We start from the raw sequence: 72,089 nt of genomic DNA, 5'->3' as shown, positions 1-72,089 counted from the left end.
ATGAAACATATGCCATTGGAGAACAAATATATTGATGCAAATAAAAAAGAGCAAATTAATTCCAGAACCTAGTTAGAGATAAAAGATGCCAATTCCTTATTTTCTGAAATGCAACTTATATAAAATGTCACACTGGACTATATTTGTGGAGGAAAGGCATGCTGAAACTTCATAACCAGCAATTTTTCTAATTTGACACTTTATCCGTTCCAAAAATGCTGAGCAGAATTGTGGGCAACTTCTCCCCGCCACTTCTGGCTATAGCCCATTCAGTAAATCTTAACGTTATTACTGAAGATGAATGAGCCACCCAAGGTTTTTAGCAACTTGATTCCAAAAATCTCTGTAATGTGTTGGTACAAATGCAAAGAGCCAAATTTTGAAGATTCCTGGATCAGCAAGAATACCCTTTCCTGGGAGGACTTCTAGCACTTCCTTTTTCTGGTTAAGCAGGGATTCTACAAATCCTCCTTGAACATTTTGGTACCCCTGCCAGAAATTGGAGAATAAAGGGGAGAAACTGTAAGCCTTTCTTAATTATTATCCAAAAAATTATCAGTAAGCACATATTTCATTGACTAATTATTTGCTGGAACATAGGATCCACAGAAGAGAGATTTTTACACATGAATAAGATGCTTTTACTCTCAATCAGCACATCTAAGCCATTTTGCTTCCACATTTCAGACTGAAGCTCAAGGAAGGCTATTTTCCCAATAACTGGGTGAAAAATGAAAGTTAAAACAAGTTTTAACAGTCATGCAGGGCACAATCTGAATGAAGTAAAGTTGTGTGCATTTTTATTTTTATTCAGTTGACTTGAAATAGTTTGTAAGGTTAGGCATCACCTCAAATATTTCCATGTTCTCTGGCAGAAACAACACACTGACCCTGAAATTCTGATATGACATTCATTCATTGAAAATAACACACATGTATTCCATCACTGTGCAGCCCACTTCCTGGTGTATACAGGGCAACTCATAAATAATGAATGAATAAGAATAGAGTGTTGGCTGTTTGACAAATGATGCCTTCCTTCTTTTGGGAAACATAGCCACTCACTGTCACACAGAGTGCCCTTGAAAAAAAAAATATCTTGACACTCATGGTCAACATACAAGTTAGGAGATGCAGAAGAAAGCATTCAAAAAGTGCTAGTCAGAATTTAACTAAACTGGTAGTCATTTCCTTTATCTATGCCAGAATTTGTCTCTGTATTAGTCAAGGAGAACAAGAAATTAATGGAAAAGATGATTGCTTTAAACTCCCAATTAAGACTTCTGACACACTTTGCCTAATCCTACAACCATAAGAAGGGACACAACTAACCTTAAAACAAATACAACCAGAACTGCCAGAAAACTGAACCTTATGTAAGTCCAACAACCAAGGATTTAAAGAAGCCACATTCATCCAGACAGGTAGGCAGAGAGGACATGAATGTGGTGGTGGTGAGGCAGCAGTGATGGCCAGTGTAACAGGCAGTCCTGCACTCACGTGTGGCATATAAAAGATGGGAGGGACATCTAGGGAACAACCCCAGTCCAAGGCCAGACTGCATAGCCCAGGGTTCCAGGTCCAGGAAAATAAAGCCTCATAGCTACTGTGTATAAAAACTACTGGGGGTTAGGGCAGTGGAAGAAGCTGCCAGTCTTTCAGGAAAATCCATTTAGAAAGCCCTCATGGTCCTAGAACGCACACAAACCCACCCACTCTGAGAACCACCACAATGGCAAAAGCTAGGGGGGCACCAGTCACATATGGGAAGTGACAGGAAAAAGGGTGAGTGTTGAGCAAGCAGCATTGTTCCCTCTCTAACTCCTCCCCCACATACAGCACCACAAAGTGGTGAAACAGGTTGCCCTGCATTGATGAATACCTAAGACTCCATCTTACAATGTAACAGGTGCATGAAGACAAGGAGTCAAAGAAGCTCTACTTAACACACACAAACAAACACAGGGAAGCTCTCAAATTGAGAAGACAAAAAAAATATGGCCCAAATGAAAGAATAGATCAAAACTCCAGAAAAAGAACTAAGCAAAATAGAGATAGCGAACCTATCACATGCAGAGTTCAAAACGCTGGTGCTGAGGATGCTCACAGAACTCATTGAGTATGGCAAACATATAAGGGAAGAAATAAAGGCTACACTAAGTGAAATAAAGAAAACCCACAGAGAACCAACAGTGAAGGGAAAGAAGCTGGGGTTCAAATCAATGAATCGGAACATAAGGAAGAAATAAACAACCAGTACAGAATGAAGAAACAAGAATTTAAAAAATTGAGGAGAGAATAAGAAGACTCTGGGTCTCTCCAAAAGGGTCAACATCTGAATCATAGAGTTCCCAGAAGAATAAGAGGAAGAGCAAGAAATTAAAAACTTATTTGAAAAAATTAATGAAAGAAAACTTCCCTAATTTGGTTAAAGAACTAGATATACAAGTCCAGGAAGCACAGAGAGTCCCGAAGAAGTTGGACCCAAAGAGGACCACACCAAGACACATCTTAATGAAAATGCCAAAGGCTAAAGATAAAGAGAGAATCTTAAAAGCAGCAAGAGAAAAGAAGAGTTACCTGCAAAGGAGTTCCCATAACACTATCAGCTGATTTCTCAAAGGAAACTTTGTAGGCAAGAAGGGACGGGTGAAAAGTATTCAAAGTGATGAAAAGCAAGGACCTATGACCAAGACTACTCTATCCAGAAAAGTTATCATTTAGAATGGAAGAGCAGATGAAGTGCTTCCCAAACAAAATAAAGCTAAAGGAGGATATCATCACCAAGCTCTTATTATATGAAATGTTTAAGGGACTTAAGAAAAAGAAGAAGGTCAAAACTATGAATAGTAAAATGACAACAAACACAATTATCAACAACTAAATCTAAAAAACAAAAACAAACTAAGCAAACAACTAGTATAGGAACAGAATCATAGATATGGAGATTATATGGAAGATTTTCAGCTGGGATGGGGAAGAAGGGGAAGAGGGAGAATGGAGGAAAAGGTACAGGGATTAAGAAGCATAATTGGTGGGAACAAAACAGGGGATGTTAAGAATAGTAAAGAAAATGGAGAAGCCAAAGAACTTACATGCATGACCCATGGACTAAGGGGAGAATTACTGGAGGGAACGGGAATACCAGGCTGAGGGATCAAAGGGAAAAAATTAGGACAACTGTAATAGCATAATCACTAAAATATACTTTGAAAAAAGTAAACTCCCAATTAAAGACACAAAACAAAAGCCTAGACCATAACCCTTCTCTGAAATTTGAAAATTGATCTTGATATACTCTGGTCCACAGCATTTTGGAGTTGAAGCAGCACCATACCACATCCTGAAGTAGGAGGACTTTTGCAGGTTTACAAAAGGTTTCTATATTACCAACAGCTAAATGTCTCTCTTGGGTAACATTTGCCCAGCATACCTGACTATCCCATATGCTGTTGGTTTTGAAAGAAGTAGAGATGTGAAATCCCAAACTCGACTTACAAGTCAACTTTGACTTTCTATTCACAAATATTCCCTAGGACTTTGACTTTCTACTTACAAATATTCCCTATCTTATTGAAATCAATTGAAAGATAAATCATATTTTAAAATAAGAAAATGTAAGAAACTGATGGATGTTGATTTTAAAAATTCAAGCACAGTCAGCCAGAAATGAGCCTTCTAACTGAAACCATGTTTGTGTTGGGTTTTGTCAGGTAAGGACAAAGAGAGGCATAAAACACAGATGGCTGCAATATACTAAAAAGAGATAGACTACTATATGATTAGATATACTAATCATAAAATAATATGTGAGTGACAAAATGGTTTTTCCTTATAAATAGAATTAGGTATGGAGCTTGTCATTGCTAATAGGAAGGAGAGGTTGGAGAGACTCAGGGGAGAAAAGAAAGTTACTACAGATACTATGTTACTTACTTCTTGCACAAATTATTCAGAGGTATAATTGCTTATAGACACAGCTTACCCTAAGAATTATAACATTTTAAGTTTTTGAACAGCTCATCTTGTTGCTGCTCTGTAGATGAATGAATCTGGTTATACTGGCCACTTGCATCTGTATGGCTGGGAACCTCCTATAATTAGAAATTGTCTCGAGTTAATGGAAATATCACCCAGGTCAAAGGAACTGGATTTCATTCCCTGACTGCACTAGAGCCCTGGATGCCTGACTCATGCCCACCAACTCACGTTTGAAAACTGGCTCTTTTAGAGAAAGAGTCAAATAAGCTGCAACTGAATAAGTATTAATTTGTTCAAGTGCCTCATCATAAAACCCTAACAGGTGTAAAATTTGACTCCTGATATAATAGTACCAGGGCTCTGGGATATTTTTTCCTCTTTGTTAATGTTATTTATCCTCTATCTAATCAAAATTTAAATTTATATCCTTTTAGTCCTAAAATACAGCATCTCTTATATAGGAATTAGCCTAAGGAAATGATCTATATGAATTCTAACTATTAAAATGTTCACTATAGTGTTATTTATAATTGCCCCCAAAATAAAGCATCATTAATATCCCCAAATGTGATGTTTATTGACTAAATTAAGGTTAAGACAAGATATAATGGGAAGTGATATTTTAAGAGAATGAGATGTCAGTAGGAAACTCCAAGGGCCCAACCCCCAACAGAAGCCCTGAAAAGGCTGGCTAAAACGGACAGAATTAACTTTCCAGAACTACAGAAGATAATCAAACATTTACAGCAGCCAAGTACATGCCTAATCAAGAAAGAGGTAACTGAAACCAAGTAAGAGAGCTATGTCGAGTTTTGCTTATGTTTGCCCCACCCCATACCCTCTGGGACAAATGCAGTCTTGAGGACAACAGCCCACAAGCTGGTGTGGATTCCTAGTGCGGGTGGAAACACGGGGGACTTTATTGCCAAAGAGCTGATTACCTTAAATGTAAATGGATTAAGCGCTCCAGTTTAAAAAGGCTCAATTCAAAAGACTGGCAGAATGACCTTTTAAAAAATGATCCAACCATATGCTGATTACAAGGGACCTACTTTAGATCCTAAGACACAAATAGATTGAAAGTGAAAGTACGGGGAAAAAAATACATGCAAGTAGTAACCAAAAGAAAACTGGGTTGCTATACTAATATCAGATAAAATATGTTATAGGTCAAAAATTACAAGAGACAAAAAGGACATTATATATTGACAAGTGTCAATACATCAAGAAGATATAATTATAGACATATGCACACCTAATAACAGAGCTCAAGATATATGAAGTAAAAACTAATAGAATTGAAGGAAGAAATAAGCAGTTCTATACTAATAGTTGAAGACTTAACATACCCCACATTCAATAATAAATAAAACAACTAGACAGAAGATTAATAAGGAAATAGAGAGCTGGAACAATACTTTAAGTCAACTAGATCTAACAGACATATATAGAACATTCCACCTCAAAACAATAGAACACACATTCTTCTCAAGTGCACTTAGAAAATTCCCCAGGTTAGACCATAAATAAGGCCTTAAAAACAGTCTCAGCAAACTTTAAGATTGAAATTAAATGAAGTACCTTCACCGACCACAATGGAATGAAACTAGAAATCAATAACAAAAGGAAAATTGTAACTCATAAATATGTGGAAATTAAACAACACATTCAAACAACCAATGGATAAAAAAAGAAATTACATGAGAAATAAGAAAATACTTAGTTGGGTGAAAATGAATCCAAGTACTCTGAAGGATTAAATAAAATCATTAAAACTAAAGTAAGAGAATATATATATATATTGACATGGAAAGATGTTCATAGTATATCAAGTTTAAAAAGAGAAAAGCCAGTCCTGGCCGGCATGGCTGAGTTGGTTGGAGTGTTATTCCATAACGAAAGGTTTCTGGTTCAATTCCTGGTCAGGGCGCATGCAGGCTTCATACCTGGTTGGGGCTCATCTACTGTTTCTCTCTTGCATTATGTTTCTCTCTCTCTTCCCCTCTCTCTTGAATGAGAATAAAAACAACCTTTAAAATAAAAGCCAGCTAAAAAAAATGTAGGTATATATAGGAGACCCCCCCTAAAACACCTCATGCATGTGCATGTACACAGAGAGAAAAGCATCTGAATGGATTGTGGCAATATGTCCATTATGATCATCTTTAGTTTATCACTTCTGATATTATGTTTATTTTTCTTTCTGTTTATCTATATTTTCTAATTTTCCCCAATAACTCTGTATTAAGTAAATTTTAAATAACATTAAATAAAAACTAAATAAGTGATATTATAAGCACTTATTTATTGGACATGTGGTTTTGGACAGAATTATTTCTTCAGTTACTAATTTTTAAAGAATAAAGTCACTGAAACAAGCAGACAAAGAAAAGGAGATAGATATTATTTAAAACTAGCAAAATATTATAACAGTCAAATTTCAATGACATTACTGTATAATATAGGCTTCTGAAAAAATTTTCAGTCAGAATATTTAGCTACTGCCCTGACTTTTCCTTGATATGATTTATAGTTGGATAACTTAGGCTTCAGGGAAAAAGTAAGTCCAAGCATTACGAAGCACTGTTTCAAGTAATGGATTATTTCACTGCTTTTAGTATTTGCAGCAGGTATTTCAGGATGATGGATTCTCTGGGGAAAATAAAGGCATTTCCCCCCTTTGACAACCTGGGGCTCTTTAAGACTGTCAGTGGTGCTTGCTTTATTTCACATTGTTGGAAACCCAGTTTTGCATTAGGTTAGTTTCAAGGATAAAAATTTTATGGGAATAAAACATCCAAATGCACTTTTCTCTCTGGTGCCCTGTCTTTATTCTAATATCAGGAAACCTTTATTATCTCAAAGTCATCATAAATTTGGTAAAGAAAACCTCAACTCATAAAATGCAAATCAAATTTAAAAATGGACTTAACTGGCAAAAGAAAGGAAAGTTTCTTTTGTTCTTTTATTTCTGAGCTTAGTACCAAATATGGATGGTGTTCGTGAAAGAATGAAACTGGAGAACCATTGTGCCCCATCGAAGACCAGAGAACAGAAGAAGTGACAGTACTCTTGTCATTATTTTCTGTAATACAAGGTGCTACTTGATGGGCAAGTTAAAAAAATCTAAACTAAAAAATACAAGAATAATAAAAGAATTAATCTATGTTTGTAAACACTTCCAATTTCTCAGAAGAAATTCAGTTCTGCATGATCCCTGACATTTCTAAGACCTGTTCAGAGAATTAGGACCTTGTTTTTCTCCAAGTCCCTTACCCGCCACACTGGCTTTCCTAGTTTGCCGCAGCACTTAGCTCAGTGATGGGCTTTCTCCTTTTTTGTGTGTGAAGTATGCCTTCCTCTTTGGCCACACGTATGTATCTTAACTATAATTGAGATCTATTTTATGACAGTAACATGACATTGCATATTAAATTCAGAGGGGGACAAAAATGACAGTTCATAACATCTCAGAGCTACCTAAAGAGACAATGCTGACTTGCTCCAGACAAAAGTGATCTGGCTTTCTCCAAATTCCAGAGGATACTTCTGATTCACACTGCTGAAGAAGAGCAACCCAACCGCAATATTTTCACTTGTCTTTATCCCTTTTCATTTTACTGTGGATTTTCACAGTCAGAAACATTTCCTCAGACATACCCCAGTTCACTATATGTATTAGACTCGATGAATTTTGTGAATTCTTGTTTCTAAAGATTCCCTGCAGAGTGGGGAATTCAAATAGGCAGCAGGGGCAGGATCCAGCCAGTGGGCCAGCGTAGGCTCCTCTCTGATATACAGTGTGGTGGCAGGTGACAAAGCCAGTAGCAAAATCAGAGGGCCCTCTCCACGGGCTGATGTTGGTGTTTCATCCCCTACCAACCCACAGCTCTTTAATACTCAACCTGGTTTCTGGTTTCTCCACAGACAGTTTTTGTAATAAGATTGACTTTTATTATCTGTGGCAGAAATCATGTGATTTTTTTTTCTTTCATTTTTAAGTAACACAAACCAGTAGAAAAGCATTAGAATACAAAAAAATAGTGTTCAGGGACAATAATAATTATTTACTATAAATTGAACATTAATGACTGAGTGTAGTATTTAGTATATTTTTCCTTCTGTTAAATATGTTGTTCTAAAGCTAGAATATAGAGATAAAACAAGTTAGTTAGTTAGGTTTTTTTTGTTTTGTTTTGTTCTGTTCCTTTGCTTTTTGTGTGTGTGAGTCTGTTTCCTAACTGTATTCTATTTTATTGGTTAAAGTGTCAACCCCTGTGATAGCTCCACACTGTTTCAATTTCTAGAGTTTTATATTTTAACTTGATATCTAACATGATATGGATCTTGTCATATATTTGAAAGATGCCAAAATTAGAGCTATTTCTCCTTTCTGAACTACACACACATTGATTCATTTTTATAGATGAAGTAAAATGGAAATTACACAACACCAGGACACATACACTAGTCAGAAAGTTTTAATTTCCCTTTATTTCTTATCAAGTAGAAAGCCATGTAATACCCATGTATTTCCTGCTCTTTTTCAATGCTTCCAATTAATTGAGACATTCTTCAACAGTCTGAACTCTTCTGAGTCTCAGGGCTGGCACTAATCTCTCATTAATCTAGAGCTTGCCATGTTTGGCAGACGAGAGCAGGGTTGTTTACACTGCAGTTCATTTTCTGCAGGCATGAATGAAAAATTGAACTACTGGGAATTTCCTCATCCATGAACATAGTATAGATCTTAACTTAATAAAAAGTCTTTATTGTTTCCAAAAGCGTCTATAACATTTCTTATAGGTTTGATCCTAGGTTCATTGTACAATTTATTCCTACTTGGAATGAGATGTTTTCTTTTAATGCATTTACTAACTGTAATAATTGTGCCTGGTTTTGAATTTCATATAAATGGACTCATGTATTATGAATTATTTTTATAGCTGGCTTCTTTCATCCCATATCTGGCCCTTTCTTAAAACTTATTGGTTCCAAAAGTTATGAGATCCATTTTTTTTCCTTTTCTTTTTAGGTAGGTAACCATATCATCTGACATTATTAACTGTTTGAGGTCTTGCTTTTTCATATTAGTAAGAAACTGAAACACATGACTAAAATTAGCTCAAATAATACAAGAATATATTCTTTTACATACCAGGAAATCCCAAGATTGAGTGGCTGCAGGTACAGCACATCAAGCGCCAGCTCTGCTTTTATGAAAATCTCTTTGTTTTGTTATACTGTGTCGACTTTGTCCTCAGGCTGTTGGCCAAGTGTCACAGCCAGTCTTGGTTTGCTAGAAATTTGTAAGAAATTTATCACCATAATTGAATAATTGTTATCAAATGCTTTTTCTACATCTAATGTTATCTAGTACTATTTTATTCCATTAACATGTTGATTAATATACAGTGTATTTTTTCTTTTTGATTTAATCTTTATTGTATTTTTTTCCATTACCATTTAGTCTCCTTCTACCCTCCTCCTCCCCCAGCAATCAGCACACTGTTGTCCACGGCCACGAGTCCTTTCTCCTTTTCACTAGCTTCCTCCCCCCCATAATGACCCTCCAACCCCTAAGCTGTCATCCTGCTCTCTCTCTATGAGTCTGCTTCTATTCTGCTTGTTAGTTTAGTTTGTTCCTTAGATTCCACATGAGTGAAATTATATGGTACTTGTCTTTCTCTGACTGGCTGATTTCCCTTAGCATAATGTTCTCTAGGTCCATTCATGCTGTCACGAAGAGTAAACTTTTCTTTCTTTTTATGACCGAGTAGTACTCCATCATATAAATGTCCATAGTTGTTTTATCCACTCACGTACTGACGGATGCTTGGGCTGCTTCCATATCTTGGTGATTGTAAGTAATGCTGCAATGAACATAGGAGTGCTCATGTTCTTTCAAATTAGTGTTTTGGGTTTCTTCAGATATATTCCAAGAAGTGGGACTGCTGGTTGTAAAGGCAGATTCATCTTTAATTTTTTGAGTTATCTCCATACTGCTTTCCACAGTGGCTGCACCAGTCTGCATGCCCACCAACAGTGCACTAGGGTTCCCTTTTTTCCACATCCTTGCCAGCACTTGTTTGTTGATTTACTGATGATAGCCATTCTGTCAGGTATGAGTTGACATCTCATTGTGATTTTAATTTGCATTTCTCTTATAATTAGTAACATTGAGCATCTTTTCATATGTCTATTGGCCATCTGTATGCCCTCTTTGGAAAAGTGTCTATTCAGGTCCATTGCCCATTTTTTAATCGGATTGTTTGTTTTTTCTGGTGTTGAGTTTTGTAAGTTCTTTATAAGTTTTGGATATTTATCCCTTATCAGTTGTATTGGTGAATATGTTCTACCATTCTGTGGGTTGCCTTAATTTTGTTGATGGTTTCCTTTGCTGTGCAAAACCTTTTTATTTTGATGTAGTCCTATATGTTTATTTTTTCTTTTGTTTCTCTTTCCCGGGGAGATATTCCAAATAAAATACTGCTTCAAGCAATGTCCAAGATTTTGTTACCTATGTTTTCTTCTACATCTTTATGGTTTCAGGTCTAACATTTAAGTCTGTGATCCATTTTGATTTTTTTCTTGTGTGTGGTGTAAGAAGGTGGTCTAGTTTTTTTCTGCACATATCTGATCAATTTTCCCAATACCACTTAATAAACTATCTTTAGTCCATTGTATGTGCTTACTTCCTCTATCAAATATTAATTGACTATAAAGGTATGGGTTTATTTCTGGGCTCTCTATTCTGTTCCATTGATCTATGTGTCTGTTTTTATGCCAATACCATGCTGTTTTGATTATTATGCCCTTATAGTTTCACATTAGGTAGCATGATTCCTCCAACTTTGTTCTTTTTTCTAATATGTGGGGCCTTCTGTGGCTCCATATAAATTTTTGAAATATTTGCATTGAATCTATAGATTGCTCTGTGTAGTATGGGCATTTTAATGGTGTTAATTCATCCTATCCATGAACACAGTATGTGCTTCCACTTATTTGTATCTTCTTCAGTTTGTATCTTAAGTGTCTTGTAATTTTCTGAGTACAAATTTACATCCTTGCTTAGGTTTATTCCTAGGCATTTTATTACTTTTTAAGCACTTGTGAATGGGATTGTTTTCTTAATTTCCCTTTCTGTTAGTTCATTAACCAATGTATTTTCCAGTTTTGAACTGTCCTTGAATTCTTCAGATGAGCATATTCCTAATATTTTATTCTTTAAATCTCCAGCTGGATTCAATTTGCTACGGTTTTATATAATATTTTGGATTTTTGTTTATAACAAAATGGATTAATAATTTTTGTTCCTTGCATGGCCTTCAGCTTAATTTGGAACCAGAGTTAAGCTGAGTGGCATAATTTCTTATATTCATCCTATGTTTAGAGCAATTTGATATATTAGAAGTTACAGTTGATGCCATTATTCATGCATTATGTTTTTGTAAATTTGCCTACTAGCTGAAATTGGTATTTAACCTCAAAATCAATACCTGTAGCACTTTTGTGGTCATTTGCAGACAAACACTGAGAGGTGAAAAATTGAACCAACCAACATGCTCATCCCAGCTGAAGTTAAATTGGAGGATGCTCTGTCTTCTTGTTTCAGCCTCATACTGCAGTCAAGTGTCTCTCTTTTTTGTGGTCTACCTAAATACTGTGTTTTTGCATTTTTGTGCTTTTTGTTGATGATTTTGCAGTTTAGAATGGCCCTCAAGCATAGCAATGGCATGTTGTCTAGTGTTCCTGACAAGAAGGTGTGATGTGCCTCATTGAGAAAATCCATTTGTTAAATAAGTTTTCCTCAGGCATAAGTTTTTCTGCTGTTGGCCATAGTTCAATGTTAATGAATCAACAATATATATTAAAGTGTCCTTAAACAGAAACATACACAAAACAAAGTTATATGTCAATCAATTGATGAAAATACTGTGACCAGGGGCTCACAGAACTAACCTTGCATTTTCCCTGGGAGCAATGATTTAATATTTACTAATTCAGTGTTAGCAATAACTTCATAATGCATAACTACTACAAATAATGAGAATCGATTGTACCTATTGTTTGAAGAGCTGACAGCAGTCATCCTAGTGCCCTCTGAAGAGATAAATCAATAACTACTATTTTGATTTCTTTTCTGATCTTGGTCTCTTCAAGTATCCTACTGGGCCAATTTTAGTAATTTACATTTTCTTTGGAAGTATCCCTTTCATTTGATATTTATATTTATTGGTATTTCTTTTTACAATACTTTATTCCCCTATATACATTCCATTTTCTTCCTAATCTTGTTATTTGGGGGGTATCTCTTTTTTCTTTGATACCTGTGAATGTCTATCTTCTGGTGTTTGTCTTTGAGTATTTTCAAATAATGAGGTTTCATTTTTGTAATTATCTTTGTTGTGTATTTGCTTTCTGTTTCCATAACATCTTTTCTTACCTTCATTAAGCTCTTCCTTCTCTTGTCTTAAGTTTAAAACTTAACCAATTTCTTTTTATTATTTCTTATATCCTAAAATAAAATCATATTCAAGACTTTAAATTTGCCTTTGACTCTCTTTTTGGCTACATACCATAAAATTTGATATAAAATGTTTTGCTACTATTTAGTTGCAAAATATTTTGTAGCTTAATTTTTGTTTTCTAAAATCCAAAAGTTATGTAGATGTGTTTTTCCAGGGTACAGAAAACTTCTGTGCATACCAGTTAGTTAATTTCTAATCTTACTGTATTTTTATCAATGAATTTGGCTATATATGATAAGCTATTAGAATTTGTATTTCTTATTTATACTAATACACAGTTCATCTTGTATTAGTGAATCATTGTGATTCTGTATGTTTGAAAATAATACATATTCTATGTTTTGAGGGGCACAAATTTAAATAGAAATCAATCAGCTAAGCTTATTAATTATGTCATTGCAACTCTATTACTTATTATCTGTCTTCTTGACTGCTAGAAAGTGAGATAATTTCCCTTTAGAATTGTGTGTTTGCCAATTTATCCTTATAGTTCTACAATTTACTTATTTTTTATTTGCTTATAATTCTCATAAGCTCTTTCTAATTGTATCTTATAATAAAAGCAGTCATTTGGATTCCTAAGCTCTGTTTATGATATGTAAAAGGGGATTTTGGTACTTGGAAATCTGTTTACTCTCCCACAAAATCCTGATCTTCAAAATTATTGCCTTCCTAGCAACTCAAAAAGACTAATTTGAGGCTGAGTAATGACATATATTCTGCCCCTAAAGCACTGAAACCCATTGATTAGGTGGAAGGGAAATCACATGGCATAATGATTTAAAGGTAATTTTTAAATACCTTGGCTTAATATTTTAAAAAATACCCAATTAACTCTGATTGATTAAAATTTCCTTGAGGTCCAATTGGTCTGAATTTCTTTTAGCAACTTACAGTAATCTGCTGTGGTAATTATATTGTTTCATTGCCATTATTTCTTCCCTCCTCAGCCCAGACATATTTTTAGCAGAGATACTTCCCAATGTCACTAGCTTGGAATTTGGCCGGGTGACTTCTTTGGCCAATGAAATATAAGAAGACATAATGTGACTATATCCAACCACACTTTTAATGGGTATATATTGTTTGGTTTGCCATCTTGCATTCTTGCAATCCACCATGAAGGAATATTGTTCCACAGAGCCACAGTTTCTTCATTCTAAGTCCTAGAATGAAGAGACATAACAAACAGAACTGAATCCACCTACATCCGGGTGCCAAGCCCAGCCAAACCCAGCCCAACCAAGTCCAGCTGAGCAACACCCTATCCACAGACCTGTGAGCAAGAAACCAAATGCTTGTTGTTATAAGTCAAGTGAGATTGGGATGGGGGTTGTTTGTTATATAGCATTATTGCAGCAAAAAGCTGACTAATACATAGTCCTGTAGTAAATTGTTCTTGCATACTCTATAATTTACATGGTACATAGTAGGTTTCATTCAAATTATATATCTGATTGTCCAGTTTAACTAAGACTCCATATGAATTGGCAAAGAAAAGTAGCTTGTACTGCATAGTTTTTGTAACTATTCTAAGGTGAATGCAGGGAAAATATATCTGGCTTGTATTAGCAGGTCAGGAACCCAGCAAGATCTTCACACACACAGAGCTTCCTATTTCTCCTTAGAGTACAGCCATTCTTGATAGGCTTTATGTTGGCTGAGAATAACATACCACCCAGTGATAGAATAAGTACAACCTCCTCATGACCAGACATTCACTTATACACCTCCAGCACAAGGGCAACATCTTTTTAGTGTGATAGGAGGATAAACCAGGGATGAATCTTGGTATTTACATATTACCATGGGCATCTCCCTTCTCCATCTTATGTTGACATCGGCGATGACCTTCTAAGTAACTCAGGGCATCAAAGGGTGGTTCTCTCCACAAGCCAAGACAACTCTGGCAAACACCTCTGTGTAATGTATGCACTGGGCACATTTTCCTTGTTGAATTATTCAATTAAAGCTGATAATGAGAGCTCGTTGACACAGTTTAGCACTCAGGTGAATAAAAGATTCACTTTGAAGTGCAGAAATTTCTGGAGTCATCTGTGTTAGCAGGTGATGAGTCTCACTGCCATCATCCAGGGAGGAAGAAACTTTAGAAGAGGTAAACTAGAGTAAAGCATGCTGGAGGCTTTTTCTGGCAGGATTTCAAGGAGATGAAAGGTGCAGGCAGTTACCAGGGTTTGTCTGAGCCATCCATCTTTTTAGAATAAATGTAATTAATTTTAAAAGACAAAAATAAGACTCCGTTTTTAACTTCAGTCCTCTAAACTCTAATGGGACATAGAAAGATGAACATAAGCATAGGTATCAGCACATCCGTGTTCTGATCTTCCCCTGTAAAGCCCCACACACACAACCTTACAAAAAGTTGGCCTCTTCTCATCTCAGTTCTCACTCTGTAAAATGGGTGATATTGACTGGTCCTCTGTTATCACCATAGTGTATATTACAAAGCACCAACAAAACATTTTGCAAATAAAAGTGTGGGTAACGTCTGTTACTTAAATGTGTTGTATACATTTTGAAACACTTGCCAGTCACACTGGCTGTCTCTTCACTGAGGGTATCATTACTAATAGTGGTTTGGCACCTGGCAAATACAAGCTTGTATTTTTATTAGCTTGCTCTGTCTCTCCAGCTAGTCTGTGCATCTTTAACAAACTTCTTAACACTCTTTTAATCTTCATTACTTAGCACAGTGTGGAAAGCACAAGGTAGGTGATCACTGATTATATCATAAAGATAAAGCTAAGAGCTGCCATTTATTGAGCCCCTTCCATGTGTCAGACCCTGTACTAGCCATTTTACAAACACTATCTCTAATTTGTACAACTGAACAATGACTCCAAAAGGAAACTCACACACACACACACACACACACACACACACACCACTTTACAGATCAAGAAACTGAGGGTCAGAGAGACTACAAAACTAAGCTGAGGCTATACTGCTAATTTAATAAAAGTGATTATGCATATAATGAATAAAATGTTTTATTAGATGATATGATTAACAGTTTAGAAAAGCAGAAGCCAAAGTATCACTAATGACTTAATTACCGACATAGTCAACTACCCTCATCAACTATTCATTCGGTGTCTGCTAGGATCAGGAAGCTCCCTTGGGTGTTACTTAACCTCACAACCCAAAGCTCTGCATCAGTGTCTAGAAAAGAAATTAAACATGTGTGAATGGTCATTTCTTTCTTTTTTCTTTTTTTTATTAAATTTATTGGAGTGACACTGGTTAAAAAAAATTATGTAGGTTTCAGGTGTACAATTCCATACATATCATCTATATATCGTATCGTATGTTCACCACCCACAGTCAAGTCTCCTTCCATCACTCTTCACCGCCCCCCTCACCCTTTTCTACTGCCCCCCCCCCCCCACTTTTCCCTCTGGTAATCACCATAAATCAGTTCAATCACATAAGACATCGTTCTGGTCTCAATCCTTCTTTTGAAATCATTATATCTAACTTATGAAGGATAATTTTTTGTCAAAGTTTCATGCTCACTTGCTATTGAAATCATGTCCTACCAAGTCATATCTGTATTTTACACGCTAGTTGCTCCCATATTAGCTCAAGAAGAAAAATGTAAAAGCAAGTCCAGAGAGATAATGTGGGGGCAAAAAAATGCAATAAAATTTTACAACACTTGAACTGTTTGAATGCAGAATTTAAGTCATTACATTATGAAGCTAGAAAATAAATTGTTTTTTCCCCTCAGTTTGTGAAAATATTACCTGTAAATTTATATAAATTGGGTGTTATTTCTCCATTGATATCCTCATGATCATAATTCGGTAATGTGGATTAGGCCTTTAGACAGTTTTCTCCTAAGAACATCTCATTCACAATTAGGAAAGACCTTTTAGCTAGCCACTCCCTTATGCCTCTGGGGGAGTTGGAGCCCAGACAGATAAAGTGACCAAATTGTGGTCACTCAGCTGGTCAGTGTCACAGCTGCAGTTAGAAACCAGCTTTCTTTCTATGACCGCAGCCTCGATTTTTTAAATTATACTTTTGAAAATGCACTATTCTTTTTTCATGTAATAATTAAAAATACAATATAAGCTTAAACATAGATGTTTTTCTGCAGTCATTAATTTGCCAGAATAGTAAGCCTTCAATAATATGTAGTAAATCCAATTTTTAAAAATTCACTCTGCTTTTCCACAGCTGCAGGGGCACTGGGGCTAGGTAGCCCTTTCTTGTTTATGAAAACCATTCCATTTAATGTTATATTTAGTCCTCGGTGCAATCCTGGGAACTATGATTGTGTTCGTGACTCTGGAGATGAGGAAAGTGAGGATCAAAGAGACTAAATGACGCAGCCGGTGGATGGCAGAGCCAGAAGTCTAACATGGCTCTATAAACTTGACTTCACTGCTTCTTCCATTTCAGTACATTTCCTGATTCTTCGCACAGAAGAGTTGCCTGACTCCCAGTGGGTTCAAGCTCACCCTTTCCAGAGTAGAGAGTTTTGGCCAGGAGGAGGCTGCCCAGCCTGGCTCCACATTTTCAGCCTACACCCCTTTGGGTGGGGCCCTGCGACAAGCACTCAGCAGCAGAAGTGTTCTGTGTCAGAAGCAGATGCCTTCTCCGCTCTCTCTTTCCCCATCCATTGGCTTGTGGGGGCCCCGAGTGTCCTTGGAAGGCACATGAAAGAAATGGCAGAGCTGCTGAGTCATGGTCCCTGAAAAAACAGTAGAGCAATTGTGCCTTCCAGCTCTCTGCTTTTTTAACTGTAGTATCCACAATGGACTATTAAGTGAGCAAGAAAAAAAATGTTTCTTGTGAAAGCCGGTTAAATTGGGGTGCTTGTCTATTATAGCAGCTAGCAGTACCCTATCTAAAATGAGTATGTTTTTTAATTGAATAGAATTCATATTTCTGTTATTTCTGTCAAATCTCTATAAATACTTGTTTACTAACTCATTGACTTTAATTTGGTAAATGGAAAGGACCCTGTAGAGTCATTTACCAGTGATTTCCCTTTCTGTTCCTTTTCTACCAGTTTACAGTAAATGATAATTACTTTCCTATATTCTATTTCCAGTACCCAAATAAAAGTGTCATAAAAGCACCTGTATGGCATAGTTCTTCGTTAAATAAGTAAATACCCAACCAAGAACAATTTTTAAAGACTTCCTTTTTTTAAACCCTTCCCATCTTCAAAAAAAATTTTTGAGCAAACTTTCCATCTCTGGGAAAGGAGTGGTGGCCTGGGATTAGCCAGTGAGGACTTGTCACCTCTGAGTGTAACTCACCCCAGGGCTTCCCTGCTGGTCAGCAGCCCTCAGAGCCTTGGAACTGGGGTTGCTCCCCCCAGAACACACGGGACCTGCAGTCTGGACACTGGTCTCCAAATGTGGCTGTAAACACATGCCAAACACTTAGATCACTCATGTTTCCCCACTGCACACAGAGGCTGAGGCCCTCACTCCTTACATTTCTCTGAAGTGGTGGCTCCAAGAGTGAGGAGTGGGAGAAACAATGCTTTTGAGAAAGGCACCCAGAGAAGCTATTGTGATGACTCCCTCCCCCACCCTGAGCTTCCTACTTGCTTTCTCCCAGCGATGTCAAGGTGTTGCTTCTCTTCATATTTCAAGTCTAAAACCTGACTCCCAGATCTGAAAAGAAGAAAAGGTTTGCCAATAGAGCAGTCCTCATAGCAAATGATAAATGCTTCAAGTGCCTTTTGGAAAAACTCCTGAAAGCAGAATTTGGTCACTAGGGTAAATCCCCATAGAAGACGAAATAAATCTCTGTGACATCTGCTAATGCACACCATTTCCCTTAAACACCTCTTCCTGTCCACTTCCCACACCTCCTTCCCCCATTTTCCAATGCTCCTTTTGTTCTGTGCTTTTTGGTCTTCAGGGCATGACTTAGCTGGCAGGTGGTACCAGGAAAACTAAAGGTATCGCACCCAGCTGTGTGTAAGCATAATGGTGAATTAAAGCCCCTGGTCTAGGATCTGAAATAAAAATCAGTGTAAGCAAAATGATGGATGTTTTTTGTTCATGCCTCATTCGTTCGTGTGCTCAGAAAGCATTTGTCATTCACCTATGACGTTAGCACTGTTTAAAACAATGGAAGAATAAAAATAAAAGATATGTGGGCTGTTTCCCTAGCCAGGCACAAGTTATATGCTTAAGGACCCCAAACAAACTATACAACTGAAACATAAAGAATGAGAGATTCAACTAATTAAATGGGAAAGATCCACATGTTGGAACACATGATGCATGTGAGTCAGAAAAAACATGCTCTTGTTTTGTTTTGTTTGTTTGTGGGGAGGATTGTTGGGATGAATTAGCAGGAATCACATGTTATATGACATGTGGCATATGACACCTAAAGAGACATCCTTGGGCTGCGCACCTCCTAAGTCAGACTCTAATTATAACCCACAGTTCAGATTTATTCTCCTCCACTTAAGAGGTGGGAGGGACGCTAGGGAGAGACTGTGGAGATCCACAGAGGTGATGAAGGCCTGCAAAAGAGGGCTCTGAAGGAGCTGGTGGAAGCGGCAATGGTCCCCCATAATAGCTAGGTTCACATTCAGCTCTTCCAGGAATCAAAGTATGTTCCCCATAAGAGTCCCCTAAGGGACTGTCCAAACTGAACTTCCACTAGGAGACTTCTACTCTTTTTTTTTGGGGGGGGGGGCTATTTTAATGTTAGAATGGGCCAGTGCAGAGCTGCCCACATGAGTCACCTTGAACTCCACCTGCTTTGCATTATTGCCTCTTGATTCTCTTCCCTGGAGGTTCTTCAGACATCTGGACTGCATTGTGGCATGATATGCTTCTCATTTTTCCCACAAACATCCCTGATTGAAGGCAGATGACACCTGACCTTAAGCTCACCTTTAGGAATCTGTATTAAGCCTGGTTTAGCACAGCTAGGTTAGAGTATAGATGTTATTCCTATCTTCCAACCCTGTGGGTCATGGGTTAGTTTATAGAACTCCAGCTGTTGTACATTGCCAGGGAGATCAGAACCAGATTGAAATGCTGCTTAAGTTAAACATCCCCATAATTAGAGCCTAAATCCAACTATTAAGGAAAGCCACACCTTTAAAAGTCTTTAAAAACACAATAGATATTCACTTGTCTTGGATATTTAAATATAGTCTTCCATAAAAGATGATTTCTTAATGTTCCCTCCAACATTGTAACTGTATATCCCAAATATGAGGCACTGGCATTTCTTTGAGCTTTTACCTCCTCTTTTGCCATCTGCTTGGGAATTGTGGGAATGCAAGCAAGGTGGAAAATCTGCAAATAAACTTGGAGCTACCATATAGCTCTCCCATGGAGCTGGAAATGTCCCAGTAATCTTTAAATTTGATTGAATGTTTATTTAAATGTATATCATTGACTTGAAATAAAATTCATTGGCTTGGTTCTTTGGCATCCTCTTGATGTCGTCCATCATCTTCATCACCATTGCCTTCATCACTAAACTATATTGAGCTCTCTCGCTCTATCACAGGTTCCATGCCAGGTGCTTTACATGTGTCATCTCTTAGAAACCTCTCACATTTATTAGGTAGATACTATTAGTGTCTTCAATTTGCACATGAGAACACTGAGACTGGGAGAGCTTATATGAGTTGTCCGCTGGTAATGATGATATTTTTTTTTCTTTTTTTTGGAGGGGGGCGGTGTCTAACCTAAGGTATCTGATAAGGAATCACTTTTCTGAGTTGGGCCTCATATTAATGGGATGATTTTTTCATCTAGTGCATTTATTTCAAGTGAATGAAGCACAGTTAGCCTTTCATTCACAAAGTCTCTCTCTGTGCTGCCTGCTATCTCCTTGCTCCCTCCTCTTAGTCACACCTCTGTCCTCATCATCCCCATGTGTGGGTTTCTAGACACCTTTCCTTCCATCCTCTCCTCCTCCTACCAACAGGAATGGCAAACTTTTCCCTGCCCTCAAAAACTACTGGGCAAGTTTCCAAACTCTCAACGAAGTGAGGAAAAAAAGGTTGAACAATCTGGAGGATTTAATGCACCTGACACCAACCCAGATTAGTGGCATCAGATTGCATATTCAGTTAGGACTTCTGCCACATGCTGTTGCAATTAACCACATGGGAATGTGCAGGCCAGGACCCTGTGCAGTTATTCAATCATTGCCATACTACAACATGCAGAGCATGTTGAGAGCAGTAAGAACTTAAAATGCCCTAGGAAGAAAATGCTGTGTCTCATTAAGAAATGACATTGTGACTTTCCTGGGAGTGACAGCTCTGACAGGAAAAGATTATGGCCTGGATTTTTAGTTATCACCAGTGTAACTATTCTAATTTGCCAGCTCAATGTCAGATCTTCGATAAGAAAAACCTTAAAAAACAAAAACTTGAATATGTTTTGGCTGAGGCATGGCCTAAAACAGTCCCTATAGATTTCAGATGCCTGGTCATCCATGAGAACCCAGTGGAGGGAGGAATGTAAGGAATTCACCAATCCTTAATCTAGACACTGAGTTGAGACTAAGGGAAGTGAGTTCAGTTGGAAATGCGTATGGTACATACCCCCCCAAAACGGAAACAGCACCTATGAACTCTGCTTCTGGAATTTTCTCCCTACTTCCAACCTTGGCAGGGACCCCTACACACTCAAGGTCCCTCTGTGCTGCTAAAGGCTCCCAGCCACATCTTCCTTCCCCTCCCAGAGCTCCAGATCTGGATTTGCTTTTTTCTCTGACTCCTATCACCTGTTTGAGGGCCTCATTGCTAACATTGCTAACATGTGCTTCTGACTTAATTTTGGAACCGTTACCATCTAACTAGTGAAACAGAAATTTGAAGGCATTCTTTTCTGACTGATCTTTTCCACCTTTTATTTTAATTACAATGGGATTTTTGCTAATAGCTCTGCTTAGTGGTATAATATTAGAAAGCAGGGGAATAAAACAACAATTTAGAAGTCCTATAATAGAGTCTTATGTCCTATCTCCTGATCAGCCAAATAAAGGCTTTGACTACCCCTCAAAATATGTATGATTTTAGTACTGTAGTAGAAATCTGTTCTATGCAACCATTATATAATCAATGCTAACCGTCAAATTGTAAGTTCATAAATAGCCATTGGTCATGAAGTTGGTTCAAGAGTGACCGGGCCATTGTCCACAATTAATAGCCCCAGAAATAGCACCAACATGACCTGGGAAGATTAGAATGGAACATACTCTTTTTCCCATTTTTCAGTAGATATTTAAGTATCTTAGTAAGGATAGCATTTATATTATTGCCACCCACATTTATACACTGTGGCAGAGACAATGCTATGTGTTCATGAAACCTCTTTTCTTTTTTTCTTCTAGGCCTGAAACTAGACCACATTTTCCAGCTTCCAGTGAAGTTGGCTGAAGCCATCTAACTAAGTTAGGGCCCATGGAATGTGGGCAGAAGTGATGTGCTAGACCTGGCCCCCAAGCCCCCTATGCCCACCACCCTTCCCCCTCCTTATCCCCATTGCACTCTCCTTGTCTGAAATATCAGCGCAAATATGGCATGTTACAACAGTTACCCTGATTAATAAATATATTTCCTTTGTATTCAGAAAGGTTCACTGAGCATCAGTGAGATCATTGGCATGGCTGATGCCAGGACAAATAAAATTAATTACACAGCGTTTGGCTTCAAGGTAGATGCCAATTACACCCTTATTTTGAAGCAGGAAACTTTGGGCATATTTGTGTTGCGAAATATCTATTTTTCTTGCCATCTTCCTGTTTTGCTTCCTGAATAACGCCACCATCCTTTGTGAGGCTGTGCTCTTTCCGCCCTCCTTTGCCGCCAAATGGGACCCCAGTGCTCTGAGCGGGACATTCTACGACTACTCAGTGGTTTTCATCTGAGTGAATCCAAACAGAAGGAATGTGGTGATGCAGGCAGTAATCTCAGCCCCTTGGGTTCCTTGGCCTTTTACACAGGGCACATGTCCTTAGCCAAAGCACTTAGGATTCAGACCCTTGTATGAGCCTACGGGTATGGGAGGGAGCGGATGACTTAAAACAGATGAGGGTTTTAAGTTCAGCCTGTGCTCAACAGTTAAATTCAATTTAGAGACTTCCCAAAACCTTTCTGAAGTTACAAAAGGGCCGTAAGAAATCAGCTTCTTTCTTTTGTGGTTGCAGATTTAATTCTGCAGTCCATGAAGCTGCGTCAAAGTGCTTGCGTAAGTAACACTGCAAGCTGTTGCTGATGGAAATGTGGATGGTTTTCTCTTTGTTGTTAAATACTTACAGTGATTCCACAAACATTCAGCCCCCGCTATCGCCTTAGATGTGTGAGCTGTGATTCCTGCCCACGGAGAATTCAAAGATGTGTGGTAAATCATCCACTGAAAATGACTTAGAAAGGGAAATACTGATGAGTGGACCCAATGCTGCAGAGGTTAAGCTTGAAAACCCATCCCTGGAAGGAAAGACTTGAAAGTCTCAGGGAAATAGTTGGGTAGAGTTACAGGACTGAGAGGTGTGCTGGAGACTGGAGTCACTTCCTGCTGAGATCATATTCCCTGCCTCTGTGTGGTCAGCACAAGCCTTTTTCAGCACCATAGAAGATCTGCCTGCTCCTAAATTGCTCCTCACAGCACAAACGTAGGTTGATGATTATATCCTGCAAGACCAAAATAGTTCTAATACCCTGAACCCCTTTATACCTACTTGACATGCTGTACCATGTTTTTTTCTTTAATAATAAATAATCTAGACTTGAAAGCTAGTAATATGGTTCCCATTCCATAATTAATTGGTTAGTAATGTGATCTGGAACAAGTCCCTTCTTCTCATTTGCATCTGTGAATTGCAGTCTATGATATGAAGGCACAGAATAAATGTGCAGATCTGAAATCACCTAAGAACATCATTTGTAAAAACATTTAAAATGGAAAACTTTCTACCGAATGCTCCCTAACCTAGAAGTACATCAAAATCACCAGGAAAGGTTTTCTTTCTTTGTTAAGATATAACTTAACACACTTGTCTTTAGTTGTCTCTTCTTCATGATATAGCTTACATGCAGATCTTAAGTGTATAGTCAATGTATTTTGACAAATAAAACTCCATGTAAATATCATGCCAATCAATACATAGCATTGCCATCATCCCAGAAGATTCCCTGTGCCCCCCCTCCCAGTTAACCACACCACCTCTCAGACAACCATTCTTTGATTTCTGTAATTATCTTAATAGAATCAGAAGTATATACTCCTTGTTATCTGGATTTTTCACTCATAATGTCTAGGAAAGTCAGTAATTTTTCCTTTTTATTATTAGTAGTATTTCATTCGATGAATACACCTGCTATGGATTAAAACTGTGTCCCCTCCAATTATATGTTGACTCCCTAACACCCAATGTGATTGTATTAGGAGATAGAGCTTTTAGGAGGTAATTAAAGTTAACCAAGGTCATAAGGGTAGGGTCTTAACCTGATAGAACTGGTGCCCTTATAAGAAAAGGAAGAAAGAGCTCTTTCTCCATGTGCACTAGCTGAGGAAAGTTAATTCATGTGAGGATAAAGTGTGAGGGCAGCTGTCCACATGCCAGAAAGAGAGCTTTCCCCAGAAACTGAATTAGTCGGTGCCCTGATCTTGGACTTCTGAGCCTCCAGAACTGTGAGAAATAAATTCCTGTTATTTAAGCCACCCAGATTATGATATTTTCTTATTTGGAAAAATGTCAGCAAGTAATTATTCAAATATATCTCTGTCCCATTCTTTCCTCACCTTTCCAGACTCCAGTTATATATATGCTCTACCTCTTGATAGTTTCTCACAAGTTACTTATGTTTTGATCTTTTATTAAATCTTATTACTCTGTTTTAGTTTGAATAATTCCTATTTATCGGTCTTAAAGTTTACTAATTATTTCTTATGTAGTGTCCAATTTGCTATTAGCATACTCAGTGAAATTCATCTTTGATGCTTATATTCCTGTCATCCTTGATGTTTACATTCCACGTGAATTCTTAAATATATTAAAACTTTTTTAAGTCCTTGTTGATTAATTCTTAAATCCTAGTTATCTTTACATTTGCTTCAGTTTGCTATGTTTTCTCTTGATTTTTGGTCACACTTTCTTCCTTCATCATATGTATTGTTGTTTTGTATTATATTCTGAACATCATGTAAAAAAGATTTGGAGAACAAATAGAACATTATTTTATTTCATTTTGTTTTGTTTTCCTCCATATGACAGTTGCATTGGTAGTTACAAAAGGTAAAGTACTAACAGTACAGATTTCTCCTACAGTCAACTTTAGGAGAGGCTGGGTCACAGCTTTAATTATATTGATGTTATCTGTGATTAACATAACTCCCCAAATTGATTTAAGTCTATAATTTCTATATGGCTATTTTTGTATTCAAATTTTATTGAATATAATAACTATTTTTATCTCCTTAAAAAGCAAAGAGTTCCAAAAATTCTTCTGACCACAGCCTTCAGTCAGAACAGTAGTATAAATGAAAGTGTAAACAGGCCGAATATCCGCTACATTATAGACACTAAACTATACTCTGGGAACACAAAAAGCTATATGCACATTCCTTGCCTTCAAGGGCATTAAAATCTAGTTGAAGAAATGGCACAGGTACCCAAAAACTTAAATAATATGGTAAAACAGAGTTTGTAACACTCCAAATGACTGAGACCAGAAATAAATGTAGCTCTATGAAAGAAGTATTCTTCTGGTGATTAGAAAAGACTTCATGAGGAAGACAAGATTTTAAATTAGTCTAAAAGAAAATGTAAGGTAAATGAGATGGGGACAGGGAGGCCTTTTTGAGAGAGAAGATGCCATGAACAAAACATGGTACATATTTAAGAAGATGAGAAAAAATTACAAAGTTTGGAAAACATCATATTTCGGAGGGTCTAGAGCTTGGTTTTACATGGGCATTAACTCAAAGCCCAAGACCAGCTGTTAATGTGGTACCACGCAATCAGAGCCAACTCTGAGATAATTGATCTTACATCAAATTGTGAACAGTGATGATGCCTATTATCCCTCAGATCTAGTTTTTGCCTTTTCCCTGTTCTGTGTCATAGTGGAGCTAATCCCACTGGCTGAATGTGGCACATAAGGCTAATACGTGGGTGGAAAAGAAAGCCAGAGTATTTCTACCCTATTTATTTTCCTTAGACTTCTCCAGCAACAACTGCACCACTGCCTTAGCATCTTTTCTTACCTTCCCCCTGGTGACTCTTGCCCCTGAGTTCTGGTGACACTGCTTCTCCCTTTCTCTCAGAGTTTGGGACCTTAGCAGCTTCCTAATGTCACTCATCACTGAGGTGCCTCACTGAGTGCTGATAAACTTCTCGTCCTCTGTTATTGCTGCTGTGATGAAGTACTGCCATTAAGTTCCTTGGGTTTTAAGTAGCCATAGAGGTTTCTGTTTTCCTGATTAGATCTGGTTAGATCTGGGGTATGATTGTAAGTAGTAACTTCCACTTTCTGTATCATATTTGTACTTCTGGTTTTTGAAAATTTTATGACAGATACCAATTTGCAATTAGAATGAGACAAAAAAATTTAAGAAAATTAACATGAATGCAGTGATAAAGTAGATTGCAATTAAGAGGTAGTGAAGACAAATTATATAAGACCTATGTATGGAGTTCTGTAAACTGTAATTATAGAAATTGGAGGAGAAAAAGATACCAGATGGATATACAAAAATCAGAGACAGACACGAAAGCAGTGATTCCAAACCAAGAGTGTAAAAGAATCACCTGGAAAGCTTTTTAAAAATATACATGTTGCTTATCACATGTTGGTTATCAGACCAAGTGAATCATATTTCTGAGACTGGGTTCTGGCATAACTATTTAAGAATGACGTCCTGAATGGTGCCATTAACTCCATTTTTATCCCTCCTCCTCCCATCACCAATGAGAGACTTTAGACAGGAGAGAGTCACCAGAGAGAAGAGCAAGTTTACTAGGAGAAAAGCCCTGATAACTAGAGGTAAAAGTGTGGTAAATCAAAGGGGAAAAACCAAAATCATGTAACATCAAATACTGTAAAATAACATACACTATAATTATGTCTAGAAATTAGCATTTAATAGAAAGCCTTCGTTAAAATATTTTGTGTGTGTCTAACATATTAGCTCTAAAATTGTAAATTTCTAAACTATATTAATGTAGCTGAGAACTACTGGGTTGGTCAAAAGTTCATTTGGTTTTTCCCGTAAGATGGCTCTAGTAGCCTTTAGTTGTCTTTAACTTCATTCAAAACAATTTTGTGAGATTGTATTGAAATACCTGACATAATAGCATGCGTTAAAAAAAAAAACTGATCAAAATTGGTGAATTTTGTGTAGCCATTTTAATATTGAAGATGGAAGAAAATAAGCAACAGTTTTGGCATATTATGTTATATTACTTCAAGAAAGGTAAAAACACAACTGAAGCACAAAAAAGATTTGTACAGTGTATGGAGAAGGTCCTGTGACTGATCTGATGTGTCAAAAAGTGGTTTCTGAAGTTTCATGCTGGATATTTCTCCCTGGACAATGCCCCATGGTCTGGTAGGCCAGTTGAAGTTGACAGTGATCAAATGAAGACATTAATTGAGAACAATCAACCAAGTGGGCGATATCTGACATACTCAAAATATCCAAATCAATAAAGTTATTGGTGAAAATGAGAAAGGTCTTCTATTTTACAGAAAAAAATCATACAGACTTTTTGGCCAACCCAATATATTAATAGTAGTTTTAAAGACAAAGGGGAATGTAGTTTTAAAGACAAAGATTGCCCTGACCAGTGTGACTCAGTTGTTTGGGAGTTGTCCCTGCAAACCCAAAAGTCACCAGTTCAATTCCCGGTCAGGGCACATGTCTGGGTTCCTGGATGGGTCCCACTTGAGGCACATGTAAGAGGCAACTGATAGATGTTTCTCTCACATGTCAATGTTTCTCTCCATCTCATTCTCCCTCCCATCCCTTCTCTCTAAAAATAAGTAAATAACATCTTTAAAAAAAAAGACAAAGATTTAGCTATCTAAATGCTATCTAAAAATAACCAATAAAAAAGAGAGACTTCATTTGGAGCAATGTGTTTTTTCTAAAACACGAGAACTATGTGGAAGATCCAGTAATCATCAGTGTTTTAAATGCCAAATTAGAATGAATAAATAAATGACCTTCCCGAGGGAAAACTGACGCCTTTGAAATTTTAGAAAATAGAGTTATAAGTGCCAGATTTTCTTATTTATGGAAAACTAAGCTTCATTAATATTGAACTTGCCAGTTATCTACATGAGTAACAGAGATCTTCATGAAAGGGAGATTCGATAATTAGCATTTAGCTCTTGATTAAAACACATGAATAGCAAGAAAAAAAAATAGACTTAGTCCTGAAGTCTAGAAACATAAAAATTATCTTTCATGTTCAGAACACCATTTATGGGAAGTTCAATAAATAGTTTAGGAAAAGTACCTAACAAGTGAACCCTATGTTTAATTGATGTGAAAATTTTCTTGTATTTAATAAGGTACCCCAAACACCATTCACAGGTCTAACTTAAAAAATACTGGAAATCTTTAAGCCAGACAAAGAAGCAATCTAATGAGTAGGTATTCTCCATAGGGACTGACCCAGGGTTGAGCAAACTGCTAAGAAATCCATGCTACAGCTCTCATGGTCTGGCCTCCCACCCACAACATCATTGTGAGGAATAGCTCCTCTCCCAATTAAACATGCATTGAGGCTCTGGCCCTCTGTGCTGTACACAACAGAAGCCCTATGCATGTGCAGTGCCAGTGGGGGTTACAAGGATGCTCCCATTGTGAAAGGCTAGAACTTGGACCCGCAGATGATGACAGTGGTGGGAGAGACAGATTAGGCCCCATTTGACTCTGTAGTGCCTGAGAGAGGTGAGAATGAAGAAAATGGGAGATTTAGGTTAATCTACGGTGGTGGTTCCCAAACTTGTTCAGGCACCAAAACCCCTATTGATCTGTTGTATTCTAACATATAAACTAAGATCTGTTTTACTAGCAGAAAAGGTGACTATAGAGATACATTTTATTTATACATATAAATATACATGTGTATAAATATATATACACAATACAAAATTATTATTACCATCTGTCTAGCAAAACAAGCTGTTTTCCTATTAACATTTCTTGGCTTGTTCATTTTCTCATCTACTAGTGTTCACAATTAGGCAAGATGTCACAAGTACCAATGATCTGAGAAATAATTTATGAAAGAAAAACATGATATCAAGGCGATCATTCATGAACTTACATTTTTTTCTGAGGATTGGAAGAAGACTGTTATAATGTATTTTCATGAAAATTAGCTTGGTCCATCATAAGAAATACCCATAATTTGTTAAGACCCTTGGACAGTAAACAAATGAAACCTACTTGAACTAGTCTAGACAAAAAGGGGGAAATTATTATAAAGATATAAGAGTATATTTTGGAGTACAAGGGCAGGGATTAAAAAAAAGATTCACAAATTGTTGGAACCAAAAACTGCAAAGCCAAAAGGAATCTTTCTCTGTTAATTCTGTTTTCCTCTGTCTAATCTCTCTCTCTCTCTCTCTCTCTCTCTCTCTTTCTCTGTCTCAAACACACACACACACACACACACACACACACACACACAATCTATATCAATCTATATTCCACAATAGTTCTCCTGCCTCTCCATCCTTCCAACCTCTCCTTCCATAAAGCAATGGTATATGGTGAATTTCACAGCTTCCAAGGATCGCAGAGATAGAATCTGTTGTTTGCTACAAGGGGAAGTGTATATGCCTGGCTCACTACACTCACATCTTCAGTCATCTACTGAACTCTACTTTGGGACTACCTTTGATTGGGCCTCTGAGAAACAGAAGAGAGTAGATACCATCTTCTTCGTGACCATCAAATCCTTAATCTTTTATGCAAAGAGGTTTTACTTATAAATGCTTCAGCTGTGCATGCTTTAGGTTATGAAGGTGGCAGCAGGAACAAACTAAAGTTTTGTTCTTAGACATTTGCTGAGAAGTTGCAGATCAGATACAGAGTTCAGCTCTTTAAGTGACTCCGATTGAGTGATTGAGGGTTGCCTTACAGGGTACCCAGAGGGAGCTGCTGCCCTTCCCTTGGTGGTAGTAAAGACAGGCACAGACAACAATGGGAGGAACGGGGGGGGTGGGGTTGGGGGGGGTGGGGAGCTGGGTGGAGGGGGAAGGGATGGGAAGAAATGGGGGATATCTGTACTAGTGTCAACAATAAAATACACGAGTATATATATAATATATATATAAGTAAGGAACAGCAGCTCATACCCCCAGCATCCCCTCATATAGGCTCCCACACTTGGACAGTCCTAGCAACAGGCAAAAACCTACTGTCCTTAGGACAGCACTAAGGACATGGAGAATGACGTCCAATGCCTGGAGGAGGGAGCCAGACAGCTGCAGAGCTGGTTCAGCCTGCAGAGCCCGAGGCAGGGGATTACAGGGCTTCCATGGCTCCAGACTTGTCCATATTCACAAAGAATTGCAAGTGAAAGAGTGACCCGAATTTAAACACTGTAATCCATTCAGTTGGCACTGTCACATCTAACTTACCTGCGAGCACTGAGCTGCGTAAGCAGATCGGGCAGCCGTCATGCACTACGGCTGAGGAAACTCCAGTTACCCATGAGGCCTCTGACTTTTCCATTCTTCCAAAGGGAGTTGCCCTGCTTTGCTGGGGGGTTATTTTTGGCTGTGGGAGAAAGTGGTAAAAAGATGACTGAAGTGTGAAAACTAACAAATGGCTGCTTTGTGCAGAAGGGAAATAACTTCGATTATATTTCAGGCATGGGTCAGATGATTCGACTACATTATGTAGTTGGTCAATGTAGCAGATGCCTTTGGGTAGAATTGAAATATTCTAGATGCTCTTTCTCATGTGTCTACATGTCCCATGATACAGATGTATTAAGCACAGCTGCTTGACTGGTGTCACACTGCCCTGTCTTTTGTCACATATCCTGAATGTCCCAGGTTATAGGTACCCTTAGGGGATTTCCCTCTGGGATTCTGGTGGTTTAGAATCCTGCTTCTTTTCTAACCGCACAGCTTCTGCAGGCCAGCCTTATGGACAGGCACATAGAGGTGTGATATAACTGGCCAGAATAATCCCACATGCCTAAAAACATTGCCATATCTTTCTGCCACATGCCTGGAGTTCCTGTACATCTTTCTCCCTTTGTAGTAATACCTCTTAAACCTGCCTCATCCTTCCCATCCCCTCTGTCATCACCCCCACCACCACTTGCCTGGGCTATTGCAATCGCCTCTCAACCAAGTCTCTGCTTGCAGTCTTTCCCCAAACTTATCCATCCCATAAATGCTGGTAGAGGGGCCTCTTCAAACGCCCTTGCTTCAGAACCATCATCTCCCTGTGGCCTGCTTAATGCCAGTGTGTATACAAAAATCCTCTGACTGGTATTTAAGGCCCTTGTCAATGTGATAAACTAATCTGACTGTATTTTCTCTCTTTGCTCCCCTGCATTTACATGTACGCTCCAAATAAACTTTATTATTCTGTTTCTGGGGTACATTCTACACCTTATTTTAATTTGATTATCTCTCAAAAAACCCTATCCCAAATAAGGTCATTTTAAGGTACTGGGGGTTAAGATTCCAACTATATTTTTACAAGCCATAATTAAACCTATAATAAAAGCTGATGAAAAATTAAATTTTGATCATTACTTTGACAAGAGAAAAGGTCCAATTACCACCAAAACCCGGCATAAAATGTGGGCAGAAGGCTGTGTTGACCCAACAATCAACAGTTCCAGGAAGTTTCTGCTTCATAGCACCTGCAGATCATTTTATATATTTACCACAGCTCAAAATGTAGAGAATTATCCTTGTCAGCCTGCAGATTCAAGGAGACAAAGTCTTCTATTAAAAAAGTAACACTGGGAGAAACAAGATGGCGGAGGAGTAAGTGGAAGCTACACTAACTTCCTCCTAGAACTAGTCTGGATTTACAATGTAATTTTGGAGAAATCATCTGGAATAACGAACCGAACACCAGCTGGAGAGAAGTCTTATAACCACGGAGAGACAGAAAAGGCCGCTACATCACAACGTGACCGGTAGGGAGTGCGGAGACGTGGAAGGGCTGGCTGGGCTCCCACGGGTGGCAGCTGAAGGGGCTGAGAAACAGCTCAGCAGCCGGGGATTCCCCCTGAGAAGGGCAGGGTCTAAACCCCCAGCTGGGCTTCCCAGCCTACAGCGACAGAGTGGAAAGTAAAATAGTATCAGCTGTGAAAAACGAAAAGCCACAGGCTTTCTTGCTAGCCGGAGAGAAACAGCAGGAGAAAAAGAGCTCTTAAGTGGATCACATACGAAAATATTTTGGCCACCACATACCCTGGGCTCAAGCGGAGGGAAGGCAGAGAGGACTGGAGACACTTGGGGAGAATTTGGCACGGTGGCTTTGAGGGGAGAACTGGAGGAGCAACTGACTGGGTCCCAGTGCTGACTCATCCCCAGTACTGCGGGTAGACCATTCCCCTCCAAGTGGCGTCAGCCTGAGGGGAAGCAAAAGCCCTGCCTACAGGAATTAAGCTGCCACACCCACAGTCCTTAAGCCTGACAGCTAATCACAGATTGAATAGATTAACAATCAAAGAAGACAGACAACAGCAGTAGATCCCTGGAAGTCTCCAACAGGCTGCCTAGGGCCAGACTGGTACATGATCTGACGCCACCAGAGGCAGATCCAGGAAGTGCAGATCATTCCAAGAAGCACCAACAAACAATAGGAGTCAGAAAAATGGGGAGACAGAGAAACAACCTCCCATCAAAAGGAAAGGTAGAATCCCCAGAAAGAGTGCTAAATGAAATAGAGGGGAGCGAACTATCAGATATGGAATTCAAAACATGGATTATGGAGAAGCTGAATGAGCTCAGCGGAAACTTCAAAGAACTCCAGAAAAACTACAAGGAACTCACAGAAAATTACGTGAGCATGAAAAAGGACATAGAAGCTATCAATAAGAGCCAGGAGGAAATGAAAAATACGATCTCTGAATTGAAGAACACAGTAGAAGGAATTAAAAGCAGGCTAGAGGAAGCAGAAGATCGGATCAGCGAGCTGGAGGACAACCTACACAAAAACTCCCAGACAATGCAACAAAATGAAAAAAGACTGAACAAGACTGAAGAGGTTCTAAGACAGCTGCAGGACAACATGAAACGTAATAATATCCGTATCATAGGAATTCCAGAAGGAGAAGAAGAAGAGCAAGGGATAGAAAACCTCTTTGAAAAACTAATGACAGAAAACTTTCCTAACATGACGAGAGAAAGAGTCACGCAAGTCCAGGAAGCACAGAGGGTCCCAATGAAGATGAACCCCAACAGGCCCACTTCAAGACACATCATAATTAAAATGCCAACATTCAAAGACAAAGAGAGAATCCTAAAAGCAGCAAGAGAGAAACAACTAATAACATACAAGGGAGCTCCAATAAGGCTATCATCAGATTTCTCAGCAGAAACACTACAAGCCAGAAGGGAATGGCAAAAAATATTCCAAGCAATGAAAAACAAAGGCCTACAACCAAGAATACTCTACCCAGCAAGGCTTTCATTCAAAATGGAAGGTGAAATAAGGAGTTTCCAAGACAAAAGAAGGCTAAAAGAATACATCTCCACCAAACCAGCATTGCAAGAGATGCTAAAGGGTCTGCTTTAAGAAGATGAAGAAACAGAGAGACAGAGAGGAACACGAGTACAAAGGGGGAAAATGACAATGAATAAGTACTGAAAGAAAGAAGGAACTTCTGCCATTTGCAACAACATGATTGGAACTGGAGAGAATTATGCTTAGCGAAATAAGCCAGGCAACAAAAGAAAATTACCTTATGCTGTCACCTGTTACAGGAAACTAATGAACAACACAAACAAATGAGCAAAATTGAACCAGAGGTATGTAAACAAGGAATAAACTAACAGTAACAAAGGGGGAGATGGGAGGGAGAGAAGGGGTAAGAAGGGGAAGGGTCTAGTCAAAGAACATGTATGAATGACCCATGGACATGGACAACTGGGTGGGGACTGACTGTGGGGGGGGGGCAGGGTGCAGGGAAGCAAGAGGGGGAAAAAAAGTGAGACAACTGTAGTGGAAAAACAAACAAACAGAAAATTTTTTAGTGGGGGGGGAATAAAAATATAAAGAATAGAAATGCAAGTTCAGTGAAAATTAGAAGGACAAGGATTTTCCTTCCGATAAGACAGTCCTACAGATTTAGAGACTTGTATGTGGGTTATGTTACATAAATTAACATGTGTTTTCTGTTTTCAAAGGGCATAAGCCTACAATCTCATTACCTGAGTGATTATCTGTATGCATAGGCCTCACTTAATCCTGTCTGCATTGCTGCCTCCTGAGACTCAATGGTTTGGCTGAACTAAGTGGCTGGGTTGGTGAAGAACGGGGTGGTCTGTGGGCTTCACTTTAAAACTGGTTTCTCTTTTCTATCCTAATGGCTTGGACAGAAAAAGCCCAGAGGCCTGAGATGGGGGAAACCTAAAATATTTCCCTCAGTCCAAAATAAGTATAATGGGCAAAAGGGTTTTGGACAGGTGAGATGTACCTGGCACACCTTCCTCCAAAGAAACCCTTCTTTTCCCTAATGTGGGACATTGAAAAATTAATACCTGTCTTTTGTCATCTAGTGGTTATGGATTAAATGATGTCCTTTAACCCTGTTACCCCCAGAATACAACAAGGATGCCAGCCTGTCAAACCAAGCATGCCGTTGTCCAGAGACAGCCAACCAACCTGGAGTCTGCACGATCCTTCCCCTTGTGGGAAGGCCACCCTCCCCTCCACATCCCCACTCTTATTAGGGATTTCTTGACCCACGGGTAGGTAGGACGACGACCATGTCCAGCTTGAAGCAGCTAGAGGAGCTCGAGACCTTCATCCATTGTCCTTTATAAGATTGTAAAGGGTCTTAAGTCTGAGAGGGAGGAATTGTTATTTTTTATTGTTAAAATATTTAACTAATTAATTAATTAATTTTAAAAAAAGAAGAAGAAGAATATATGAAAGGGTGAGGCGGGAGAGCTTGTATGTACGACCCATGGGCATGGACTTGGAGAGGGGATTGTTGGGGAAGGGGGGTGCTGGGCGGAGGGGAGCAAAGGGGAAAAAAAATTGGAACTATTGTAACAATATAGTCAATAAAATATACTTAAAAAAAAAAAGATTAAAAAAAAAAAAAAAAGTAACACTGTAAGAGAATAGGCCATTGTAAAGCTATCATACAAAAGACCAAGAGACTTCCAGCCAAGATGGAGGCGTAGACAGACACGCTGCGTCTCCCTCCACAACTAAGAAGGAATACAACTACTTCAAAACCAGAAACAACCAGAAGTTCCAGAAAATCAAACTACATGGAAGTCCAGCAAACAAAGATATAAAGAAGAAATAATCATCCAGACAGGTAGGAGAGGTGGAGCCGGGGCGGAGAGGTCACAGTGTGGTGGCAGCAGTGGTGGAAGCAGCGGCAGGCCAGTGGAAAGCACAGTCACATGTTTTAAAAAGTCAGGAAGGACACCTGGGGAGTGTTCCCAGCTCCTCACCAAACCTCGCAGCTCACAGTCCCAGCACCGGGGAAAATCAAGCCTCATTGCTTCTGACTGTGCAGACCAGTGGGGGTTGGGGTGGAGGCAGAAACTGCCGGTCTCAGCAGAGTCTGCTTGTTTAAAGGGCCCCGATGGTCCTAAAACATCCACAGACCCACCCACTCTGGGAACGATGGCCAGGACAGCAGCTAGAGGGGTGCCAGTCCAGGGCGGAAGTGGGAGGGGTGCCTGGAAAAGGGATGAGTGCTGGACTGGTGGCATTGTTCCCTCTCAGACCCCTCCCCCACATACAAAGCCACAACGTGGTGAAACAGGTCACACTGTACTGATGAATCCCTGAGGCCCTGCTCCTTACAACATATCAGGAGCAACAGCTCTACCTGGGATGTGGAGGCAAACAAACACAGGAGCCTGTCAGAATGAGGAGACAGAGAAGTATGGCCCAAAAGGGGAAACAGATCAAGGTTCCAGTGGGAGAATTAAGTGACGAGGAGATAGCCAACCTAACAGATGAAGAGATAGATAACCTAACAGAAACAGAATTCAAAACACTGGTGATAAAGATACTCACAGGCTTGACAGATATGCTTGAGTATGGCACATGCATACGAGAAGAAGTCAAAGCTATGCTAAGTGAAACGAAGGAAAATCCATGCAAAACCAATGGTGAAGGGAAGGAAACCAGGGTTCAAATCAATGATTTGGAATATAAGGAAGAAAAAAACAGTCAACCAGTGCAGAATGAGGAAGCAAAAATTGAAAAAAGTGAGGAAAACTTCCCAAATTTTGCAAAGGAGATGGACATCCAGGTCCAAGAAGCACAGAGGGTCCCAGGCAAGCTGGACCCAGAGGGGACCACACCAGGATGCATCATGACTGAAATGCCAAAGGTGAAAGAAAAAGACAGAGTCCTGGGGGCAGCAAGAGAGAGGCGGAGAGTTGCCTACAGAGAGGGTGCCTATAGGGCTATCAGTTGATTTCTCAGAGAACACTTTGCAGGCAGGAAGGGACTGGCGAGCAGTATTCAATGTGATGGAAGGCAACCTGCAACCAGGATTACTCTATCCAGCAAAGCTATCATTTGAAATGGAAGGGCAGATGAAGTGCTTCCCAGACAAGGTGAAGCCAAAGGAGCTCATCATCACCAAGCCATTATTATATGAAATGTCAAAGGGACTTACTTAAGAAAAAAAAGATCAAAACTATGAACACTAAAATGACAACAAACAACTCTCAACAACTGAATCTAAGAAATAAAAACAAAATCCAACCTAGCAAACCAGAATAGGAACAGAATCATAGGTATGGGGATCATTTGGAGGGTTATCAGCTGGGGGTTGGGGGAGAAATGGGGAAATGATTCAGGGACTAAAAAGCATAATTGGTTGGTACAAAATAGACAGGGGGATGTTAAGAATAATATAGGAAATGGTGAAGCCAAAGAACCTATATGCACGACCCATGGACATGAACTAAGGGGGGTGGGATTGCTGGAGGGAAGGGGGGTACTGGGCAGAGGGGAGCAAAGGGGAAAAAATTGGGACTACTGTAACAACATAATCAATAAAATATACTTTAAAAAAAAAATTCCATAGCATCACCTGACTTCACACTTTGATTACAGTCAATGGCACTCATAAAATAGTGTCCCATTCAGGTGGCCTAAGACTATGGGATTCAACCTGGCTATATATCAGAATCAAACACTAATGTCTTGCTCCTACACCTTCCCCAGACGCTGATTTAAACCAGGGTTGAGAACCACTGATCTAAGCCCTAAATGCTAGGGCAAGATATTTCTGTATTTACAGCAGTGCTCATCTATGGCTGTGAGTGAAAAGTGGAATTTGTACTCCCTTTGTAGTGTTTGGAAAATCTGGGCACGAGGAAGCATCTAGAGTAATTTTTCTCAGAACACATTGCCTGAGTTGTTGAGGCCATGGTGAATTCTTCAGGATTTCTGAGAAAATCACGAGGACCAAAGTTGTAAGAATGAAGTCCTTACTGTTTGAGCTTCCCATTCAACATAATGTGATATCTCCATTGCCTCTCAAGAACTAAGTGAATGAGACAAATAGAAATCAGTGCTCTAAGCATTTTTGTCTTAGTAAAAATCCTCACATTGCTTATTTTATACAATGAGGAATTACAAGCGTATAAAAAGGAAAGATTATATCAAGTCACTTTAAAGCTGAAACTGTTTATTTTCCTCTATGAGAAGGGACTGGGGGAACTTTTGAGCATCTAAACAAAGCAATGATCTCAAAACCAATGGCACACACTGGAAGAGTTATCAGTAAGGTAAAACTTTGTGAAGTTTATGAACTCAACCTGAAGTCAGAATGATTAAATTTTGGCATGAACCACACTCAACTCTAGAACTTATCAAAAGTACAAATGACCAGGCCCTATTTTCCTAGTTCAAGGTTTAGGTACTGATCCCTTGCCCTGCCTGTAAGCTCCCTGAGCACAAGGAACACATTTTACCCTTCTCTCACGCAAAGTAACAAGTAGGAGGTCAGCCCTACAGAAGGTGTTTAGGGAGTGTTTGATATGAATGCCGTGACTCCATTCCATTCTGTTCTTGTTAGAACCAGAAAGAGGGAAGAAACAGCAAGGAGCCTACCAAGTCAGCAGTTGGTACTCTGGCCCTGTGCCCTAAAGCATAAGCCTACAGAGAATCAAAGGTGGTGTTTCAGGCCGCTTGATTAATCAGTCTATCACAGATGACAGAACAGTGAAAAAACACAGAAATAGCTTTTCTGGAGAAACCTAGCAAGCTAGCAGTATCTTAATTATTTTATGTCTTCATGCATTGGTGTTTTTACTTCAATCACTATGAGAAAATATATGGTGACATAATTTTTTTCTAGACACTTCTACTTCATCTGCATATGTTATTAGCAAATTGATCCATAAACTACCTCATTGGCACTGCACTGGTGTTTGTGTTACACTTCTCTCACGACTCACAAGAGACACAAAGGAAAGAAACATATCTTTTCTGGCCATAGCACCTGGTGACCTAGACCCTGTTCCTATAAATCTGACACTGAAATCTCATGAAAGGATGCCCCTGGCACAATCAAATATCAGGTTAAATAAAGGTGTAGACAGCTGAGCAAGTATATTATATGCCTGGAGAGCTGTGCCTCAGTCTCATTATTTTCGGTCCTTTCCAGTTCCTCTAACGACATTCTGCAGAGGTTGTAAGATGAAGTTAGATTTTGCAACAATTACAGACTTCCTTGTTGACAACACAGCAACAACCTATGATATTTTGAAATGTGTTTATAAATTTAACTCATGAACTAACCAAGATTTTTATAGAATGTTAAATTGTTGCAAAGAAAACTTTGGAGGATTTAAATGTATTAATTATTTTAAAAATAGATTCTACTATCTACAAATTAAAATTAAGAATTTTTTTCAAAAACAAGATATAAGGATCCTTCTGGTGGTTTCTAACTAAAAACTATTTTTTGAGGAGCCAAGATACTGTATATACTTTAAAATTATTTCAAAAGAATTTAAAGATTCAATTGTTTGCTAAATCCAATTGCTTCATTGGTAATTTTTAAAGTTGTTAGTATATAATGATCTGTCCTTCTGCTTGCATACATCATAAATAAAATTACATTGAAAAAGTCTCCATGTTTTAAATGCATTTTTAAGTTGAAAAATATTTTATTGACATCTGAGTTCAAGGACAGTTCCCTTATTATAGGGCTTACAAGCAGTTTCTTAACCACTAATATAGTGAATATAAAAGCTTCAATCTGACTATTCAATCATGGCTAACATAACACATCTACCTGATTTCTGTATTTTCAGCAACAACTTGATGGATTATCTTTTCATAATTAATAATATGCTAAAGAGATGTCATCAAGCCAGGAATTGATATTATTGTCTACCTCAGGACCAAAAAAAAAATCTGTATAAAATTTTTCAAAACAAGATAATACAAAACAGATACTGTTTTATATTTAAAAAATTTTTAATGTGATATTGCTCTGGTGGTCATGAAACATTGATTTTTCATCACCACAAACACAACCATCAGGGAAATTATATTTTGCCATTTCAGGTTATTTCCTGAAATATATCAAGATTATTTAGGGACTGATGGAAAGCTATACCCACCCCATTCCTTCATCCTTCTCCTCAGGGAAAAGCTCTCTGTGATCCATGGGCAAGAGAGCTTCAGGCTTTGTGGGAATCTTCTTAGACAGAATTTTTGCCTGCAGGAAGCATGTATGATTGAAGTTAATCAGACATTCATTCCCCTGCTTCCCACAAAGTAGTGGATTCTGGAAGAGCTTGGCTCAGAAACATATCTGGACCCCAGAGAGGAAGATCAGGTGTGGTCTCCTGTAAATGTGTGGTTCTTCCTCTCTCTAAGAGGCTGAGGGGAGCTGACTGAATAAGCAGGCTGCGGCTTTCCTATGCCTGCGCTAGGGAGAGTGTCAGGAGACTAGGGAGCTGGGAGGCTTCCTCCAGTTGATCTTGAGGATATGTGCAGCCTGCTTGCTTCTTCACCAATGACCCAGTAGGGAGAAACTGTATCTTCTTTCTCTGCCTTAAGAGTTGCTGCACTTAAGATACTGGATCTGAGTCCAAAATAACCAACAAATTTAAAAAGGAAACTGCTTAAGAGGAAGATCAGTCAGAACAAAAAGAGCATGCGTGTAGGAAAATGGAAAGCTGGATGACAGACAACAACTTAATAAAGGAGGAAGAGGAAGAGCAGAGGAGGACAAGAAGGCTGAACAAGCTGCTAGTGTCTAAGGAAGGGATAATCTCTGATGCTCACTTCAGATGTACCCAGGAAGATAATGGGGAAGAGAGCATCTCAGAGGGAGAAACATGAGCAGGATCAGGTCTAATGAAAGAATATCCCTCACCCTCAGGGGAAGAGGCTCCTGCCACGTTAGCCCACAGAGATTTTAGAATTCCTATGTGTACCCCACACTTTCCTTTCTAAATGTTAGTGTTTATTGAAGTTTAAGTAGAGAGTGCATAGAGGGAATATAATACATCTTTCGATTCACAGATCTCTGGTTTAAGAAGAGCCACATCCAAACCCTGATACAGAGACTACTGAACATCCTTCAACTCTGAGTTTGATGCTCTCAATGAATGAGACTTTCAGGTTGTCTCGCTGGGGCACAGAAAGTAAACAGACTACATGGTGACTAGATGGTGGCTTGTGGTAATCTTTCCTCTGCCCAGACACACGGCGAACTTGCACTCCCCCTACCCTTTGAAGTTTGGTGTGGCCATGCTACTCTCTTTCTACAATGAAATATGAGAAGAGATGTATGGCTCATTATTGCGATATTCTCTTCCCCTTAGCATAATAATCATGGAAACATGCCAAGATGAAGCCTCAATCAGCTTTGGTCCCAAGTGACTGGAATGAGCAGAAGCCCCTATATTGGACCACAGGAAAAAAAATGTGTAAGATAAACTTTTCCTGGTTGGAGATAAAGAGATTTTGGGATTGTTTTTACTGTGACAAAACCTACTATATAATGACAGATGCACAATTTAAAATGAATTAGAAAATCTTGGCCTTTGGCAGAATATGTATTGTATTTTCTTTTTAAAAAAACCTGAAAAATGAGACACTCACATTAAAAATGACTATACTTCACACTGGGTGACAAGTTTTGATGTTATAACCACGTTGATAAATTCTTAATGATACCTTAGAAGAATCAAGAAAAAAAAATTTGTACGAGGATCTCAGAGTGGAAAGTAAATTCTTAAATATGTCTTTAAGACTCTCTTAAAATGGATGCACTCACTCACACAGACTCATCTTCCAGGTTGAGAAGCATCACAGATGGTTTTCTGCAAGCCCTCTGAGTTCTTGTTTCTCTTTTGGGCCCTTCCTATGTTGGATGATGTTCTTCTGATCAAGAGTGAGAAGAAAGAATAAATTCTATGATTCTCAGCCCTTGACAACTTTCCAGAATAGCAGTAAGTGAGTGAATCTCTTCTCCTATGAAACTTAGTACAAGTTACAGAGACAGAAATAAAGAAATCATCATAAAACATAATGTCAGGAAGGTAAGTGCATTTCATTGCAGCCACTGGGGTTTAAACATATTTTATTTACTGGAAATGAGGAAACTCATGTAAAATGGATTTCTTTTTTTTTTCATGCAAAAGGAAAATGTGATGTGTGAGCATGTAATAGAAGAGAATTGTCTGATCTCCTAAACTCATCCCTGCACACATTGAGGGTCTTGACCCACCTGAGCTAAACTGTTTATCCCTGTAGGAGCATCTGTTCTATAATTTTTGGTTCTCTCACTCTTCCAATCACAGAGTCAGCATAGTAACAACAACAGTGTGGGGTCACCCGGGCAGGTTATTTTCCTTATCAATACTTAAGAAATCCTTTAACTCTATGAGGACAAGAAAATTTTGCTTAAATAGGAACTAAACAACTTCTTTGGATAAGCTAAATACAGTCTTCTAATGGTTAGAAAAAATGTGTGTATGTGTGTGTGTATAATATTCTTATAAACAGCCAATTAAAGATAAGATATAAGCATAACTATTGATTGCATTGATATTAATTTTTAATCTTGCCACATTTATGGAGTTCTAATGTCCTTAGCTCAGGGTTCTTTTTTTTTTAACTGACATACTGACATTGTATTAGTTTCAGTTGAACAACACAATGATATAATATTTATATGTATGGTGAAATGATCACCATAATAAGTCTAGTGAACACCCATCACCATGCATAGTTATAATTTTTTTCTTGTGATGAGAACTTTTAAGATCTACACTCTTAAAAATGTACAAACATACAACACAAAATTATTAAGTAGAATCACTATGTTGTATGTCAGAACAAAAAGAAAATGTGTGTAGAAAAATGGAAAGCTGGATGACACAAAAATTTATTTTGTAACTGGAAGTTTGTACCTTTTTGTCCACAGTACCCCTAGGAAGTTACCCTGGCTGGTTTGGCTCAGTGGATTGAGCGTCGGCCTGCGAGCTAAGTGTCGCTGGTTCGATCTTCCAGTCAGGGCACATCAGAGAAGGAAAACTCTGATTCCAAAAAACCTCCGCTGCCTTGCGGCATACCTCTTCAGGGGAAAGGCTAAGGGAGTAAACCCCGACAGAAAATCCGGAGCCGGAGTCCCTAAGGCGGTTTGACGTTGTAGTCAACACCGGCAACTCCTGCGGCGCACCTGAAGCCAAGCTGTATTGACTCCGTCTTTCCCTTGGATTCTTCAGCTGTGAAGAGAGGGGGGGTCTGCTGCATGGGCAACAGCAGACCCTCCATATCACCCTGCCCAGGCTCTGTAGCTTCAGCTTCACTGGAGAGGACACTCCAGCGTCATCGCAAGATGTCGATTCAACACGGGAGGAGACAGATACCGTGTCACTCCCGAGTCGGACTGCACAACCATTCTCGGCGGTGCAGATAGACTCTTGAGAAGCTACACCATCATCTCTCGAGACGGACGGCTGCCGACGACCCCTAGGAAGTCTGGAGAAAGAATTTAGGAGGTTCATAAACTGAGATGGGGAAAAAAATTACATCATTTTCATTAACCACTAACAAAATTCAGCAGTTCCTTCAATTATGACAGTAGTCAACAAGCTACAGTAATATTAGCATAACTGTGACTTTGTTATTGATATAGTAGAAATCATACATATTTTCATATCACATTATAAATGCTATAAATATCTCAAAATATTTACTCTCATCAGTACTTTAAAATTATATTATTTATTTGGTCCACCACTAAGTCTTGTTCTTTTCTACATTAATAAAAAAGCACATATATTATACATTATAAATTTTTAAATATTTTTATAACTGTGCTCCCAAATAATTGATTTCTGTTGAAAATGCTATGTATTTTTTGATGCATTAAAAATATTCCCAAAAGGGGTTAATAGGTTTAATCAGACTGCCAGAAGGATCCACTGCACACAAAATGTTCATAACCCCTGTCAGAAGTGGTCATCATTCATATTGTTGAGTTTATTTGGCGAAGTGGGCTGTTTTATCTCCAACACAGTTTGTTCTTTCTGTGTCCCAAACATTTATTCAACAAACATTTATAGATCCTCTGTGTGTGCCAGGCACTATTCTAGATGCTGGGGATTCAGAATTAAGTAATATAGTAAAGGCCTTTGCCTTGGAGGAGCTTAATTCTTATAGAAAGATACAAGCAATAGACAAGTAAATAAACCCAGTAATCTCAAACTGAACTCAAAGTGAGTTCTGTAAAGGAAATACACAGTCTACTTAGTAAATGGGGCCAACTGGGAGGGAGGATCAACAAAATCTGAAAAGGTGAGGTCTATACCAAACACGGAAAAAGGCATGGGAAATGTAGTCCAGGCAGAGAAAAAAGCAAATGCAATGCACCAAGCCCGAAAAACCCTGTGTTGGTCCATGCTAGACTGGCTTCTTCAGGCCACAAGGCTGATAAATGAAGTCCGCAAGCTGTTTCTCCCTAAGTTTGCAAGTGCTCAACTTCTGCCTCCGTGTTTAGAGTTCGTCAACTGCATACACATTGCTCTTACTACTTTTCCATCACTCTGGCAGAGGTCCGGCTAAGACCGGAGGCACAAGATAGGTAGCTCACTCATGCAGCTCCCAGAATGCCCTCGAAAGGCAGAACGGGGACAGTGATCGCATCCCAGACTAAGTGCTGCCGGAAGGCTCCCTGAATCCACCCCCGTTATTTTTCTCACTGAGAATATCCCGGCTCAAGACAGGCAAGTTAAGAGTAAAGAAGCACATCTAAACTTTCAGTGTAATAGTCCTCTATACCAGTTGGTAACAACTTGTAGAAACACTTTAGGTCTTCCACCACAATTAAATGCCATGGTCTTCAGCTAATATGTTTTCTCTGAAGCATATATGTGTATATATCTATATATCTATATATAGAGAGAGAGATATATGATACAAAAAGATAGATGGAGGTCTCTAACACAGAGGACTAATAATCATTCATTGGGGTGCTATTTTATTTTTAATGCTATCAAAAAATGTTTGTATTTTTTTCTTTTATTGCTACCATTAATGACTGGGTTTTGGCCCTCTGGCATCCATTTGCCCTGGTTTCTTTATCAGTTTCTCATTCTGTTTTGAGCATCCATTTTCTGCCCCTCTCCATCCACAGTCGTGACGGCAGGACAGATTCCACACCCAACTCCATAGATGTCATGTGACCTAATCCCAGCCAATCAGGGTGCCAGGCTCTGCTGGCTACAGTGATTGATTGGTTCAGGAAAGGGCACCAGAGACAGTGATATGTCATGAAACTCTTAGTGAAACTTCTGGACCTTAATTTGAGCATATTGAGAGTAAAGAGTTGACATAACCACCTCAAACCCCATGAAACCCAGAGAGCAGAGCTAAGCCTGGGAATAGAGAGATTAGGTCCTGATATTCCTACTAAGTAAAAGCCTGACCTGAAAACAGATTACCTGGAATGGTTAGTTACATCCGTGAATAAATTCCCTCTTGACTTAAATCAGTTTGGGCTGGGTTTTCTGTCATGACAGAAGAAGTCCTGATACCTGGTAATCGCTGAAGACAAAATCATTCACAAACTTGTTAAATGGTTCTGCCACACTATGTTAGCCACTGCTCAGCCTTGAGCCATAATATTTATATCCAACCTCAAATGAATTTATCAATACATTACAGTAGCGTAGAATTATTTCCTCTCCCCATTCTCACCTGTTTTTTGTTTGTTTGTTTGTTTTTTACTATTCTTCTGGATTTAAAGATCAAATAGCCAAGTTCACTCTACACTAATTTACTGTTTTGTATATATGAAGATAATTCCTTAAACACAATCACTACAACACTATGATTCAGAACATTAAACTAAAAAATCAATACAGCTTTTGTAAAGACCAGGCAGGAAATAACTAATAGCTGAATTCATAAGTCTAGTACAGAAAAACAAGTTTCACATAATACCTTGTATTTAAACTGTATGATATTTATATTCCAAAGGGAAATCAGCAAAATTCTGATATTACAATACCCTCCCCACTACACACACACACACACACCCGTGATTACAAATGTACATGAAGCAAAGTTTCTTTGACAGTTTAATGAATGGAATTTACTCCATTCCAAAGTCTTGCAACTCAGCAACACACTTCAGGCTACGTAATTTATCCATCTAGCTGATACCTTGTCTAAATTGGCAATGTGCTACTCTCTTCTGCTAAAAATATTTTGATTGCCCTGTGTAAAGTAAATTGCTATTCTTCACTTAATCTTTTCTCAGGGAACTATTAAGGTTAGTCTACAAGGACCTTGGAATTTTCAATACCAGACCAGCAATGGAGACCACCTTCAAATTCTATCTGCACTTGCTTATCAGGAGACCTCTGGAAACCCACTTAACATCTCCTGAGACTTGATTTCTCCTTCAGGAGCTCAGAAATGGTGGGGATCAAAGCCACCAGCTTCCCAGGGCTAGCATAAAAATTAAAGATAATGTTGGTCCACTAATGCAGTAATTTAAAATAAGTATGGAAAAAGAAAAAGGTGTATCATTTAACTTTAGTTTATTTTTATAGATTTTGTAAATCCTCCAAATTGTTTCAAATCATTAATTTGATTCAAGAAATAGAGTTTCCTCATCCAGCCAGTCAGTGAAGATAGACAGCTATGGGATTGCCTTTCTTACTCTCTGCTCCTGACAGAGCTTGGAGCCCTCAGGGCCAGAGTTTCTGGCAGAAATGAGACATTCCAAGCCTTCTGGGGACATGGTGTATGTCTCTCATCTTGTACAAAGAGAGTTCATTACTGAAAATTGTGTGCTGTGGGTGGGAAATAAAAACAACAGGCCCCAAGATAGCCGAAGGCTGAATTAATTACCTGTGGACTCACTGCTAATGATCTGGGGAGCACACTGGTGCTTAATATTCTATCTGTTTAGCACCAATGTAAGAGCTACACCTCAAGGAAGCCCTAAACTGAGAATCTAGTGTCTGAAATTTCTGCTTTAGAAGACACTGAACTGGTCAGGAGTAAGGCACATTGGGAAAGAAGACTCGTTTTTCTCTTGCATTTCTGCTGCTTCTGAAGCAAAGCCCATGCCTTCTGTGCGCAGCCACCCTGTGGGGACTGGGAGTGGGGGCCTCCAAAGTAGAGATTCAGGCTGTCCATGCAGCAGCAACTTGTCAGAGGCAGGCTCGCTGTCCCGTCCCGTGGTCCTTCGTTCATATGCTGCCAAGGCAGTGGCAGAATAGCAAGAATTGGGGTTTGAACATAAAGTACTTTTCTCATGAACCCCTCCAACATTTTGAAGACATGAAAGGCACTTTAGTAACATTCACAATAGGAGAGGAGAGGAAATTGCTCTGGGAGTGGCAACTGAGTATTGGATTATTCCTACTATTATTCCTAATAGCCTGATATTTGGTTAAGCCACAGTTGATGGAACTGAATCCAAACCCAGGCTGTGTACTTTAGAGTTTAGGCTCCTAATAGCCACGTTGTACTGCCCATGAGAAGAGCAAGATGAGACAAGATGGAAGGGACACCTGTGACAGTCATAGACAGTTACCACAGGGTGGTTGTCAGTCTCATAACCAAAGCCAAAAAGGAGGCCAGATAAGCCATGCGTGCTCATGAAAAGAGAAAGTATTAGATGCTCAGAACATACATATATGCACACATACACATGTGCACATGTACACACACACACTTTGCTCATCTGGGAAGACTGAGCTCTTCTTCCCTAGAGTAGGGGTTTGAGTGGGACAGAGGGAGGGCGGGAGAAAAACAATGCCTTCTACCACAACAGGGCTATTTGTTAAAGAATTCTTCAAAGCAAGTCAAAGCTCTAATACCAATCCAAATTCTCAAAATGGTTCTTCAAGGGCAGGGGAAATCCAGGGAGGTGCAAGTAGCCTTTCTCTAATGATCTGGTTTGATCCCAAGATAAAAATCTAAGATATCAAGTAGAATAAAATAACTACATATCCTCCAGGCAATTCTTCATAAATATCATTTCTCATGAGCAAATGTTAGGTAAATGTTGTGCAACAAATAGTTTGAGTCTAGATATAAGAAAATTTTGTATTGTTAATTAAGAGCAAATCTATATGCTTTTGAAAAATCAACTAAAGATAGTAGGGAGGGTTTTCCATTAAAGGCATGAAGGGATATGGCTCAACGGTTTGCTGAAGAGGCACCCAACCGCCATATACAGTCACCATACCTGCCTCTCATCCTAGATTTTATCTTTAAATATATAATTAATATGAAGACACAAGTTTAAATTTCAAAAGTCACTAACCTCATACATTTTAAGTATAAGATAGGCAATTTTTTCAGAATGTAAGAACTGGCACTGAGGTGACTCATGGCTACAAAAATGTCACAGAAATGGAAAACAAAATGCAGGTGGCTCCTTAATTGCTGTTTGTTTTTACCTTTAATATTACCTGCACTACAACTTCTCCCACTGCAGTAATGAACCCAAAGAAGTCCCTGGAGTTGTATAAAATCGGTGATTTCATTTTTTAAAGCTGAGGATAATCACCTACCTGGTACCTTATAATTCAGTGTGAGATTATTCTGAAAACTGAAGTCCAAAGATTAATAACTCTTCCATCTCATTTTTCCTGCTCCATACTTCCTCAGTCCCCAAATCAGTGAAATTGTGACTTGCTGGCCAAGTCTGAGTGTAGTATCCAATCACCTTATATGTCAGGGTGTTCACCAGCTCTGTTTTATGAAGATTCCATAGGCTGGCCCCAGGGGACAGATTAATAATTTTGCTGATGAATGTCTCATGCTGTTCTTAAGGAGAACGCTTTTTTGCTCATACTGCAAATGGTTATAAATCCAACCCAGCCTCATCCCCTTCTTCAGGGGCACCCCATCAGTTGTAGGCATCTTATCAGCAAGAAACAGCTTCTCCTAATGGCTGGATAAATATTCCAGCCTCCCCAGAATCAGTTATCAAGAGATTCAAATCATGGTCAGTACTTATAGCTGCTATTACTACAGACTTAATGTCAGTTACCCTTTGTACTTATCTCTGTAACCAGAGAGGCTGAGTAGCTCTTTCAATATCTCCACTCCTGGTCACTAAAAACTGAGTTCATTCAAAATTTCCTCCTACCTAGGGAGCTCACAGGCGTGCAATAAAAGTTGAAGAAGAGATTTGTGTGAATGTAAAATAAAATGTGTGTTTCCTCTGGCATTTACTCCCTCCCCCCAACCCTGCCCCACATTCGGCCCCAGGGCAAAGGCACATAAATCTGAAATGGTAGGACAGAGTGGACGGAAAAACACACCTCACTGCCTGCAGCATAAGACAAAATGGCTCAAGGGTGATGTAGTACTTTTTCTTCTGCCTCTTTGTTTCAATGCAATTGATCTTCAGAGTCTGAATTCTAAATAACATAGGGATTAGGATTTATGAAAATTTGCCAGTTCTCAATGGAAAACAACCACTTTTTCCTGCATGGTCCTAAAAACATACCTTTGATGAAAGGAATTATAACATCTCAGTTGTTGGGATGATTAAGGGGTATTGGTAAGTTAAAAAAAAAAAATTCTTACTTTCCTTCATGGGAAATGGGCACCATGTGATACATAAAGATGAGCGTCTGGAGCTAATAATAATATCTTGTATATTTGAAAGTTGCTAACATAGTAGATCTTAAAAGTTCTTATCACAGAAAAATATTTCTAACTATATGTGGTGATGGATGTTAACTAAATTTATTATGGTGATCATTTTGCAATATATAGATATATTGAATCATTATGCTATACACCTGAAATTAATATGTTATATGTCAATTATGCCTCAATTTTTTAAAAATCAGCACACTGAAAAAAAGAAGAGGGTCTGGAAACTTACAAGGAAAAATAGCAGAATGTCATGCACCATGGTACCTTGTCCAGAAAGCTAAAAGTATCTGTGCTCATAAGAATGCCTCTCAAAAAGTAGAAGACGACAGACACTTTCAACAGTTCTTAAAAGTGTCACCACTTATCTTTCTACATTTTATGGTTAATCAGATTCTCTATGAAAGAAGCAGTGTTCTACAGAATGACAACCTTCCAGATTGATTTTTGTTAAACTCACACTTGCATACAGCACTCTTCAGCTGCCAGAGGTAGCTGACACTCCTAGCAGCCTGTGGGATAGGCAGTGTGACTATCCTCACTTCATTGATAAGCTAACTGAGGTTCACGCAAGGTGAAGCACTTTGTCCAAGTGAATGAAATTACTTAGTGATGAAGCACACGTTTTGATTACATGCCCTGGTAACAAAATTTCAGCTGTCCCATTCTGCTACACTATCACCTAATGTACCGGGGTTCCAAATGAAGGGCAGGGGAGGGGGTTAGCCATGACCAACAAGGATAGACTGACACATCAGTGGCCATTTCTGAGGCACACACTTGTAGTCCAGCCAGAACTTCCATTCACCTTCGCAGTTGTCATGTTTACACAAGAGGAAATAACACCTCCCCCAATTATCTAGCTTTATATCACTTAAAAATACATTTCTTTTATAGTTATTCATTTCCCTTCTTCACAGGGTCATGCTCTTTTCATAATAAGCAACTTCATTCCCTTGATGTCTTCCCCAGGAAAATTTCAGTGTCTGTCAGACTGTCCAGACTCTAATGGTGAAAGGAAAGGGGTCAGGCCTGAAGCAGAGATCTGTGTTCTGCTCTGGGTTGTGGGTTTCAGGACTCATTGTCCCCTCCCAAACCCAGAGCAGGGCCACTTGAATCCTTCTGTTGCGAAGCCGTGCTGAGAATGGCATCCTCCTGAGGTGGCTTGTGAGAACAGAGCTGCGTGACCACGCTGTCTTTGGTCAGCGAGAGAGCACAGAGTTTCTAATAGACCGCAGAACTCCGAGGGCCTTGAGAAAGTATTTGCCTACAAGCTCTTGGTGAAATAAAACAAAAGGTTAAATTCCACTTCTCCTCAAATAACTTTATTTTTTCTCTACAAGTAGAAGTGCTTACTAAATCTTACGACCTCAAGGTTGACAACTGTATAATCGCACTACTGAATAGGTGACAAAAAAATTTTTTTTCATCTCTTTTTGCAACACATTTAGGTTCCATACTCAGGAGGTGAAGGTACTGTTTTACTGCCATCTTTCAACCTCTACTACCTTCTACACAGAAGGGAAGAAGAAAAATCATGTTGGGTTCTTCTTTCACTCAGAAAGATTAAATGGTCAGATAGCACATGCAGGGCTGCATTCCAAGTCCTTCTGAGGCCATTTAGAAGCATTTCATCATTGCAACTGTTGTTTTAGTTTTTCATCTGCTCACAGCTCAGTCCCAGCAAGCCTAGGCCTGCCTCCCTTCTTTCCCTCTGAAGCTTTTTCATCACAGAGAGCCAGGAAACTCCTCACCTCCTCTTACGCACTGAGAAACTAAGGAAAGAACATGTCCCAACTCAGCGAGCCACAGGTTTGGTTTGTTTTTTCTTGGCATTCAGACTCTTCGGCCCCAAATGAAGATTTATCCATAAACATTTTATTGCTTCCTAACGCCACAGGATACTTCAGTCCATTTTTTACTATATCTCATTTCTTATCTGGCACAAAAGTTTTCTTATTGATACACATGTCTCTTGTGTGGCCCTTTTGTCTATTTTTCAAAGCTGTCAGGAGGCAAAATTGTTTTAACAGAAGACTCCGAGCAGTGCATGTCAGCGAAGCTTTTCATTCCTGTTGCTCACAGTCTTCTCCGTAGCATCCCAAGTGCAGCTTTGCACGGGGTGTCAGAAGGCCTAGCTGAGACTCCAACTTCTAAGTGTGTCCCTTATTCCCCAGCTCACCCCTTTAGAGCTTCCTTGACAGGATCGCATGCAGGAGAGAACACCAATGAAGACAAGTCTGCCTCATGGCCACAAAGACAGTGACTCTCTGACTCAGGCTTGAAATATTTGCTGTCAATGGTGCATGGAAAAGGTAAAGCTTCTGAAAATGGCTTTTAAAATAGCTGAATCAATCACCTGGGTAACTGGGTAAATAGAAAGTCAAGTTAAAAAAGAAAAAAAAATTATATACACACACGCACACACACATACACATACACATGCATAAACCAGTGGGGCCTCAAAGAACATGAAGCAGCCTTGAGACAAAAATTGTCAGTGGTTCTAAGAGTCAAAAGAAATGCAAAGAGGGAGACATACCTTAGGGATCAGAAAGGACGATCCTTTGGCCTGTCCTGCTCTGATCCTGAATGCCTGGTAATGATTCCTGTCCTGTGCTTTTATCAGGATTACTTGTCATGAACCAAGTACAAATTAAGAGCCATCCCAAATCCATCTCACAAACCCACACCAGCCTTGCACCCTCCATGAAATTTGGCCTGAGCTAAGCCACTTCCCCTGAGGCTGAGTGCCTGGGAAATGGTTGCAAGACCTTCTTCTTTTGGTCTTAAAGCACTGTAAGGCATCAAGAGAATTCAAGTCCCACCTGGGCAAAATCATTAATGACATGATGTTCTTAATACATTTCTACTCCCAGCTCCCTGATTGTAACTTGTCCTTGGGGCTAAATATTTTGTGATTATTTATTACTTTTTTCCTCCACTTTTTCCTCCCAGTATCCCTCCCCCATTCAAGTAGGCTCTGCTTTACATGACCCCAGGGGAAGCTCATTTTAGAGTAGCAAGTCTCCAAGGCTTTCTGGCTTTTGCTTTCCAAAAGCCTAAATATTTAGAAAGTGATAAGTGAGAGGTAAAGGAAAGAGAAGGGAGTTGTGGGTAGAAGCAGCAGAAGAGACCAAAATAAAAGAATTTTTCCACATCTACAAGTAAGAGAGTGAGAGGCAGAGATGCGGGCTGATCCCAGAGGGTCAGGAGCTGGGATCAGCTTTCTGACAGCACTATGAGGAAGCATCCAGTGAGGCACGATTATCGACTGATCTAAGAGCAAGCACATCCTCTGACGTTTCCTGCCCATCTCTGTTCACGGACTGAGATTCACCTCTACTCTTCCTGTGGTGACCTCGTTAGACTCACTAAGAATTCTCATGCAGCGTATCTCTGTTACGCGGACAGACTTCAATGCCAGAGTTGAAATCAGAGAAGAAGAAAAAACCTCAAGATTTATTTATTTTTCTTTTCTTAGGAGATGGGATAGTTGTCTTACAAGACTATTAGTTAGAACCATGTACAAACACTGCTATTCAACCATTTGTTGAACCACAGAAATGACAGTGTCATGTTGTTTACCAATTAATGAAAAGGTAGTCTAGCCACTGACAGATGCTGAGCCTGCTGGATCAGCAGGGACCTCTGCCTGTCAAAGCGTTTCCCTAAGTAAAGATCCTCCACATAAGCCCTAGCTGTTCCCTTGCCATCCACAGAGCGCCCACTGAGGGCACTGTTGTCACTCCTGGCAGAGGAAAAGTGAGAGAAGGTATGAAGGAGTTAGGCAGCTACAAGCTGGGAGCAGGAAGGATCACAAGTTAAAACATAAGTCTGCTTGGCTGCCTCTGGTTTTTTTCTTTGGGAGGCTTGGCTTTCCTGTATTGGGTGTGTTTTCCAACTTTTTGTTTCCCATCTTCAAATATACCTTTATGTATGGCTGGTTTGGCTCAGTGGATTGAGCGTTGGCCTGCGAGCTAAGTGTTGCTGGTTCGATCTTCCAGTCAGGGCACATCAGAGAAGGAAAACTCTGACTCCAAAAAATCTCCGCTGCCTTGCGGCATACCTCTTCAGGGGAAAGGCTAAGGGAGTAAACCCCGACAGAAAATCCGGAGCCGGAGTCCCTAAGGCGGTTTGACGTTGTAGTCAACACCGGCAACTCCTGCGGCGCACCTGAAGCCAAGCTGTATTGACTGCGTCTTTCCCTTGGACCCTTCAGCTGCGAAGAGAGGGGGGGTCTGCTGCATGGGCAACAGCAGACCCTCCATATCACCCTGCCCAGGCTCTGTAGCTTCAGCTTCACTGGAGAGGACACTCCAGCGTCATCGCAAGATGTCGATTCAACACGGGAGGAGACAGATACCGTGTCACTCCCGAGTCGGACTGCACAGCCATTCTCGGCGGTGCAGATAGACTCTTAAGAAGCTACACCATCGTCTCTCGAGACGGACGGCTGCCGACGACGACGACGATATCTCTGAGCAACAAAGAAGAATAAACTAACAATGGCCCTTTAGCTGCAGTAAAAGCAGTGAAATAATATCCTTCCATTGATGTCAAGAGAAGAATAGCCTCCCACTTTGGATGTTTTAACAGCTAACACTTAAAAAATATTAAAGGCAAAGTTGGCATCCATTAGATACCAAGAAGTAACAGAATGGATATATCTCCCAACTTAAGCCCAGATCTCTGCTGACAAGCAAAGGGAAATTCAACAGAGTCCATTTTACCTGGGCATGTTTTACTTTGGAACTGTCAACCAGTTCCAAGCCTTCCCATATTCCCCAGGCAAAATAGGTTTCCACCTTCTCTGCTTTTTCATGCAACTTTGTGTTATAGAATGAGATTCTTCCTTGGGTTATTCAAACACCAACTCTCTATGAGCACCTACTGTAATCGAGGCACTCTCTTGCAGGCCATATAAAGATGTAGAAAGTACAGTCCTGCTCTTAAGATTCTTAGAGCGTAACAGGCAGTTATTTTTGTGAATGGTTATTTTGTCCTATGCCAAATGGTTTGGTATGTCTCATACCCTCTTATGAAACTGCAGGCTCCTTATGGACATAGTTTGTGTCCAGTTTCCTCTTGGCCCCCATGAAGCCATGTCCAGCATGTACCCATTGATCAGTACACTAAGGGCTCCATAAATGCTGGAATTGAGTCCCAGGCTTCAGAACTAATGTCAAAACCTGCTCCATGTGCTGTCTTTCCCCATACCTGTTTGCTTCTTTTTCTAGCCATCTTCTGCAAGCTTCTGCAATGAGAGTCAATAAACTGGGCTCTTGCTCTTGACTCATCCAGTCTTCCTAAGCTCACAACTAATACAATCGCACTAAACCTGAAGCCCATGCTCAACTGCATAGATACAAGCAAGCAGTCATTCCATTTTCTCCTACTCTTCCCATCCTCTGCTGACCCCAAGGAGATGCGGTTGCTTTTCCTTTAAGTTCATTTTCTTTAGGACAGTTGTGGAAATCTTTCCTCATCTTAAGTTCTCTGGGTGACCATTTTACTTCTTCTCTCTTTATTATATGGTTTGTTCCTTTCTTAATGTTATCTGATTTGGGAAAGAGTACTCTCATTCATAAAGAATTTCACATTCTGGTCAAATCAGACTTAAAGCTCTAAACATTGGAAATTGCATTGAGCCAAGAGTTAGAATTATAGTAAGAGTCTTCATTCAAATTCCTCCAAAAGCAGACTCAGAGACAAGGATTTGGAAGATGATCCCAGGAAACATGGAAAGGGAGTAAGGGAATGAATCAAAGAAGGTAAGAAAGTCATCAAGGAGTAAATTGATGAGTAGGCAGCCATTCTGGGCAACTAGGGCTCCATCTTGCTGAGGACCCCATGAGACTCTATGCAGACCACCCGGCGCAAAGGGGCTGGGAATGTACCCATCAACTCCATTTCACTCTTTAAAACTGAAGACTGCTTTGGCATTAATTCCTGTCTCGTCCACCATGCTCCAAAAGCTAGAAAATGCCCTTGGGCAGAGAGAAACAAGGAGCTTAAGGTAAGAAATCTTAGCTTATACAGAAAGCTGCGCACTGATGCTGCAGGAGACCTCCAGAGTGACAGAGAATAGAGCCAGGCACCAAGGGCATCTGCTGCACCCACTGATGTGTAATGAAACCTAATACCTAGGAGGACCCACCCTCCAGAGACTGAGAGAATGTTGCATCTGAGCTGCACAAGGGCATCCAGCTGAGAGTGAGAGTGGGACTGAAATTCAGCCCACATTCTGTTACCAAACCACATGCTCTGGCATGGAGCTGCGTCCACCTGGAAGAAGGGAAGTTCTTTTTCAAATTTTCCCCGAAGTGCCAAATGGGCTAGTAGTGGCCCTAATAAGAAACACTAGTTATTATTACAACAGATGCCAAATCTACAACAATATCAGCATTACAGGGTCTGATTTCACACACCATGGGTTTTTTTGTTTGTTTTTTTTTGTTTTAATGTGGAAAAGAGAGCACACTAAAAATAATAGAGCAGTAAAAAGCAGCCAAATTTATCACTAGGTAATATCCATTTCTGAATAGACAGGTGATTCTTAATGCAGATATAATTTTTGTTACCACCCCATTTACAGCAACTCTCAGATCCTTTGCAGCAATAATTGTGTGCTTTATCATGAGGGATTTTTTGTTTGTTTGTTTATTTGTTTTCTATTCCCAAAAGAGATTTTTAACATTTTGTCCAACAAGGAGAGGTGGTCCTGTCAAATTGTGCCTTCTGCTATCTTTGCCTATCACTGGAATTTTTTTGCCTCTTCCACCAAACATTTGACCAGAGTCTTCTTTCTGAACCCATCCCATGAGTGAATCTCATAGGTTCCCCAGTGGTCACCACTGGAGGTATTGGCCTGCAAGTCATGTTTCTGGTTATTTCGCAGTTTGGAATTTCAAGCACTGCTGTGGCTCCCACTTCCCACATTTACAATAGACATGTTGACTTTGCTGAGTATGTTTCCTGAACTTGACTGTGCTTTTGGGCAAGCTCTTTTAATGTTCTTTTCTCTTCCACACACTGGTTTGCATGCTTTCCATCTGACTATTTAATGGCAAGATGCCTTTCTCCACCTCAAGAACAAATTGAATTTTCGAATAATAGGTTCTTTACTTAGTTTTTGAAATTTTCTAACTTGTCCCACTTATTCATACCGACTGAATAATTCCTGCAGCATGAAAGAGCTCAAGCCAAGGACCCTTTAAGTTCTGACAGCTACAAGACTGTATGAAGACCCCCTTGCAGACTTTTCTATCTTGGCAATTATTAACTTCCTGAAATCAGAGAAAGTTAGGGCTGGACAAGGTCTTGGAGATCATCCCAAAGTGGTATTTAATGTCTGCAGCTCATAAACTACAATATCTTGCAGTGATTTGGAGAGAAATTATTTTAAGAGGACTGAAATATATGCACTCTCTCATTATGGCTTTACTTAAAATGGGAGGAGACAAATAGATGATGAAGAGCAGTACCACTCTGATGGATAATCTGGCATGACCTTGAGATTTCGTTATTTTATTCCTAATTTTTGATAGCTATGATCATGGTCTTAACTCTAACCCTGGGTGCTCCGCTGGTCCAGTAGGTAAGAGATGGCAATTGGCACAAAAGCACATTTTTAACACGATGAAATGTAATCTCACACACCAGGCAAGTTCTCCTATTTCCTATAAACAGAGAATGGAGATGACAGTTTCACATTCTGACAATAGCTACAAGGGAATCCTGTTGGCAAGTAAAATCATTGAGGCACTACTCTTTCCAAGTGCCTGCTTCTATATTTATTTAAGTTAATGATTAAAGTCGGTGGACAAGCCTGACAAACAATTTTGTTTGATATCATAAAGTTTCTTTTATCAACATGTAACCTATTACTGCATTGCCATTTATGTTCCTAACTTGAAATTTGATCATTCAACTCCTATAACAACTTCTTGGGTTTTAAGGATTCGATCACAGCAATTTTTAAAAAATAATTGGAACCACTTGAAATAGCAGCTTTGGGGGTCAGACAAACCTGAGTTTAAATCCCACTGACTAGATCTGTGACATCAATCCAGTTAGTTCATTCCCTAAGCTTGTCCCCATCTGAAAAACTTGGGCTAATAATATTTCAAAGAAATGTTGAAATGATCAAATGGAATAGATAAGTGTATTTTAAAAACTAGTATAGTGTCTGGTATATAATAGATCTAGAACTCACCAAATTATCTATTCATTTATCTATCTATCTATCTATCTCTTTATCTTATCTCAATATTTCTCTGATTTAAAAAAAAGTGTCTATAAAGATTTCTATTATTTTACACATCTTCTTTTAACACAGTATTTTTGGCCCTTGTAAGCCAGAAGTTAAGATTCATATATACATATTTTTTATCCTGACCCAAGGACAAATTTTTCCACTGCTTTTTAGAGAGAGAGGAAGGGAGCAAAACATCAATGCAAGAGAGAAACATCGATGCAAGAGAGAAACATCGATTGGTTGCCTCCTGTAGGCAACTGGACTGGAGATTGTACATGCCCAGACCTGGGACCAAACCTGAAACCTAGGACAAAGAATCAAACCCACAACTCTTCAGTTATGGGACAATGCTGCAACAAGCTGAGTCATACTGGACAGGGCAAGGTTCATATTTTTGAAAATTGATTCTCCCAGCACCCCTTTTAGATTCTGCACTGGTACAAGAGTTCAACAGGATTTCAGATTTTGATACATCAAATGAATCACTGCTTCCAAATCTGGACTATTCCTCTCTTTTAGCATGAAGACAAGTAAAAATAAAAGGACTTCCAAGTTTCCTCTGTGATATTTATGGGTGTCAGTTCTCTTAGCTGACACCTTTATTTAAGAGATGTCACTACTCTGTTGTCTTCACCACCATCTGATAGCTGTTCTCTGTCCTTCCATCCTTGGAGCAGAAACTGGCAACTACAATTAGTTCATCATCAGTCTTTCCCTACCTTATCAAGTGTAATTCAATGGCAAACGATCTTGGCTAGCATCTGGTGAAACTGGAGAAGTTGTTTGAGGGTTTTCTTTTCCTTTCTTTTTAATGAAATCATTTTGGAGCTCCACCACAAATCATTGAAAAGAAAATGCAAATTTTTGTCTTGCAAATGCTAACATTTGTTGAGCATATCTGAAGACTGGATAAGCAAGAAGTTCCTTTGTTGGATCCTCAGTGTTGTGCCTGGAGACATGCTTGCTTTTCCCTTCTCTCCCCATGTAGAGGGACTCGTGACAGTAAGGGATTCACTGCTGGGGAGGGCCCAGCTCCTCATGACTCTAGAGACTGGGGAGTGTGGTGTGTACCATTGAACCTACCAGCAGCACAGCCAAGTGGTCTGTGGAACCCTTCTCAGAATAATCTTTTTAAAAAGAATAAAACATAATACATACTACGTCAAGGGAAACAATTATGTTGAAATATAGCTATCAAAGGATTTTATTATGCTACTTGCTTCTTCACTAATGCATAAAATAACAAGACCTTGGGGCAGGTCTAATAATAATCATAATTCCAAGTAGTGATGAGCATAAATATTATATAATAAAAATAATAAATTTGGTTATATCTGAAACAACAGTGAAATGACATGAAAATACCCATGATTTTTACTGGTAACAAAGTCATAAGTATTACTAATACTATTGATACTATTGTAGTTTGTTTCCTACGTTTGTGATTAAAGGAATGCTGTATTTCAGAGATTAGCAGATATAAAAAATTGTCATTTCTTTTCCCATCCAAGTTAATGAATGTCCTTGAATTCTACCTCACTAACCCCTTGGATGTTCATGGCCCACAGTTTGAGAATTCTCCGGCCTCAACTCCCTGTGTGTGAGCCAATTCCTTGCCAATGGCAAGAGGCAAAATCTAAGTGTTCAAAACCAAAGCTGTACTTAAGAAAAAGTGCTTTGTCTTTGCTGACAATGGAAGGGATTCACAGTGAAAAGATCATTGTGTACCTTGGATGTTTGATTAATGTGCCTTTGAAGGCTCTGGAACACACCACCAGGAGACTCCGTCCCTCTACAGACTTTAATGCCACCGCATAGCAAATATTGAAGGGGAAAAGGCAGATCAATACTTTCAGCCCATGGAGGATAAACACTTTCCCGGTTTCCGTCTCTGCCGCGAGGCCCACCATGCTGGGTCGTGCTGTAGGCAAGGCTTAAGAGGGAGAAGACTGGAATGCCGTCCCGGCCACTGCCTGGGTGTTCCCAGCATTACCTTCTGCCTGTTTGTTCTTTACTGTTTGTTTTTCTATCCCCGTCCCTCCTCCTTCTCAGCCTGGCTCAAATTCAGCTGTGAACAGGAGCCTCAAAGGGCTGAGGCAGACTTCCTCTATGAAACCCTCCTGAAGCCATCCTAGGGCTCTGCCAGTGGGAGACAGGAGTCACAGTGCCGGGGACAGTCACTGCCACCTCCCTCCCTCCTTTTTTTCTCCTCCTGCCAAGCCCTGACAGCTCTGGAAGCTGAGAGCCTTCCTCTGACTCCCGCACAGGTCTCCACGCTGTGCATGGCTGCCAAGCCACGGGGCCAGCTCTAGGAATGTGTTTTTAATATTCATTGTTCACTCTGTCTGTTACCGATGTGTGCACTGCAATTATTGTAATTCTTTGCACATGTGTTGTTATGAAATGGGTGCCTTTCAAGCTATGCCAAGTTATTTTTTTTCCCTTTCTGAAACCCAAATATATTATTTCTACCTATGTTTCAGTTAGTTTGCCACGCTTCTTTATTTTATTTCAAAGATCAGTCTGGGCGGCAAAGAAAGAGTGGCGTGTGCACAAAGCAAGGTCCGCCTGCTTTCCTCCTGGTAGAACAGTTGCTTTTGATTTCAGCTTGTGTGGTTTTTACCTCACTCTCCTGTTTTCGTCTTTCCATGCGCACAACCAAGCCAGCTTTCAGACATACACATCCCGCAGGTGCTGCTGCAGGAGCGGCCATCTGCACCCAGGGGAAGTGCAAACAGCATTTGGTTGGGAGATTTCTTGGATATTAGTTTTTGCTTTTTTCCCCTCTTAGTGGTAGAGAGGAAAAAGGCTCTAGAAAGGGCATTTCTTTTTTTCTTTTCTTTTCTTTTTTTAAACTCTAATTGGGCCTTTTTATGACACAATGTAGAAATGTGAGCCATTAAGGCCCAAAGAGAATTATATGCCTTCATTAATTCAAATTGTCTTATTTTTGTTTTTTAATTTTTTACCAACAAAGAAATAGCAAAAGTAAAAGCAGATTTTAAAATCTGCTAACATTTTCAAAGTTCCTTAGGGCTATAACAAAACCTTTGTAAATTAAGAATAACTATTGTTTTTTCCTTTAAGAACTTATTCTTGAGATTCACAGAAACTAGATCAAGAATAAAACATTACCAGCTACCCCCAGACATATATTCCTTCCTTTAGAGATGCTCAGGCCTCTCTCTCTTTTTGCTAGACAGAGAAATCTGACCCGGTTGCACTCCTGCCTGCTAAGCATTTTAGTTTCATTGTTAACTATACCTATATGTGTCACCACGAAGCATTATTATTTTAAGGTAGCTAGGAAGCAGGACTGCTTGCTGCATAATAGTGCTGTAACTCTTGTGGCCAAGAGGGAATCAAATAAATGGAAATTGGCTAATGTGGAAAATCACACCAGAGAGAAATAAACATGCAGACAGACAGAGAGAGGTGGGGGGGGAAAGGAGAGAGAGAGAGAGAGAGAGAGATCTGCAACATCTAGATTGGTGTTTGACCAAACAACTGGGTGCCATAGCCTAGCCAGGTTGACACATAAAATGAACCATTACACAGCTGTATAAAATAACTGGGGTGAGTACTGTCAATCCCTTCACTAAGCCAACATATCAAAGATTTAGGAGCCAGTGTTACAGAAGTGTTTTGCCCCACAAAAATTCCTCCCACAATTAAGTCTTTGAAAGAAGGTTCCTCTAAGAAATCCATCCCTGTCCGGAACTCACACCCCCTTTCTTCTAATCCAGACCCTCTTTACTCCATGCATCCTTTTCTTTGAGTCCCTCAGTTAGATGCCCAAACCACTCCCACTGAAAAATTCACCCCGCCATACCCCTTGGTCCATCCTCTGTTCACACTCTGAAACAATGCCTCATATTCAGACCTGGTGTTCATTGAGCTATCCTCTGCTCAGTTGTGGGCTCCAGAAGGACTAGAAAAGTCAGCTCCACTGCTACAACATGAAGCAAATACAAGTGCTTCAATTCTTGTTCAGTCATCCCCAAAGTGAAAGGTGTGGCTGCATACCTTACAAGTAAGGTAGTCAGATTTAGAAAGAAAAAAAAAAGCCCAAGTATATTTGAATTTTAGATAACCAGAAGATAATTTTTTAGTATAAATATATCCCATAATTAGGATATATACTAAAAAAAAATTCACTGTTGATTTAAAATTGATATCCAGTTAAATTTGAATTTCAGATCAAGAACAAATAATTTTTAGTAAAAATATGTCTCATATAATATTTGGGATATATTATTATGCTTTGTTGATCTGAGATTCAAATTTAACTGGGCATTTTGTATTTTATTTGTCAATCCTGTAAGGTATCCTAAAATACAAGATACCCCTCCAACTTATGCAATATTTTTTTCTCAGAGACAACATAAGCTGATTTTCTATCTGGTGACAGACATTTTTCCTTAAGCAAGGCTTTGGTCTTACTTCTTCTGTAACAATAGCTTATGACCACTTCTCCTCTCAATACCAGCTACCCTGGTGGGATGGGGCTACATCAGCTTTATGTAAGGAATGTTCAATTTATCCTGTTCAGGTGGATATATTTTCAGAGACAGGATCATTGACCTATTCAGTTATCCAGGCTCAAGACCCTAGAGCCATCCTCAATTCTGTCTTTCCTTTGGTCCACCTTCCTAGAGCTTTATTCACAATGTCTTTTGCATCTTGTCCATTTCATCACAGCTATCCTCCTAATCCAGATTTATTATCTTTCACTTAGTGACAGAATGAATTTCTGAATTTTTCTTCCTACCTATAGCACCTCTCTTCTACAGTCCACCTAACCATACTCCCTGTGCTGAAGTTCAGTGCCATCAGAAAAACTCAAATATTCCCCAGGCTCAGAAGCATTCTGTTTCCAGAATGTCTGCCAAATGAAATCTTTTATTTTGGCTTACATCAAATCTAAATATCAAGGCCATGTATTAAGTCCCTCAAGCAATTGACTTTAAACCAGGGTCACAAACTTTTTCTGTCAAGAGCCAGATAGTAAACTTTTTAAGCTTTGAGGGCTCTACAGTCTCTGTCACAATTACTCAGGTGTGCCATTGTTGCATGACAGAAAGAAGGAGCTCCTACCTTTTGCAACAGCATGGATGGAACTGGAGAATATTATGCTAAGTGAAATAAGACAGTCAGTGAAAGACAAATACCATCTGATCTCACCTATAAGAGGAATCTAATGACCAAAATAAACAAACTAACAAACAAAATAGAACCACAGGTATGGAAACATGGAACAGACAAAGTGACCAGAGAGGTGGGGTGGGGTGTGGGGAGGTAATGGTGGAAAGAAGGGGAAGGAACTAGACAAAAAAAATGTATAAATGACCCACAGACATGGACAACAGTGGGGGAATTGACTGTGGAAGCTGGGGGTGGGATGGGCGAGGACAGCCAAGGGGCAAATTGGGACAACTGTAATACAGTAACAATAAAAAAAAATGATTTAAGAAATAATAAAAATTTTTAAATTAATTTTTAAAAAAGAAAGCAGCCATAGATAATACATCAATGAACAGACATGGCTTAGTTCCAATACAACTTTATTTCTAAAACAGGTAGAGAAGATGGATTTGGCCTAAAGGCTGTAGTTTGCCGATCCCTTCTCTCGCTGCCAAATCAAACCTGTTCTCCAAGTCCCAGCTCAAGTGTTACTCTCTGTAAAGCTCTTCTTGATCCACCCAATTTGAAGAGACTCCTCTTCACTCCATGCACACAACACTTCATGTCCCTTTTATAGCCATGCCCACATGCTGCCTTGTATAGAGTTCATGCCTCATAGAGTTCGTGTTTGTGGGCATGCTTGACATTTCCTGCAGAAGCCACTACAGTCCTTTACAAAGGGTAGATGTTCAATAAGAAAGTATTAATAGGAAGAATAAGTGAAAGTCACTGGACAGTGGGTCTAGAGAAGGGGCAGAGGCTTGATCAACTACAGCTTCCTGCTTCTCCTCCTGGAAAAGTGTGGATTCCCTTGAAGATCATGGACCAATATCAAATGCCTTCTGGAGAAGCCCAACTTTCAGGCTTGTCGACCATCATTTAAAACACATGGAAGCCTGCTCATCAAAAATAAATTAGCTAAGCATTCAATTTGACAACCAGGAAGGCTAGCATTGCAAATTGATTTGAGCTGAAACCATTTTCCTTTTTGAAACACACCCAAGTTTTAAAATAAATAGCTTCATCTGATCTGAACTACAAACATACTCCTCCAAAATCCATCCCTCAAGATAACTTTTTACCTGTTTCAGCTCAAAATCAAAGCATCTAAGCTTTTCATGGGAGGGCTAGAAAAAGCCAGGCCCTATCCTCCTCAGAGAAAGGGCTTCAGAGCTGAGAAGAATGAACTGAGGAAATGAACAACACCACAAACATTTCTCCAGAAAAATAAATAGGAAAGTTAAAAATGGTTTTAAAGTTAGCTGTTATTAAAAAATACAAGCAAATTTATTTCTTTATTTCTTTAGTATTTTTGTCATTTTTCTGGACTTGGAGATGGTTTAGTCATGTTACTACACATTTGATTTTGTCTCATTATTTTAGGTACATACCATGTCTTCTTAATTAATCTGTAGGTTTCTCAAGGTAAGATACACATTTTCTGTTCTCACATACCTCCTAGAGTATTAAAATACAAGGGCCACAGCAAATAGATAATAAGCATGCAATAAATCAATGATTATATGGGGCAAATTAACTTGCTAAAGTCCTTGGTGGGGGAATTAAGTTACCAAAGCTAATTTTTTTTAAAGATTTCTTCCCTTAAAATCTTCATCCCACCTCTTTTTCACTACCAATTAGTACCTCTAAGTCCTTTGAAATTTTCATAACAATAAGACAGAGAATCCAAAGTTTTGCTTGCAGCTATGTTTTATTGGATTTAAAGGTTCTTTGATGGTAGGACACAACACATTGACACTTGGATGAAAAACAGAGCTTTTTGTTACTTGCCAAACCAGAGAAGGCTGCCAGGCAGGGCCACACAGAGGGTTAAACCCAGGGCTGGGGCAGTTTATGTATGGCAAGCAGGGTGGGGCTGACCAGGTTTAGCAGGCTCCCTGTGCATTGGTTGATTCAGTAATTTCATAGGCTCTAGGACTTAGGGACTATTTCAAGTTCTCTGGTGCCTAGCCCTGGGGTGAGTAGAACTGGTGCATATGAAACCAGAAAGGTTGGTGTTGATGCTGCCTGTCACTACCAGAACAAATAAGTAGAGACAAGGATTGGGTCTTTACAGGAGCTTTATTCAGATGGCCAGGGATCTGAGAAGATGGCTGTTACTGTAACCTAAAAAATGATCTTAACAGTTCTTTTCAAGCTGGCCTTTTATAAGGAGAAGAAAGGGTTTGGGGAAAGATTAATTGGATAGAAAGGTGGGTAAGGGATTTTTTAAAAAGGTTAATTGGATAAGAGTTGCAGTCAGTGGTAATTTTCCTAGTACTTCTTTATCTGTTGATCAGCAATTCTTTATCTGCATCACAGGGGTTCCCTCCCTGCAACACAATGGCTCAGATATCATCTCCAGGCTTGCAAACCCCCTGAGGTACAAAGGTTGAATTGCTTGTTGACCTCCTAGAGTCATGTGGTCATGCATTCCAGTTCCTGGAATACAATCTTCCTCATGGATTAGTCACTTAACCCTATCAACTAAGGCTAAAATATCTAACCCTTAAATTACAACTTTAATCACTTCAGCCTATCAACTAAGACTAAAATCTTTAACTCTTGAGTTCCCCTGTCACATAGACCCCAGGAATGTGAGGTTTCTGTAAGGGAAGTCCTTAGATATGTGAACTTCATCAGCTACTCAAAAGAACTGACCAACCTATAGTGAGAGCTGCAAAATTAAATCAAGACAGCATATTAAAAAGAACTATGTTACATGCTATGATAGAAGACATTCACAACACCCTCATCTATTTCATTTCATGAAAGCAGAAACCTGCCTGTACCATTCTCCTTGTCACTGTACTCCAATGCCCAGCTGTAACCCAATGCCTGCCATGTGGAAGACACTCACATTTTCTCGAGTAAATTAACTGAATCCAGATTTTCACTCCTACAACAGGGCAGAAAGGTGGCCCACTGAGGATGCTGGCCTGGATTCTTCTCCTTCAGTAGGCACTGAGACATGTACTTCAGGGGGGGAAAAAAGCATAATATGGCTACTATTCAGGGGGTAAAATGTGAACAGGGTCAATATTAGTCTGTCAAGAAATTATGCCCATATTCTGGAATGCTTTTGTTTTATCAGAATGACAGGCAAATACAATAGACCAGTGTTATTTGTACTCATCAAATCTGAGAGCAAAGTGACATTTGGTGGTAAGAGAAATGGGAATGGAAGAAAAAAAAATACTGACCAAATGCCAGCTACATTGCAGTGGTTCTGCTGTGGGATAGAAGATAACAAAGCTTTGAAAATCAAGAAGCAAGGAAGGGTAAGAAATGAGATTGGGTAACAGACGTTCATGAGCTCTGGAGAGTCACTGATTTTGTAAGATCATATGATACTAGGAGCATTTGGAGGGGTTATCACAGTCTTTTGGCAGAAAAGGACTGATTTAGTGTAGATAAAACAAATAGGAAATAATGTCTTGAGACTAGAGTCTGTAATGACTGTAAGTCATTAGCCCTATGAATGGGTGAAAACAGACTTAAAGAAATGATGCTACACCACTACAGTATTTCTGTGGGAAGTCACACAGAATGAGGGCTTCATGATAAACTCTATAAAGCTTTAGAAAACTCTAGGTTTAACAAATTTAAATGGTTTCTTCATCACAGAACCAAGCAAAGTCTTCATTATGCTAATATGTGTTGGGAATCTTTAAGAAGAAAGCATGGTGGGAGGGTCTTGGCCACAGAACCCTCCTTTCATGGAACGACTCATATTCCATAGAACACGTTTTGATAAAGCCTATGCTAATATGATATTTTTTCTACCTATGCCATTTTTCATAGCAACACAAGTTATTTTATTATGTCAGAGAATTTAAGCAACTCAATTTCAGAACACGTAACACTATCGCTAACTCTTAGAGACTGACTAGAAAATTCTCCTTGTGTCTAATATAGATCTCCATGCCCTTTGAAAAAATATATCTGGTCCCACTATGACATTCGTGGAATAGACTAAATATATATGATGATACCAGCTCTCCTCAGTGCTGAGAAAATAAAAATTAAAAAAATTTGAAGCAGGATGAGGTGAATGATGAGAGAATACCACACTAATCCTAGTGTTAATCACTGCCCCATCACATTCTTGTTAATCTATTCAATTAAATGTCTAGGGGGGGGAAATCAGTTTAAAGCCTGGAACCAAAGCAGCAAGCTAAGAATAACATAAGCAACTAGAATTTTAATTTCTGCAAGTCTGCAAAATGCAGCAGTGACTGCTATTGAATGAGTATCTGATTAGGAGATCAAATAATACTGAATATCAGCATTTAGCTACTTAGCTTGACATGTCGAGCAGAGGCAAAAACTGCAGTCAGCATTCCAGAAACAGTAGAATGTGATAGGCAGGTCTTCACCCAGCAATCTGCCAGGGATTCTGAGATAAGTAGTCTATCTCACTTTTTTTGCTGTAAACCTCCTTGCAATATATTGTGATTTGGATGCCCTAATGTGGCAGCTGTTTATTGACATTTTGAATGATGCAAGGTCATCTTATAATGACTTTCAAGAAACTACTGACATTAGTTTTCTTGATTTCTTTTTAAATTTAAAATTTTTTTTCAATTACACTTTACATTCAATATTATTTTGTATCAGTTTCAGGTGTATAGTATAGTGGTTAGACAGTCACACAGCTAGGTACTGGAAATATCAGAGGGATATTACTTTTAGATTATTTATGTAGACACCCATTAAATATCTTTATGTTCATGTGAGTCATAAACACATGACCATGGAAGCTACTTTTTTTTTTTGAATCTTCACCCAAGGATATGTTCACTGATTCCAGAGAGAGAGGAAGGGAGGAAAAGAGAGAGAGAGAAACATCAATCGGCTGCCTGCTGTATACACTCCAACAGGGGACAGAACTCACATTACGCGCTCTGACCAGGAATCAAACTCCCAACCTTTTGGTGTACCAGATAATGCGCCAACCAACTGAAACAACTGGCTAGGGCATGGAAGCTACTTTTGAAGTCAGCACTGTTACAAGGTAAACAGCCCCGAGGAAGTGGATGGCTTTCAGTAATATCTCCAACAATGAATTCTCTTATTGAAATATTTATTAAGTACATACCATGTGCTGGGTCTTTTGTCCCCTGGCCTGCTCAGCTCCATTGTTTTAACTAATGATCAAGACAGCCCAGTCAATGAGGCAGCTTTTAGATTACTTTCAATAGTGAAAAGATAGAGGAATGGTCACACAGCCATAGACATCAAGCAGGCATCCTGGGCTTATGTAGGAAACCACACCTTTAGAAAACTCAGGTACACCCATATCGTCGGCAGCCGTCCGTCTCGAGAGACGATGGTGTAGCTTCTTAAGAGTCTATCTGCACCGCCGAGAATGGCTGTGCAGTCCGACTCGGGAGTGACACGGTATCTGTCTCCTCCCGTGTTGAATCGACATCTTGCGATGACGCTGGAGTGTCCTCTCCAGTGGAGCTGAAGCTACAGAGCATGGGCAGGGTGATATGGAGGGTCTGCTGTTGCCCATGCAGCAGACCCCCCCCTCTCTTCGCAGCTGAAGGGTCCAAGGGAAAGACAGAGTCAATACAGCTTGGCTTCAGGTGCGCCACAGGAGTTGCCGGTGTTGACTACAACATCAAACCGCCTTAGGGACTCCGGCTCCGGATTTTCTGTCGGGGTTTACTCCCTTAGCCTTTCCCCTGAAGAGGTATGCCGCAAGGCAGCGGAGGTTTTTTGGAATCAGAGTTTTCCTTCTCTGATGTGCCCTGACTGGAAGATCGAACCAGGGACACTTAGCTCGCAGGCCGACGCTCAATCTACTGAGCCAAACCAGCCAGGGTCCTATTTTCTCCAGACTGAGCATAACAAGCACCTCTTTTTCAGAGACAGTAGGCAAGGCACTTGCTGGTAAATTCAGTGCTCTCAGGCAAGAGAGAACTCATGAAGCTAATTTCTTACCATTTGGGTGATTTTGGGAGAAAGACTCAACACCACTGTCCCTACTGGACATTGTTGGGCCTGCCAATTGTGTGGTCTTCACCACACCCCCACCCTTCGTAAGGCATGACTCCATTAACCATTAGCTGGCAAGATCAATAGAAATGTGAGTCTTTGTTGGTTGGGTGGAAAATATGAATGGGGGCTAGAGGCTGAGCCATCTTGTCATAAAGCTTATAAAGAGTGGCCTGAATACCCTCATTACAGGGTTTCATTATATAGGGCTTATATACATATATCAATAGCAATTACTACTAGGTGATGCTGTCTTATTTTGCCATAAACTCTTTCAGCAACAAGCAGTTCAAAAAACCAAAAGCACATGTTTAGCGAAAAACTAAATTTCAATTTCAATTTCAAAACCAAATTGTTGATGAATGTGGAACTTGCAAGGAATGTTTATTAACCTAGCTTGCCATCAACCATGAGAACTAAGGGACACCACTGACCACATGAAAACCAGAGGACACAAACCTTCTGATGAAGCACCAGCATCTACTCCGAGAGTTAGAAGTTACTCTAAGACTACACCCGAAAATGTTGAACGTGTGCTTCTGCAGAGAGTATGTTTACACATCACTCAGTGAAGCAATACTTTTCACTTACCTCAAATGATTACTCTTCTTCCTTTACTTCACCCACTCTGGATTCCAAGTTTCCTTCTGGGCATATGAAAGAGAAGCAATAACTGTTCATGTGTTGGCTCCACTGACAGAACTGCAGAAACAGTTGAAGGAGGTCAGTTTGGTACCAGTGTCCCGGATACAGCAAAGAGAAAAATCAATTCGTTCCACTAAAGATTGTTTTTCTTTGTTCAGTTCATGAATTAAAATACTTCTTTCAGATAATCATTCTGTCAAAGAGAAATATCTGACATTATTGTTAATGTTATTATAGGTTCAACATTAAAGATACAGTTATTTGTTTTTTATATGCAAATACAAATTTTAGTGAATTAAAGTGTGTAAAAATATTTTTACTAAATTAAGAAAGTTTTGAAGCAGAAATGTACATACATAATTAATAATTACATCCCAAAAAGCTCCTGTATTCTACTAATCAAAATAGAAACTTTGTCAAAATGTATAAATAATATACACACACATGCACACACAGTTGGAGTAATTGAACTATAAAATGGTTTATAAGGAAGCTAGTATTCAACTTTACTATGGAAATAGACGCTTTCTCTGCTCCCCACCATCCAGGTCTGTTCCTAATGCTGCAGAACCCAGGGCAAGAGTAGAAGTGGAAACCCACATACTGTAACTCTGAAGTTTTATAAGTTGTAAATCAAACTAGAAACTGTTAAGTAAAAATGTTTGATTCTATCATGACAAATATACTCATACCTTCAATAATGTCCTGAAAAGCCAGGGTATAATTTAGACTCCCCACGCTCCTTTGGAATTCCTGTGTGGAACTGGCAGCTTGGGGAAAGCACCCACCCCCGGCTCCTCCTCTCTCCAGCTCCTTCTGGTACAGCAAGGGGCCTCATACAAACAGAGGGGCACACACCAAACTAGCCAATGTGAGCAAATTCTGTCAACAGCGCCCTTCCCCTCACAAAGAGCAGTGCTTTGACCAAATATTAGGCCATGGGTGTCCTTCACTGGTAGTCCACCCTTGGGAGCAAATACCCAGGGAAGATGCCTGCCCATCCCTGGTAGCAGGTCAGAACCATCTGGGCAAGGAATTCCGGAGCCTTAGCCATTTGGACATTTGTCTGGAAGGGCATGTCTTCTTGGCTCCTCAGATTTGAGTTGAACTGGAAAAGTCAGAGCTGAGCTCTCTAAAGTATAGGGCCCTGGACAGTAGTCTGTCTTGCTCAGATTTAGATCTAAGAGTAATACTGATGTCATCAATTGCATTTTGGAAATGTCTGAGCTTTTAAAGAGCCATTTTGAAAATCAAATTATGTGCCTAAAAATAGTATTGGACTACACACACACACACACACACACCCAGTCATCATATTCCTAATGCTTCCGAAATAAAAGGAGAAGCATTAAGTAGGAAAACGAGGCAGTGCAAACCTTCAGAGACTCCTGAATAGGGACACTTCTGCAAGCATGCCCTATGCAGTCCACACAGGGACCCCAGGCTAGAAAGGCCCCACATTTGGTGTCATGCTCTCCTGTCATCTTGAAATTTTTAATAATTGGAACAAAGGAACCCACATTTTTATTTGCAGTGGCCTTTGCAAATGATGTAGCCAGTCCTTTTCTCAAGGGCCACTCAGGAAGAGCATTTCCTATGGAACTTTGGCCTGTTTTCTCTTTGAAAAATAGTCAATAGAGCCTGCATTTCTCATTTGATTATTTCACTTTCACCTCTAGGCCTGGACAAAAACTTCAGGGCAGAAGTTTTTAAAGCCCACCAGAGTATCTGAAAACCTTGACAAAGTTTCCATTAAAGGGTTTCCATTAAAGTTGAAATTCTGGAATTGCCTCACTCACTTCCCGCCTAACCCCTGATTAAATGCCACCATTTTCAGCCAGGTGTCTCCCTGTCCTTCCTTCTGCCCCTAACTCTGTCTCTTTTGATTATGGTGGTTTGCTTTTTCTTTCTAATTTTTTTCATTTCCTCTCCACTTTGTTGATTAAAATTCAGGGTAGTCTTCTTATGAAAGCATAATGCCAGGCAGAGATAGAAATCTGTCCAGCACATCTTTATTAATCCAGAGCAAGGCCATTTTGAAAAAATGCAAAGAAAGGAGATTTATAAAAGGCAAGGGTTGGTCTTGGTCGATCCTCACAGCAAGGGCAGAGTCTGACACAGTGCAGAGGGTCTGCAAGGAAACAAGAGCAAAATCACCCCCCTCAGTTTATCCTCCTCTTCCCACCAGCCCCAACTCTACCCCACAGACCTGGTTTTGGGTTTCTTAATTCACTTTATATTCTGCAGATTTAGTCCTTCTAATCTCCAGACTCCCCCTCAGCCATTAAACTAGGAAAGGCCCGCAAACTCAGTCTCCTTCAGACATGGATGGCCCCCAGGCAGACGGAGCAAATGCGTAGGTAGCGACGAGGGCTGCTCACCACCAGCTCAGCAAAAGAGGTTAGGAACAGCCCCTGGGCTCTTGGCCAGCTGCCAATCTCCCTCTTCAAGATAAAACACGGAAGCCCAGGAAAAGCTAACTCTCCTTCTCCGCCTTGCACAGTGTGCACACCTGTTTTCTCTGAGTTTTTCTAAAAGGACCACCAAAAGTGATTCGAGGGTCTAGTGGTATAGTTATTCTAGTTAGTTGGTTATTCTGAAAGGGACCTGGGGTTCAGGACAAAGATGCAATCAAGACTGAAGCAGGGATGGCCAGAACCAGGACTGGGTTTTCTAACTAACAAGCAACATAGAAACAGACTGATAGTTACAGAGAACAGTCTGAGACTTGTCAGAGGGAAGTGGGGTTTCAGGTCTGGGTGAAAAAGTTGAAGGGATTAACAACAACAACAACAAAACCTCACAGACTACTCTCCCAAACTCATACTGCTAAGAATATAACTTCTCGGGACTTCCGGCCAAGATGGAGGCTTAGACGGACGCGCTAGGTCTCCCTCTACAACTAGAGAGGAATACAACTACTTCAAAACAAAGGATAACTAGAAATTCCAGAAAATAAAACTACACGGAAGCCCAACATATGAAGTTATAAACCAGCGGCGCCCTTTGGGCAGGTAAAAGCGAAAGGGGGCGGAGCTGTTTGCGGTCGCACCTGGGACAGCGGCGGGGAGAACAACCCCGGCTGCAGTCGAACCCCCGGCAGCTCGCGACCCCAACGCTGGGGAAAGCAGCCACCACATC

The 72,089-nt window shown here is 39.6% G+C and overlaps 1 long non-coding RNA gene across 1 annotated transcript; it reads right to left on the bottom strand.

The window, feature by feature from the left end:
- Positions 1 to 13,594: 13,594 nt before the first annotated feature.
- Positions 13,595 to 61,062, bottom strand: LOC150001577 (uncharacterized). The gene is made up of 3 exons (XR_016512955.1): positions 60,946 to 61,062; positions 30,148 to 30,286; positions 13,595 to 13,678 (listed from the first exon to the last, which is right to left on the bottom strand). It is a non-coding gene; the product is annotated as an uncharacterized LOC150001577 (long non-coding RNA).
- Positions 61,063 to 72,089: the final 11,027 nt, after the last annotated feature.

This window comes from Furipterus horrens, unplaced genomic scaffold (assembly GCF_987537825.1).
Source record: "Furipterus horrens unplaced genomic scaffold, mFurHor1.1.pri manual_scaffold_9, whole genome shotgun sequence".
In the NCBI taxonomy this organism is placed as follows: domain Eukaryota; kingdom Metazoa; phylum Chordata; class Mammalia; order Chiroptera; family Furipteridae; genus Furipterus; species Furipterus horrens.
Note: the sequence above shows the minus strand (reverse complement) of the source record. Positions and strands in the feature narration are given on the sequence as shown.